We start from the raw sequence: 72,089 nt of genomic DNA, 5'->3' as shown, positions 1-72,089 counted from the left end.
TACCAATGTGTATGGAAGCATGAACATGTATGGTAACTATAGCTTGTCTACAAAAGCACAACAAATATTTAACGTGCTGCCTACTCATGATCTGGTTACATGGAATTTTTTGATTTTAGGATATGTTGAAAATGGGCTTGTTGAAGAGCATTGAAATGCTTTGACTTGATGTAGTTAGAAGATATAGGTCCATTTGATGTCACATTTGTTTGTAGCTCAAGAGCTTGTGGTAGCTTGGGAGCCATAGAAAAAGGAAGAATACTTTGTGTTGAGATTGGTAAAAGAGGATTAAGAGAAAATCCAATTGTTGAGAGTATGATGGTGGTTATGTATGCCAAATGTGGCTCTTTTATTGAAGCACATCTTTCGTAGCACTTTGTGAGACTCGATTTGCCTTTTCTTCTCCTCTTGCATGTATACAAAGTGATGCCTTCTTCACCTCCTCCATACCTAAGGAGAGCCTCTCTTTTATAGGCTTCAAGAGCTTCTCTTCTTGGAGAGAGACTTGAATGCCAAGATTGGAAAGGTTAATCTTCATGCAAGATGTGGCCAACACAAAAGTTGTAGATCTCGCCGTTTTTGATAACCTTAGTGGGTCGTTTTTAGAGATCGGCTTTCTATCACAAGATATTTTAAAAATCGATTCACCATATCTATTTTAAGAAAAATATATTTTAAAACTTTATTATTAACTTATGGTCCATGCAACCATCTTGAGTCATAGATAAGGAGAGTTCATTAGATTGCCTTGGGCCTCAACCTTAAGATTGACTCACATAAAAGCTTGTGTAATCTTAGACCTTAGAAAGAGAAAATCACGTCTCTCCTCACTTCCAGAGGATCATGTCTCTCGTCTTTCTTAGTGAGAGAATTATCTCTCTCGTTTTTCTTAGTGAAAGAATTACTTATCTTCTTAATTCATTAAGAGAACCTTGATTTGTAAGGGAGAGGATAACCCCAAATGAATACAGTGCTCATTACACACAAGTAAATATTCCTAGGCATCCTTGGATACACACATAAATACATATATACAATGCTAATGACTAGGCATAGACTTTGACTCAAGTGAATTAGGTTCCAAGATAGATTAGCTTGGACAAACACAATCTTGAGTGGATAGAGTTACAGACTCTAAGTACAAAGTACAATAGCATTGCATAAAAAGTGAACCAAGTGCATACTTTTATAGCTTTTCAGCTTCTCCACTATCCTCACTGTGCATATGGGATTTAGGACATCTATTCTTGGAGTATACATAATTTGTTATTTCTCAACAGTTTACTCAATGTTTTTATAGACTCCAGGATTTTGGAATATAATTTGAAAGAGAGACTCAAACTTGTCTAGAAAGTTAATGGATTTGAATAGGTCTTGGTGACACAAATCTGTGTGTGTGTGTGTGTGTGTGTTAAGCCCAATTGTTCAATAGTTAGTTGAGTAGAGCCAGAGTAGATTTGGACCTGTGTATAGTCTTACCTACTTTGAACTTGGGAGAAGGGTTGTAGACTAAAATGTTTGCTATTGGGCTAGCTTGAGTGGATTGTTATCAGTAGGGTCCTTGGGCTTTTTCCTATGGTGTTGGTTTTGGGGGCGAAGGAGGCCAACTACCCAATTTATCTACTAATGTGAATGCACCAAAGAATAGCAAGGACTTATCCATATTTGTCATGGAGAGTAAAACCATGGTCTCCTAGCTCAAGGGTATTAGTGACATTGATGTCATTCTCAGTAAACATATGAAGCTTTAAAAAGCCATATAGAAGTGTATAGTCTTAAGGAGGAATCTCAATCCTTGATAAAGTGTTAATAGAGCATGTTACATATTTTTTCAAATGATGGCTATCTTGTATAGGTATTGTGCATGGCACATTGGTTGCATAATCGTGATTGCTTACCTTTGGATAGTTCTTTGGTCTAACAACAATGGTTAGTTCATCGTCAAGGTTGCAATTACTAGAGATGGTGACAATGATATATTATGGCTATATGCTAAGGATGTAGTCGATGAGGTGATTTTGGATACTAGAGGATCCATTTATCTAGAAAGTTAAAAGAGGTTATGTGAGTGTTTCAATTGATTTGACCATTCTATGAAATGGCAATACACTTGTCAAATTTATGCATTTTTTATATTCTTCAAAACATTATGTAATAGCCCACTAGTTTTAGCATTGTTTTTTCATGCTTTATAGTTTTTCTCTACACCTTAACTTCTACATATGTTTTTAAAATATGTAACATTTGTGTGCACAAGAGTATCTATACAAAATAATATTTTTAGCAAAACATATGGGCATGCCTATGATTACTAAAGATGGCTTGCAAACTTATATATGTTGTCAAGGCTCTTATGTTGGGCTCTACACTATTGTGTTGCAAATGTTTTTTCCTTAGCACAATAGAGAAGGCTCCAAGTATTTTAATAAGTTTATTTTAATCAACTTCTTTTTGGATTAGAAATATGCACTTGAAAAAAAATATGTCATCCCATGGAAGAGCAAGATTATCGAAGAATGTGTGTGGGTATTTGCTATAGAGAGTACACTTGAAATGAATGTGATACTTTGTAATGCATTAGATAGCTATGGTATCTCTCTAGGCTTTTATATGGCATTTGAGAATTTGCTTTTATTAGCATTGTTTTGGTATTTTAGATTGTGCTTGATTTAGAGCTACTTAAGGACTTAAGATTCATTATCTAAATTATAAGTCTCGTACATAGTTGGTGCAGGTTTATAATGATACACAGCTAGTATTTGTCAAGAATCGTGTGGTGGGGAGACTTGCTCGAGCTGTTGTACCAAAAACATACCATACACATAAGAGGAAGCTCACTCAAGGACACAAGAAAAGAGATAGAGGCTACATTTTTTTTTTTGGCTAGTTTCTTTCTTATTTTTCCACACATAATACAATGTACACAAATTATAGATAAGATACAATATAAAGGAAAGTGGTCTACTATGTCAAACAGTGCATAATTGTCAATAGCCATGTGAGGATCATAATAACCGTTGACGTGCTAAGTGTAGACGTGAAGACCTATCTAGCCAAGTGGTCTATCATTAATGTCTGCAGGTGTTGAGCTTGCTACACCAACACTCCCCCTCAAGCTCAACTTTATCTCTACAATTCCAAGTAAGCTTTTAAACTTTCGAAGCTTCTCTACATCCAATGTCTTTGTGAAAATGTTAGCTATTTGATCCTGTGTGTTGATATATATCAAGTCAATGTCTCTTGAAAGTACCTTCTCTCTCACAAAGTGATAGTATACCTCAATCTATTTTTTCCTAACATGGAACATTAGGTTTCTAGCTAGCTATATGTTACTTATATTGTCATAGTTAATGACAAATGGACCATCTGCTTGCACATCCAATTCACCCAATAACTTTTGCAACCATACCACCTTACATGTTGCCATAACAACACCTCTATAATCATCATTTGTACTTGATAAATTAACCATAGGTTGCTTTTTGTTGCTCCATATAACTGTTGTACTACTAAGGGAAAACATGAATCCACTGATAGATCTTCTATCTGACATGCTATCATTCTAATTTGCATTTGTGTATCCAAATATATGTACATCCTTATCTATCTCATAGAAAAGCCCATGATGTAAAGTGAACTTCACATACCTCAATATGCATCTAAATACATCTAAATGAGGCTTTCTAGGCATTGTATAAGTGTGACATTAATGTGACATTAAAAGGAATATTTAATGTCACATTAAGGTCATAAGTGTAAAATGTGACATTAAAAGGGATATTTAATGTTACATTAAGGTAAATTTAGGGGAACATGCACGAGAAAGACCGTCCGGGCTCTTGGGCGCCCGAACGGGGTTTAGGGGAGCCTAGAGGTAAAGGGAGTCTAGAAATAGTAGGACTCCAGCAAGTTGACGGCTGGCAAAGAGATAAGCTTGAGGGCCAGTACTTATCTAGGCGTGGTTGGGAGGTGAAGAACTCTCGTGCTTCCATCAGTTTTCAGGAAATCTGTGCCCGTAATCTAACATTGGTATTAGAGCCTATGTTTCTGATCATCAATCGAACAGAAATCCGTCAGGATGTCAGTCGTTAGTTGGTTCGTCAGTATTTGTAACATTGCGTGAGCATCAGAAAACGGGCCGTCACTTCTGCCCTGCTTCGTCGCGTCAGAAAACGGGCCGTCACTTCTGCCCTGCACCGTCGCATAGGAAAACGGGCCGTTACCTCTTCCGTCTGTCGCGTGAATATCAACGGGCCGTAAAGGAAAAGTAAAAGGGGAGAATCCACGTCACATCACATACATTAATGACTCATTTCGCTGCAGGCAGAAAACGATACGTCACATTAAGGTGACCCGTTTCGTGACGGGCAAGGAAAAGAAAAGAAATAAAAAAAAAACATGGGTCGCGAGGACCAAGCGAGCAGCCACCAGCATCCGTGAGGACCAGGAGTGGAGTCGCCAACATTCGCGAGGAGGAATCAGCTCAGACGTGAAGCTGCCAGCAGCCGCGAGAGACATATCAGAAGTGGAGCTGCCAGTATCAGATTGCTGTTGACAGATAGGACTGTTTCTGAGGCGGATAAGATTGCGACTGCTATGAGACAGGCAGAAAACTTCATACATAACTGAAGCCACAGCTTGCCATAAAAAATCAGGGAAGTATTTTATCTTGTATGCAAATTTCTTATTTTTGCTTTTCAATTCCAGTGTATTAATGGCAGAAAAAGGGAAAGAAAGGGTAATGGAAAGTCCTAGTTCTGGGGATCAACCTATGGCAGATCCCCATGAACCAGACATACAAGAAGAACAATGGGAAGAATTTTTTGCCATGAGAGAGCAATTTGATGATCTTTCTGCTCGTGTGCAAACTCAGGGGGTTCAAATGGAGTTTTTAACTCAAACACTTACTGAAATAAAATCTCAACTAACTTTATTGTTGGAAAGAGATAAGAATAAGATAGAAATCTCGGATGTCCCATCTTCATCGAAACATTTAGATGTGACTATGCGAGATCCTAAGGAACCCCAAACCTACCATAAATTGAGGGATAATCCGGTTTTAAAGGATATGAAACCACCTCAATTTTACGGGGAGGAAAAAGATAGGAATAAAGATACAATCTTTAATTTCCTCAAAAAATGGGAAGATTTACATAAATTAAAAAATACACCACCACATCTCCAAGCACTGGAGGCCAGTTTAACTTTGGGGCCCAAAGCATATAAGTGGTGGCGAACCTTAAAGGAGGCGAATAAAATACCTGAAACTTGGACTCAATTTGAATCTGTATTTTTAAAAGAATTTCTTCATGAAAATGAAATGGAAAGAAATTGGGAAGATTGGGATTATGTCAGACAAAAGGGACGACCCCTACTGACATATTTGGAGGAATATCGTGAGATAATCCTCAAACTAGAAGGAATTGATGAATTCCAAAAAACAAGAGGATTCATTAGGGGACTGGATAAAGCCTGTAAAAAGGAAGTAAAACGGAGTTTACCTAAGACGCTTGAAGAGGCAATTAAATTTGCATTAATTTATGAAGATAGTACGCGTCCAGGTACACTCACCAGTCTCACTGATATGGAGCCCAAGTCTAAGGAATTAGAAACCTCAAAATTTGTGGGCAAATTTAAAAGAAAAATGTCATTTTTCAAAGGTAAAAAACAACCTTTTGAAAAGAAACCATATATGAGGCCAAAGCTAAGTCCTGATGACTTTGATAAGGCCAAAAAACAAAAATTGTGTTTTAATTGCCTATCCCCTAACCATGCTGCTTGGAACTGCCCTCAAAAGAAAAAGGGGGAAGACAAAGAAAAGGACAAGGGCAAGGGAAAAGAAAAACAAATCCATGTAGTGCAGACCTTAGAATTAAAGGGCCATGAAAAGTATAAATCTTTAGAGGTCTTGCACATGGATGTACAACATAAGTGTTGTATGTCAACTTCTTTGTGGCAGCCTACCTTTGGGCCACATGATTTACTTAGAGTAAATGGATTGATAGCTGGAAAACGGGTTAGAGTCATGATTGATGACTCTGCCACACATAATTTTATAAATTATGCACTTGTCAAAAAATTAAAACTTCCCCAACAAAACAGTGAGCATCAATACGTTGTGCGTATGATGCAAGGCCAAGACAATAAAATATGGGATACCATGGTATCCAATTTGGAAATCGAGATTCAAGGATATAAAGATAAGCTTGATTTCCAAATAATAAATATGGAAAGAGCTGATATTGCTCTAGGGAGGGAGTGGCTATGGGGATTGGAACCATCCTTAAAACGTAGCTATCACCATAATACACTGGAATTTGAAAGGGATGGTAAGACTTTTGTCATTCAAGGTGAACATGAAGTATCTGATAATCCTTTGCTGTGTTCTACTAAAGTTCAGAAGCTGATAAAGAAGGAAGTTTGTGAGGTATATATGCTATGGTCTTTTCCTGTACAAAATACTTTTACTTCCTGTAATATAAAGCAATAATTTTCTTATGTTTGCGAATTGAATGTAAATAATGAATTGAACAGTTTGTTAGATGATTTTAAAGATGTGTTTCCTTCTGATTTACCTAGTGGCCTTCCACCAGTTAGGGGTGAAATAAATCACCCAATTGATATAAATAAGGATACACACCCAATTTCAAAACCACCATATAGGTTAAGTGAAACACAGTATCAAGAAGTTGAAAGACAAATTAAGGATTACCTGGATAAAGGGTTTATTCAACCCAGTAATTCACCTTGGGCTTCACCAATTTTATTGGTAAAGAAAAAAGATGGTTCTATGCGACTTTGTGTTGACTATAGAGCACTTAATAAAATAACGGTGAAGAATAAATTTCCTATGCCCAGAATGGAAGATCTTTTTGATCAATTGCAAGGGGCAAAATTCTTCACAAAGATAGACTTAAGATTAGGTTATCACCAAATAAGAATTAAGGCACAAGATATTTCCAAAACGGCATTTCGTACTAGATACGTGCATTATGATTTTTTAGTGATGCCTTTTGGTCTCACTAATGTACCAGCTACTTTTATGAAGCTGATGAATAGTGTTTTACGCCCCTATCTAGGACATTTTGTAGTAGTCTTTTTGGATGATATCTTGATCTTTAGTAAATCAAGAGAAGAACATTTGGAACACTTATTATTAGTATTCCAATTGTTAAGAACACATTCCCTTTATGCGAAGAAAACTAAATGTGAATTCTTTGCATAAGAGGTCAAATATTTAGGGCATATAATCTCGAAAGAGGGAATCAACATGGATCCAGAAAAAGTAAGGGCAATTATTGAATGGCCACCTCCACGGAACCTGGAAGAGCTGCAGATCTTCCTAGGTTTATCTGGATTTTATCGTAGATTCATTCGAGATTATGCCAAAATAGCTGTTCCAATGACAGACCAACTTAAAGGGAAAGGGAAAAGTTTTAATTGGGGAACAGACCAAAATGAAAGTTTTCAAAAACTTAAGGTAGCTATTGCTACAGCTCCAGTATTATTAATAGTGGATCCCAATAAACCATTTGTGGTTGAAGCTGATGCCAGTGACAAGGCAATAGGCGCGGTCTTATTACAAGAAGGTCGACTAGTTGCTTTTGAAAGCAAGAAATTAGATCGTGCAAAACAGAATTATTCTGTTTATGAGAGGGAGCTGTATGCAATAGTACATGCAATGAAGAAATGGAGGCATTATTTGTATGGTGCCAAACTTTTGATCTTATCGGATCATGAAAGCATTAAGTGGCTTAATGATCAACCAGATTTACATGGGCGTAAAGCCAGATGGGCCGAACTCCTCCAAGAGTTTGACTATGAAATAAGATATAGAAAAGGAAAGTATAATATAGTAGCTGATGCACTCAGCAGAATGCCCATCATTAATGAATTGAGTTTTACTCAGTTCACTTCCAGTTTGCTTGAATCTTTAAAAGGGAAATGCCAGGTTGATCCGGCATATTCCAACATATGGGAAGCAATAAAAAATGGGGATCCAAATGAAAGTGCTTCTACTGAGGAAGGAATGTCTGAGGATGTTCAACTAGGAAATGGAGCATCAGGGGTTGCTCAAACTGGATTCAAGTGGAAGAATTTTACCATTGATAATGGTTATTTACTCTACAAGGGTAGGGTATGTGTCCCGAAAGATATAGAAATAAGGCGCCAGATACTCTTTGAGTGTCATGATACCCCTAGTGCGGGACATCCAGGAGTTAATAAGACTTATAGTCTTATTAAAAGGCAGTTCTATTGGCCTGGAATGAATAAGGACGTCCTTGACTATGTGGTCAAATGTAATAAATGCCAGGTTAATAAAGCTGAAAAATTAAAAATGGGAGGACTTCTCCATCCATTAGAAATTCCTTCGGGAAAATGGGAGAGTATCTCCATGGATTTTATTGTTGCTTTACCTAGAACACAGAGGGGGCACGACTCTGTGTGGGTAATTGTGGATAGGTTAACCAAAATGGCTAGGTTTATTCCAACTTCAACTGATGTTAAAACACCAGAATTGGCTAGATTGTTCGTAGAGAACATATACCGATTGTATGGCCTTCCGGCAAATATAGTTTCTGATCGGGATAGAAAATTTGATAGCCATTTTTGGCGTGCGGTATTTAGGAAATTGGATACTAAACTTAGCATGAGTACGGCGGATCATCCGCAAACTGATGGGCAAACTGAAAGGGTTAACCAAATTCTTGAAGACATGCTTAGGGCATATGTGAGTAAAAGGCAAACTAATTGGGAAGAGTATTTACCGATAGCAGAGTTTGTATATAACAGTGCCAAACACTCTTCCACTGGATATAGTCCATTTATGTTGATGTATGGGTTTCAGCCCAGAGCTCCTTTTGCAGTAGGACTGCATAAGGAAAAGGTTCAGGCAGCTAAAGACTTTTTGGAGGATATGAATAATATGTTAAAATTTGCTCAAGAAAATATTAAAAAGGCTCAAAGTCGAGCTAGAGCATATGCCGATCCTCACCGAAGAGACATCTCCTTTGAAGAAGGAGAATTGGTCTATCTTAAGGTGCCTGAACAAACTAAAACTATGAAAAAGGGACATTGTCCAAAGCTTTCACCAAGGTATTGTGGTCCTTTCATAATACTTAAAAGGGTGGGAGAATTGGCTTACAAGCTCCAATTACCTGCTGGTAGTAAAATACATCCAGTTTTTCATGTAAGCAAACTAAGGAAGAAGCTGGGTGATTTGGATAATCTAATCTTAAATGATGATATTGAGGAGTTATTCTATGACCAATCTAATCCACATGAACCAGAAAAAATATTAAATGTTCGTAATAGACGAACGAGGAATACTATTTATTAAGAATGTTTGGTTAAGTGGAAAGATTGTTAAGAAGAAAGCTCAACATGGGAGCGAGTAAATACTTTAAAGAAAAGGTTTCCCGATTTACAGTTAGACCTTCCAAATATCGTTTTCGAGGACAAAACCGATTCTTAAGGGGAAGGAAATGTGACATTAAAAGGGATATTTAATGTCACATTAAGGTCATAAGTGTGGAATGTGACATTAAAAGGGATATTTAATGTTACATTAAGGTAAATTTAGGGGAACATGCACGAGAAAGACCGTCCGGGCTCTTGGGCGCCCGAACGGGGTTTAGGGGAGCCTAGAGGTTAAGGGAGTCCAAAAATAGTAGGACTCGAGCAAGTTGACGGCTGGCAAAGAGATAAGCTTGAGGGCCAGCACTTATCTAGGCGTGGCTGGGAGGTGAAGAACTCTCGTGCTTCCATCAGTTTTCAGGAAATCTGTGCCCGTAATCTAACAATAAGTTAACTAACAAGGCCAATAATATAGCTTAGGTCTGGCCTTGTGATAATCATGTAAATTAGACTCCCTACTATCCTCCTGAATATGGTAGGGTCTTCTATCACATTCCCAATGTCAGCACTCAACTTCATATTTTACTCCAATGGTACTGAAAGAGGCTTACATGTTGTTATACCATACTTACTTGGATAATATATCCAAGCTATACTACCTTTGGGATAGCTATATACCATCATTACATTTGATTAGCTCAATACTAAGAAAGTATCTCAACACACCTAAATCTTTCATCTCAAACTTCTTCTTCAAAAAGTCTTTAACTTTACTAATCTCATTGTCATTGTCACCTGTAATAATCAAGTCATTTACATAGATGAATATGATGACCAAACTTGCATATCTCTTTTTCACATAAAGTAAGTGATCAACATCATAAATATAAAAGTCAATATTGAAAAGATACTCTCCAATCTTGTTAGACCATGCTCTAGGTGCTTACTTCAACCCATAAATCACATTTTTTAACTTCCATACATATTTGGAATGCTCTAAATCCTCATAACCTACTAGTTTTTCCATATACATCTCTTCTTGCAATTCACCAAGAGGGCATTCCTAATATCCATTTGCTACAAACTCCAACGTTTGGCTGTTGCCAAAGCAATCACATATCTAATATTTGCTATTCTAGTAATTGGATTGATGAACATCTCTTCCCTTATACTTGATAACCGAACCATTTTCTAAACCCACTTACAGCCAATAGCTTTCTTTTCCTTAGACAAGGGTACCAAATCCCAAGTCTTATTGGCTTCTAGTACAACCATCTTCTCATCCATTGCTGCATCCCAATGAGCATGATTAACAACATCCTCTCAAAAGAAGTGGGATCAACATCCTTAACTACCTTCACTATATAAGTATAATGGTAAGCTATATAACCTTTAAATTCAAATCTGCATTATACTTGATTTTCTAAACCCACTTACAACCAATACCTTTCTTGCCCTTAGGCAAGGGTACCAAATCCCAAGTCTCATTGGCTTCTAATACAGCCATCTCCTCATCCATTTGTTGCACTCCAATGAGCATGACTAAATAACATCCTCAAAACAAGTGATATCAACATCCTCAACTACCTTTACATTTGAAACCAAATCTTTTAACATGGTATTTTATCCCGCTAAACCTGTATACGAGTGGATCACTCAGTGGAGCCTTTACATTACTATGTGCTCTCTGTACACTTGATGTCTTGACTAAAGGAATGCTAAGCTCATAATCCAAACTCTCTAAACCACTAGAATCTCCATTAAATCCCAAATGACTAGTAGATGCATCATTACCGTCCAATACTTTTTTTTTCCTTTATCTTTACTTGTAACACTTGTAGATTCACCTGAAGATGTGAAGCTACTTCTTAGTCTCTGAGGCCAAGAGCTAAGTATAGATGTAGTACCAAATGTTGTTTCAGGTCCACTAAGGCTCCATGATTCTTGCTTTTCTTTCTGTACATACCTATCATGATAATTATAATCATGTAATACGTCACTAGTAGATACATACCAACTACTCATCTCATAAAAAATAACATCCATGTGCTCACTTTGAACTCACCTGTATAACAATAATATCACTTCTACTTTAAAGAGTATCTAATAAAAATGCATTTTTTAGCTTTTGGATCAAGTTTCTTTTGCAGCTCATCTAGCACATGAACATTAGTAATATAGCCAAACACTTTCAAGTGTGATACATCAAGCTTCTTGCCTGTAAAGTATTCTTCAGGGGTCATCTCATGAATTTTAGCTATGGGGCTTGTGTTCATAATATAGATAATAGTATGAACAACTTCATACAAAAAATGATTTGACATATTCTTTTTAGCCATTAATGCCCATACAACTTCTACAATATGCCTATTTTTTCTTTTTGCAACTCCTTTTGTTGTGGGGTATACCTGAAGTAAATTGTCTCTTTATTCCACGAGATCTTAAGAAGCTGCTAAACGCATTAGAGAGATACTCTCCCCCTCTATCTGGTCTCAAGCACTTAAATTTCAAGCCTATTTTTGTTTCAATAACTGCCTTGAAAGATTTGAAGTACTTAAATGTATCACTTTTTTCCTTCATGAAATATATCCATAGCTTCCTTGAACAATCATCAGTAAATATAATAAAATATTTTTTGCCACACCAAGAGATACATTTTGTGTAGGTCTCTAAACATCTATATGCATAACGCCAAGTGTATTTTTGCTTATATCTCTATCATGCGAAAAGGATTGTCTTGCTTACTAAACTGACATGCTTCACACACTTTATGAAATTTTACAACTTTAAAAGTAGGTAACCTTGTAACTAATCCTTTAGACTACATTAATTTCATTACATTAATTTTAGCCTTTACACATTTTCATGTGCGATACATTTATTCAATATTTTAATGTTTGAAACCACTCATTTTTCTTTAACATACGTAGCAACATTCATTGTAGAAATTTTCGTATCTAAAGTGAATATGCGACTAACTCTATTTCCTTTTGCGACCAACCTACACTTATCATTCAAGTCTTCTATAAAATAAACTTTTGTATTGAATCGAATATGTAACCATTGCTCTACCATTTGGCCAACAAATACTAAATTCTTTGCGATTGGTAGCACATGTAATACATCTAACAGACTCTGTCTTGCCATCATGCAAGGAGAATGAAACCTTTTGATTTTCCTTTAACATACGTAGCAACATTCATTGTAGAAATTTTCGTATCTAAAGTGAACATGCGGCTAACTCTATTTCCTTTTGCGACTAACCTATACTTATCATTCAAGTCTTCTATAAAATAATCTTTTGTATTAAATCGAATATGTAATCATTGCTCTATCATTTAGCCAACAAATACTAAATTCTTTGCGATTGGTAGCACGTGTAATACATCTAACAGACTCTGTCTCGCCATCATGCAAGGAGAAGGGAACCTTTTGAATGTGTGAAATTAGTGGCATGAACCATCATCCGTTTGCACATAACTTGACTTTTGTAAGTTTTGTATCTCTTCAAACCATTCAACATGATTGATAATATAATTAGATACACTTGAATTGACATACCATACATAATCATGTTTTCGTTTTCATACAATAGCACTCATTATCTACTATATAATAAACAGACACTCATTTTTACCTTCATTCTGTTGTGAAGATAATACATAGTTTCCTTGTAATTTACCACTATGGATATCATTGTTCTTAGTATAACAATGGATTGCAATGTGACATATTTTGCCATAATAATGGCGAACAATAGTACAATTTTCAGAACCTTTGTTTTGCCATTCATCTCTTCCTTTAGAGCTCCCCTACCTCTAAAGTTTCCATGGTCTCTTGAAACCTACATTTCACCAAATTGCTGATTTGACCTGTTTTGCTAGTTATTACCAGCATATCCCATACCACGGCCTCTTGAACAGGATCTGCCATGTTCTCTCCTTGAACTTGAGTAAAAATTTTTATTTTAGATGAGTCACCTTGCATATTATTCTCTTCGGTAATTATGAGAGAGATCAACTCATCAAAATTTAGAAATGGCTTTCATACATATACAAAAGTGACATGATTTTTAAGCATTCTCATTATTAAGCCCCTCCAAAGTAGATGTAACCAAATCATCGTAACCAGACGCATTGCATCAATTGCTACTAAAGCATTTGCAATGATTCTCACCTTCAAAATATACTCATTGACAGAAATTTTTTCTTTCTTCAAGGTATTCAACACTTGCTTGAGTTGAATCTTTTGTGCCTTCATATTTATTAAAAACATGTTCTAAAAAATTGTTCAAGCTGCATGTGAAGTTTTTCCATTCCTGATATGTCGTAGCATAGTATTATCAATGACTACAAATAGCCAATATACCATCTTTCTGTCTTTTGCATTCCATTATTTCCACGCCTTTAATTCATCTGTAGTTGTAGAGATACTCAGCTCTAGCTTTTTTTCTTCACATTTGAAACAAACTCATCAATGCATTCTCTAATGAAGAAGTTCGTCACACGGAACTTTCATGAAGGGTAGTTTTTCTCTAGGTTCTCAATGATGGGATTTCCACCGTTCTCTACCATTATCACAAAAATGATACAAAACAACAAGTAAGTCTTCTGCAACATTTCACAAGAAGTAAATAACAATATATCAAGTAACCTTTTTCATTGATTGCTCAATAGTACATGTAATCTATGACTTGTTTGTAGATAAATCTTATGTTTGCTTCTTGGCAAATATCTCAAAATTTATAGATTTAAAATTTGCAATCAGTGCATCCACTTTTGGTCGACACAACCGAAATCGCAGTGTATCCTAAAACTATTTTTTGCTACCTTGTGGCTCTTAAACGGGACCCAAAATATATAGTGCTTTGCTTGCACAACAAATCTCATAGCAATGTGACATTTTCACTCTACCTTGCTTTCGGTGTCTCCATAGGTACTATCCAAGAGAAAGAGTTGAAGAATGGGAGAGCTTCTTACATGTTGCTTGCTTGCTCAAATCCTTACTTCTCCTTCACTTCAGTCTTCAAAACTAGGCTCTCGCATTGGCGTTGCTCTAATATCATATCAAGAATTGTGTGGTGGAAGGACTTGCTTGAGTTATTGCATCAAACAAATACCATACACATAAGAGGAAGCTCACTCAATGACACAAGAAGAGAGACAGAGGGCAAAACATTTTCTTGCTGGTTTCTTTTTTCTTCTTCCACACACAATACAATGTACACAAAGTATAGATAAGATACAACATAAAGAAAAGTGGCCTACTAACTCAAACAATGTATAATTGACTATACTAATTGATTGGTGCTATATCTACGCTAACTATAGGTAGATGTAACAAACTAAATATAATAAGTGATAAGTTAGTGGCCATGTGAGGATCATAATGACCATCGACGTGCTAAGTGTGGATGTGTGGACCCATCTAGCTAGACGGTCCATCATCAATGTCTACACATATTGAGCTTGCCATCTCAACACTATTGCAGGTCTATAATAGCTTAACACAATGTCTTCTTAAATTTTTTGAGACTTCTAATGTAATCTTACAATTATTCTATTTAAGGTTGCAAATCAAATAGAGATATAATTGGGAGAATCTAGTGAAGCAAAGAAACAAGTGGCATAGTGATGATGAGATACCTTAAGTGTTTTTATTTGATCAGGATAGTGATGATGACAAAGAGAAGCATGCTACTCGCTATAGAAACTATTGGTGTCCACCAACATACATGCATAGATTCATCCACCCTTCCGTAACATGTAATCTAAATTTTCTATTGAATGTGTTGCTTCATATTAGTTCCTTTAAATTTATTGTGAATTAGATATAAGATATATTTAAGCTTTCATTTGTATGCCACATTTTTGAAAGTCTCTATAGCATAGTTACTTTTCTTCTTTATAAAATTAGTGTAGATAGAAGAATTTCGCAAAATTAGTGTCTTTCTTTGAGATTCTAACCATTATAATTCTTTTTAAGATGCTTTTACAATCACATTTGACCAATGTGGCTCAGTTACACTCAATGATTGTCACTTTGGGAAAGAATTTATTATATGTAGGACAATTTTAACATGAGTATGATAAATTAGATTGCTTTAGATGGATGCAACTTGTAGGTGTGCTTGTAGATTATATCCGATATAGTCCTTACGTAAAAGCTTGTAGCACGGTGAAAGCATGGTTAGGTATTACCAAAATTCCACTATTTTGATTATTTTGATTACGTAAAAGCTTGTAGCAGGGTGAAAGCATGGTTAGGTATTACCAAAGTACTAAATATACACTACAAGGATATAGGGGAATAGCGACAGCCATTTTTGACGTAAATTAGCGGCGTTGCTATTTAAATAGTGACACAAATAGTGACGGTACTCAGACGAAAAAAAGTAGTACCATGGGATCGGGAATGCTCTGATATAGGGTAGCTAGTTCCTCATCCCCATGTATAGCATATTAGACTTTATATACTGTAGGCCGTCCGTAGGTGGGTGGAGACTTTACATATTTTAATTTTGTTGAGTTACAAGAGAAAAAATCCATTCTCAAACAATTAAAGAAAGAAAAAAAGAATGATAACAAAAACAAATTATTTGTCATAACGTAGACTAAATGGAAAACGATGAAGGCCATTATGTTCAAGATCGCGAGGCGTATCTTAATCAGCGTGTCCCATGTCCTTGCTCTTAATGTAATCTGGCAATTAGACAAAAACGTCGATTGTTTATAGAACACGTATGATGCTTTGACGAGCTTTAATCAGAGATCATTGATCATGCCATCTCAGATTTTGAGTAAACGGTAAGAAAAGTATAAATCAATCATGTATTGTATTTGCAAACTAATTGAATATCATATAGAAAAACATTGGATGTCTCATCCCAAGGAGGAGTGTACCCTTTGCGGCCAGTTAGAAGAGTTCGTGGGTGTGCAATGGATGGAGTGTCTGAGTTAATCCACCACTTGGAAGGTACTACCCAATCTATACCGTCAATACTAGAGAAGACAGGTAGCCATTCAGACTTTCCTACAATCTTGGAGCCTAAGATGGAGGTAATGATCGATGTATTGATGCCCATGGATGTTGAGATATCTGATTCGGTTAGAGAGAAAGCATCCATACCATTATATGATGGGTACTGAGTATCTCGCCTGAAGATACTGCTTGCACTCCTAAGTGTGCAAGCAAAATACGGATGGAGTGTCTGTCCTACATTACATGGGCACTTACCACTTGGCCCTTTGCTCTCTCAAGTGTTCGAGTGATCAAAATAAAAAATACCTATCTCCCTTGGGAGTGTAGGACCCCCACCCGGCAGGTGAGTTTTTCCACACTTCGCAGAGTGTAAGGGAGCATTGGTTTGGGGACTCCAATGTCTCGAACCACCATAATCCACAACTCGTTTGGTTGTGCAAGCCCAAAATCATAAGAGCCATAACTCATCGTTTATAAATCCAAAAGCAAGCATAATCATAAGACATTTTAACACAATTGTCAATGCGATGCATAGAATCTATCCCCTTCATCAATTTTTGTGTTCCTTCCTAAAAAGTATTTGATAAAACTAACATGCTTTTACAGGTCTAAGTAAGTTCTAACTAATCATGATCCTTTTCTTAGGTATTAATCTAATTATCTTTGTTTGCCATCCATTGTGAATACAAGTTATAGCTGCAACCTCGATTGTTGTGGGATGGCTGGTTCTTTGGTTTGAATGGGTTCGGGTTAACTTCCGCTTATGCTTCAGCATCGTGTTGAGCTCCCTTAGTAGCATCGGTGACAACTTCCATGTATTAGGGAGCTCTCTGAGCGTGACTCGCTCAGTATCTCGACGTCTCTTAGAAGCCATGGAAAAAGCTAATGGATTCGAGCAACGCTCTTATGTAGGTGTGGAGCGAGAGAGAGAGAGAGAGAGAGAGAGAGAGAGAGAGAGAGAGAGAGAGAGAGAGAGAGAGAGAGAGAGAGAGAGAGAGAGAGAGAGAGAGAGAGAGAGAGAGAGGTTGGTTACAATAGAGCTTCATCGTGTCAATAGCATCAGAGAGACTTTTGCATGGATCCTTGTGTGTTTGTGTCATGACGCTCTACCCCTCTTTATATAGTAATGGGAGGGGGGTAAAAAGAGGACATTTTCTTTTTAGCATTTTTGATGATGTCATCGATGATAAAGAGGGGTCACTTTCTTTTAGCGTTTTTGACAATGTCATCAATCACACCAGGAAGGGGCTCTATTTTTGTAGCGCAAAAATATGGGCAAGGACACATTGTGCGTCACGGGGGTGTCACTCCAAGGCGCACGATGTGTTTTTGACGATGTCATCGATGATATCAAGGAGAGGCTCCATTTTTGTAGTGTGAATATATGGGCGAGGATGCACTGCGCGCCACACAGGTATTAGTCCAAGGCACACGACCAAGGTATAGACCTTGGCATCTTGGCATTGGCATACTTGGCAATGGGCTATGAAGGCTTTGTTGGCACCATTGGCTGCACGTGAGAAGCTCCCACTAGCTTGTAGAAAAAACTTTCCAGGAGGTCACCCATCCCGATAGTGTCGTTACCCAAGTGCACTTAACTGCCAAGTGACTATCCACTAGGCTAGTTCTTTTTGTTGTTCTATATTACAAATATAGTCTTAATAAGCTAGTCTTGGGAGGGTTTCCCAAGTCTTTCTTCCATGAACTGACATATAATATCTCATTAATAATAACAATTATCTTCGTAATTAGAGCTAGTTGCATAATTAGAGCTAGTTTTAAAAAAGTACAACATAAATCACTTTTCTTTGGAATGTATATGCACATTAAAATAAACTAAGTAATGGAGACATTACAAGCCTATTTTAGAGGCAACTTCATAGAGGCATCTAAGATACACAAGGTAGCCACATTTTAAGATACACAAGGTAGCCACATTTTTGAAGGGAAATGCATTGCAGTGGTGGTCTACACTTCTGATTCAACGGAAGTCACCTACCACTTGAGTCTAGTTCAAGAAAATATTTGCTTCAAATTGGTTGACAAGTATCTTTGAAGTAGACATTATGACAGCTTGGAATCAGTTGAATTCCAAAGACTTCAAGAACTTGGATCAGTATAATTAGAAGTTTTGGAATGCATTGTTGCAAGTTACTTCTTATGGCACAGTACCCCTCCATGAGTAGGTGGAGAAGTATATTTGTGGCCAAAGGGTATTCGAGATTTTTGCATTAAGTCCACTATTTCCAACATGCCTTAGCTTATAGAAACTACTACTATAGTTGACACATTGTTGCGTGGAAAGGATGCAGGGTTCCACGATGATGATACCAAGTCAATGTCAAAGAGGGAAAGACTGAGAAAAAGGAAAAATTCAAAAATAAAGCTGAAAATCAGGGCAACTCTGAAAGTAGGGCTGCAAAGAGGAACACATCACAGAGAAAGAGTGGGAAAAGTGATGCATGACGTAAGAAGCTGATGGCTACAAATAAATACTATATTTGTGAATATGAAGGGTATATGGCACGCATCTGTCCTAATAAACAACAAGTTGAGAATGATGATAATAAGGGATTCAAGGCAAAACTACTATTGGTTTAGTGCTTGATGTAGTGGCAAATCAGCCTAATCAAGATAGTACTAAACTTTGCAAGACATGGAGCAAAATTAAAGATTATCATGCATTGATTTTTCTTAATCCACGGGCATGGTCAAATTTCATCTCTCTTGATATAGTAGCCCATTTAAGCATCAGAGGAGGATGAGGTGGGGCCATGGTATTTTCACCTTGTCACATAATCCCTGAGCATCTGTAGCAGTAAACAAGTTGCTCACATCTCTAGATATTCACTTGCGAGACCATCTACAATGTCCTTGAATTTACGATATTCCAATGTACTTTTTATCATATCATTTCTTAGGACTTTGTCAATAGTACCATTCTCTGCATAAGGGAACATATTTCTCATTGTAGTAGCAAATTGATCGTCTATGATATTGTCCACTTCCTTTGGTTAATTGGTGAATTAGTTCAACTAATCGGATGCGCTGACGTGCTTCTTTGGTTTTTAAAGTAGGCTCAATCTCCAAAGTTTTTGTGAGATTCCTCTTTATGTTTCGATTCTCCTTTTCTAAGTCCATAACTTTAGATTGTAACTCCATATTTTGCATGTGTGTAGCATACATAGTATCTTCAATGACAGACATAGTCCCTTGTAATCTTGTCTACATATTTGTCAAGGCTTGATGAGCCCTTGATAATCCTTGTGTGACAAGTCTGCATGTGTATCCATATAATCCTTCATTACATTCACAAACAAACTTTACAAATGATGTATGCCCTTCAAATTGTGGTGGCCTTTGAGTGACTGGATTGAGTGGATAAATGCACCCATCAATCCAAAGTTCCACAATTTGTTTTCTTGCATTTCTTTCTTGTTACATCCTGTATCTTATTGCATCATTCCTTTCCACAGTTCTTTTGAACATTGGTACATATTCATCCTCCAATTGAAAGTGAATATCTCTCTTTCTCTTGGCACGTGTCCTACATCTGCATTCTGCAAATAAAAATATATGCCAATTTTAACTTGGATTAACATTCAAATCTCACAATTACACCCCTTTGATTCACTATATTTGTATTCTCTTTTACCCAGTTGGATATTGTCACTTTCTCTTGATTTAAATCATGATAGATCCTAATCAGTCTATAATCTTAGCTTTTAATCTACCTCTAATTAGCAGCAAATCTTGTCTTTTATTCTATCCAAAATATTCACAAAAAAAAAACAAGAATTGATTAAACTTGATATTTAAACACATTTATACAAAAGCTTTTGGCTAGTGGAGAACAATAACATCATTTTATCTTCTACCCCAATTTACTCTCTGTCACTCTATCACTTATTTTTGGCTTGAGGAATTTCAGTATTGGACTACTGAAGAGGAGGAACGTGAATCCTTTGCATAGGCTCTGTTACATGAGTTTCAGAATTGGGCAACAGAAGAGGAGTTTGAGGCATATAGTCATGTATTTCTAAACACAGTTTCTTGATTTACCTTTGGAAATTATTGGAAAGGTCAAGGAGGTAGTGTGGAAAGAACATACAAAACAGGTTGCTCCTTTTGGCTTGAAGTATACAGGCAGTGTGTTCAGGAAAATTTGGCATAATTAGTATCTTTGGCAATTTTGTCAACCATATGAGTTGAGTTATACACCTAAATTGGTCAGGGGAAGATGGAGAAATCGACGTGGCATGGCTATGCCAGTCATCACCGTGAACATTGTGCACCTAGAGGTCAAAAGTAGATTGAACTGATGACAAGACGGATTTATGGTATATGTTAGCAGAAAAATACAGGGGTGGAGGCTTTGGAACCTATTATACCAAGCTATAGGCAAAATTAGAAGATGAAGAGAAACAGAAGAAGAAAGAACATCTGAGGTCCAGTAGTGGCAGTCAGGTGGATATCATGGATTTAGAGTATCTGAGTCATCAAGATGTACAGACTGAAGAAGTAGATGCTAGTTATACAGTAGAAGATGTTGTTACTAATCAACAATTACAGATTACAATAGGTGAGGAGGAGAGAAACAAAAATAGATTTGTGGGACTGTTAGCATGGTCACAAATACAAAGACAAGCAAGGAGAAAACTAAGGTTTCAACCATTGCATAAATACTAGCAAGAAGAAAGGTTGCAGCAATACAACAGCCACGATCAATGGCACAACCCCTTAATCCAACAAATCTCAAAGTCAAAATTGCAAACTTCAAGGGTGAGTCCAAAAAGGAAGACCCTAATGCCCATATAGCTCAATTCAGCACAAAATGGAAAGCAGGTGGACTAGGAGTATTGTATGGAAATGATGTGAAGAAGCAGTAATTTGTTGCCACATTGGAGGGTAAGGCTATGAACTAGTTTACACAGTATGGTGCAGTCCATTTTGTTGATACACAAGCATTACAAACAACATTTCTTGCAAGATTCAGAAGGTGGAAAACACCCACTGATATTCTGAAGAAGCTTAAAACAATGAAACAGAAGAGGCTCCTTGTGGAAGATTATGCACAGCAGTTCTTGGATCTGAATGGAAGACTTGCACCACCTGAAAGACCAACCAATGAGATGTTGGGGGAGTACTTCTGTAATGGGTTGAGGGAATCCTTGAGAATTGCAGTAGCCAGTTCAGATATTCCTGGAGGCGTAGGAGGTTTTAATCAGTTGGTAGCAGCGGACAGAAGAGCAAAGAAAAGGTTGGGAACCATCAAACAGAAGAAGAAGAAGTATGACAGTGATTCGAATTCAGACAATGATTCAGACTCAGACTCAGAATCAGAGTCTGACTCATATTCAGATTCAGAGGTTCTGCTTCAGACTCTGAAGATTCAGAATATGATGACTAGAAATCCAAAAGCAGGAAAAAGAAAAGGAAACAGAAATGCAAGAGTAAAAGTAAAGGAAAGAAGGACAACAAAGCAAATAGAAAATCAAAAAGCAAGGTAGAGAATCTCAATAAGCAGATTACTACAACTCTGAAGAGTATGGGAATCTCAACTTCCCCTAAGAAGGAGAAACCATATTGTAACACATGCCAGAAGCATGGGCACACAAATGCTACTTGTTGGTATAATCCCAAAAATAGGGCAAACCCAAGATAGCTAGCACCAAGGGCAAATGCACCAGCTGCAAATGCAATGGAGCCAGAAAGAAATAGAGTAATGGAAGGTCCACCTAGAAGATTTTAGGGGGAGAAATAACCAGGGACCACCTAATCCTCAAGGAAATGGTAATCTGAATGATGACCCATGCACATATTGTGGAGAAATGAATCACAAGCAGGGTCCTAATTGCCCATTGTGGTGTAAACACAAAGAGGAGAGAGGTATTCCTATTATCAAATATAACAATAGAGACCACATGCACAAGCACAGTAGAACAAGCCACCGCAGGCTAATGTAGTTATTGTGGAAGAAGCCAAACAAGTTCATGAAGCTATGGTGCAGAGACAAGAGAATGATTATCTTGATGTGTTGAATGTACAATGTGATTGTTCCAACTGTATGCAGATGGAGGAGATTCCTGACAAATCAACATTAGTACTTGCCATTACAAGATCAGGTTCATAATATGTATCTGAACCTATTATATCTCATAAAGAGATGAAATACCCTTAGTATTGGGAGAATCAAAGAGAGGTTAGATAGGAGTGTTTGAAGGAAATTTAGAAGATTCAGAAAACTGACTATGGTGAAAAAAAATTGTAGCAGCAAATACTTGATATATAGTTAAGTATTCTAGAGGAGATTCAACAGTAGGAAACAAGGGAGGCTCATTTGACAGCTGAAGTCTTGTTGGAATACCAATGTTACAATGGATCAGATTTTAAGTTTGGTCCTTGAGTTCAAAAGACAGGTACTCTGAAATTTGAGTGAGGAGGAAGAATAGGCGGATGAACCTGAAGCCTATCAGATTGAGGCTGAAGATGTGGACTACAAAGTGCCCAAAATCACTATTAATTTTCAGAAACAATAAATACAGGGAGCATTGCTGGATGGAGGTTCAGGCATGAATATTCTACTTGAATTTTTGTATGCCAGATTGAAGTTGCCTAAGCTAGAAGAAGATCCTTTTCAACTAAAGATGGAAGATCAGAGGAGGATTCAGCCTCTAGGAATTCTTCGAAATCAACATATTACCGTTTTAGGACTCACATTTCCAGTGAATTTTATGGTTCTGAAAATGGATGAAGGAGACAACCCTTATCCAATTTTGTTGGAAAGGCCTTGGTTCAAACAAGCAAAGGTCAAACATGATTGGGGAGTTGCTAAAATTACAATCAAGAAGGGGAAGAAGAAAGTTCACATGAATATGGTACGCAATGCAACCTTGCCCAGAGAAGCCAGAGCTTTGTATGCACAAGGTATTAACATGGTGAAGGAAGTTGATGATGAAGAAGAAGATGCTTTCCTTAAAGTTAATGAATCAGTTGTACCTATTTTTTATATAGATGTGGTGAGAATTCTGGAACAGTTCAAGGAGCAGAAGGAATCTGTAACCTCCCAACGATAGAATGAGAGTAAACAAGAAGATCCTACACAAGAGGACATAAATAGGAAGTTATCTGAATAGGAGGAGAAGATGCACATTCAACAGATCATTTAGGCTGAAAATACTTTTAAAAAATAGATGGCTAAAACTGCCAGAGTCCAGGAAGATGATTTACATGATCTTAATTTAGGTTTTGAAAAGGATCCTTAGATGGTCAAAGTCAATGTTTATGTGGAAGGCCAGTTCAAAACAGATCTGAGTCAATTATTACAATAATTTAAAGATATTTTTGCATGGATTTACATTGATATGAAGGGAGTGGATCCTAGGTTTTGTATGTACATGATTAACCTAAAAAAAGATGTAGTCCCTGTTATTTCAGAGAGATACATGATGAATCCAAATTATGCAAAGGATGTTTAGGAGGAGTTGGATAAACTTCTAAAAGTGGGATTTATTTATCCTTTGGAGAAGGTTACATGGTTATCACCTATAGTGGTGGCGCCAAAGAAGAATGGAAAACTCAAAATCTATGTTGACTAAATGAAACTAAATGCAACCACTATAACTGATCCTTTCCCATTACCATTTCAGGATACTCTGTTGGATGTAGTTGCAAGTCATCAGATGTACAGTTTCTTGGATGGATTTAGTGGTTATGAGATATTGATGGTGGCAGAAGAAGACAGAGAGAAGACTTATTTTGTTACAGAGTGGGGAGTATATGCCAGTAATGTAATGGTATTTGGCTTGAAAAATGCTCCACCTACATTTCGGAAATGGGTATAGGAAGTCTTTGCTCCATACTTGACAACATTCATGAGAGTCTTTCTAGATGATTTTAATGTGTTTGGGAAGGATGTGGATCACCTTAATCAACTCAGATTATGCTTTGAAAGATGTAGAATGGCTAGATTGAGTCTTAATCTAGCCAAATGTACTTTTGTTGTTAAAAGAGGGATTTTACTGTGGCATATCATTTTAGAAGAAGAAATGGAGGTTGATCCCAGGAAAGTGGCAACTATTCAAAAGGCCAAGGCACCAGCAAACTTGAAGGAATTGAGCAGATTTGTTGGACAGATCAAGTGGCATAACAGATTTCTGAAATATTTGTCTCATGTCTGGTTCCATTGACCAAGTTGACTAAGAAGGTTGTGAAGTATGTCTGGACAAAAGAATAGGAAAAAGCATTCAGATTACTGAAGAAGATATTACAAGTAGCACCAATAATGCAACCTCCTAATTGGAGTTTACCATTCCATGTGTTTGGAGATGCCTATGATATTGTAGTGGAAGCTGTGTTAATGCGGGAAAAACAGAAAGGCTGGTTTAGACGAGTTTATTGTGCAAGCAAGCTGATGACAGGAGCAACAAGAAATTATTATGTTATTGAAAGGGAGTGCCTAAGAGTTATATTTGCACTGAAAAAAGTTCAGGCATTATTTGTTGGGCACTTCAATAATAATTCATGTGGAGCATTAGGCATTGATCTATTTGGTCAACAAACCACAACCAACATGAAGATTGGCTAAATGGATTCTGCTATTACAGGAATTTGATTATTCCATTGTGCATAGACCTGGAAGAGAATACTTGATTTGCTGATTATTTAAGCAAATTGGAGTCAGGAGAACCTCTTGAAGGGATAACAAATGATTTACCTAATGCATACTTATTTCAAATTCAGGCAACCAAGTCAGATGATTGGTATGAACATATGCTTAATTACCTTACTAAAGGTATATTCCTTGAGGGAATGACAAAAGACCACAGGATAAAGCTGGTGTTGAGAGGTGCAACCTATTCAGTAATTGGAGGATATCTATACAAGAGAGGAGTGGATCAGGATATTAGGAGATGTGTTTTTGATAATTAGCACGTAGTAGTGTTAACTAAAGCTCATACAAGAAGTTCCGGAAGTCACTTTTCAGGTGACATAGTCGGTAGAAAAATATTTCAGCGTGGCTTATGGTGGCCAACAGTAATTAGAGATTCATATCAGTATGCAAAGGCCTGTGGTAAATGTCAAAGGGATGGATATCCAAGGAATCAAGATGTCAGAATGAGGCAACATCGAGTTTGCCATTGGGTCCTTTTGAGAAGTGGGGAATGGATTTTATGGATCCATTTAAGCCAACAACAAAACTTTCAGGAAACATATATATTTTGGTTGCTACAGATTATTGTACCAAATGGGTAGAAGTTGTTGCATTAAAGGATAATAAGGCAATGAGTGTGGCCTATTTCTTGTACAATAACATAATGACCAAATTTGGCTGCCCAGTGGAATTTGTATCAGATCAGGGAGTCCATTTTCTTAACAAGGTGATTAAAGTTTTGATTGAAACTCATATGATTAGCCATAAAATGTCCTCAGTATATCATCCACAGGCCAATGGATTAACTGAGAGTAATAACAAGGTTTTGGTTAAAATTCTTAAAAGGACTGTTTCAAAAAACATGAAGGATTGGGATCTAAAATTGAATTTAGCATTGTGGGCATTTAGAATAGCCTTTAAGGTTAGTATATGACTCACACAATTCAGATTGGTCTATGGTATGGAAGCTGTGGTGCCAATGGAGTTCATAGTACCATCTTTGAGGGTGGCGGTTTCAAATAGACTAACACAAGAGGATTCACTTAAATAGAGATTGGATCAGTTGATGTCTTTGGATGAAGACAGATTTCACAGTGCTTATGTGGCTACTGTGATTCAAAATAGAAGATCTGCATGGCTAAATTAGTACTTGAAGAAGAAGAAATTCAAACAAGGAAATTTGGTCTTAATGTATAACTCTAAATTGGGGAAGCCAAAAAAAAAAAAAAAAAAAAAAAAAAAAAAAAAAAAAAAAAAAAAAAAAAAAAAAAAAAAAAAAAAAAAAAAAAAAAAAAAAATGGAGGGTAAATTGTTGGCTAAACGTGTGAATGGTTTTAGACCAAAGTTGTTTTTGCTCAATAAGTTCCAAGATGCTGATTTGAATAGAGTGGTAGTGGAGACATTGGATAGTGAAATTCTGAAGGCACAAGTGCAAGAGCTCAAGGATAAATTAGAAGGAAAACCTTTTTTTACTCACCAGAGAGAAGAATCAACAGGAGACATAACAGATTATCAAGGTAAATTTAAGACTTTGTTGCAATTTGTGGGCAGACATAAGGATGTGTTTACACAAATTTCTAGTTTATCTGAATGTGAAGAATGGCAAGATGTTGAACAAATGTTATTAGACAATGCAACAGATTTGGATTTACTAGTTCCATTAATTTTAGTGGAGCCTGAAAAGTCAGAGGGTGGTGTATTGATTGAAAATTGGACTATTGTACCTATTGGGGAAGTGCAAACTTATGTGCAAGAGGAGAATGTTATTTCAAATGTTTAGTTTATAGAAGTGAATGTGATTGATACTCATATAGATGCTAGTGTAGAAGATGTTCAAAAAACTAATTTAATTGTTCCAAGAGGAGAGGAAGAAAGAAGAAATGATGTAGAGATTGAGAAATCAATTCAATCAATTTTGACTGATATTCAAGCAAAGCAGAATTGACAAACAGGAATGTAGTCAGATGGATAGAGTATATGTTGTGTATTTTGTGTAAGTTGGATGTATCCAGCCATTGCACTTTACACTCTATATAATTCTTGAGGACCTAGATGAAATTCTCAGGATTGAAATGAAAACAGGGGATTTTGTGGGTCCAAGTCCACTATTTTGGGAAAATAGTAACCACCGACTGTGCCAGTGTTAAAGGAATGATTAAGGCATAGCCTAGGAGTTCCTTATTTAGTTTTGTAAGGGTATTTTAAACCTTTGTAATTGTTCAAGTGTGAAAAGTCATGAGTAGACTATAAGTCTTTTTGGGAAAGTTAGAAGGGGTGTTTGAAAAATCTGTTCATGTCTATTCACGTCAAGAGAATAGATAAGCATGTAAACGATGTTGTGATTATGAAGCAATAGAACAGATTTCTCTGCCTGTGTTTCTCTCCGTATTCAAAACTGTAATCTGTTTCGTATAATCGATTATCTGAATTGTGAAATGGAGTTTGTGTGGTTGGAAATGAGCGTGTTGATGGAAGGAATTGTTTAGAATTAATGTTCAGAACAAACATATTAGTTAGGGTTGAAAACAGATTGGATATGTTTACTATAGAGGAAATTGTTTGCTTTGGGTAAAAGTAGGGGAAGCTTTTAGGCCCCTAACAATATGATGAGTTCTCAGCCCTGGCATATTTCATTGAAATGGTTATACTATATAACTATGGTTCATTACCTGTCAGCAGTTGCAAATACTTTCATTCTTGCTATAATGCAAGGGGACATTGTTTAAGTTGATTATGATGAGCCACAAAAGGATTCATAGGTTTAGAAAGTACTTGGAATTAATTTTATGCAAGTCACGGCTATAGTGCCTCACACAGCAGTAGTGCAGAATTCTATGGAATTATGGTTATTTATCAGTTTTATGAGAAGTTCTCATAACTTTGACAATATCTCATTATACTTATGCTAGTGATATTTTAGTGTTGGCAATAGTATTTGTTTGTCTTGAATGGACAAAAGAGATGACATTCATGTTACAGGAAACTACAATCTTGGTGAAGGTGATTGTAACCTTGTTGCGAGAGACATGGTTTATCGCAACAAGAAACAAGGTTATTAATAAGGTTACTACTGCAAGCAACAGGGTTACTACTCCAAGTAGTAGGTTTACCATTGTTAGTAAAAAATACCCCCTACAGCATGGTTACCCCCATGCAGCAACACAATTACCCCTTGCAACAACATAGTTACCCCATGTAGCAATATTGTCACTCTATGCAACAAAAGAGTGACCCCATAGAGCATGATAGTGATCTCATACAGCTAGACATCAACTTGGTTATAGAAAGCAATGGTAATCCTAAGGGGAGTAAGGGAATTGATATGGATGCACTCAAGAAGCAGCAAAAGCCTTTATAAAAAACAAAGGAGGATCTTGATAGAGTAAGTCAACAAGCTATTATTGATGCGGAGTTGAAATATGAACACACTATGAGTTAGTCAGTTAGAGTGTTTGAAGATGATGTTCAAGAAGCGTATTTGGATGTCGAGTCCCATTCTAAATCGATAAAGTCAACAAGATAAGTATGAAAACTGACACATTAAGAAGAATATATTTAAGGAGGGAGATATTGTCATGGTCTATAATCCAAAGCTTGGAAAGCATCTGGGAAAGCTAAACTTAAGGTATATTAGCCCTTATGAGGTTGTAAAATATGTTCTTAATGAACTTCATGAGTAAATGGTTTTAGATTAAGGAGGTTGGTACAGCTTGATCATAATGATTTACCTCCTGAAGCTCAAAAGAAATCCACAGTTGGTATCAATTTGGTTCAACTTTCTATAGTTTTGCTTCATAGAGCAGGCAGTGCATTTTTGCCTCATAGAGCAGGCAATGTAGTTTGGCCTCATAGAGCAGTTTATGATTTTCTTACTCTTTCTTAGCCTTACGCAGTTTTACAGCAGTCCTTTGTGTCTGAAAATATGGAAGCATTTATTCATGAAAAGAATGCTCTTAAGGAGAAAATTGATGGGATGTAGGTTGAGTATCATAGACTTGTGGCAATGGTTATTGCTTTGCATAGTGTTAAGTAGATTGATCATACTGAAAATCAATCTTTTGATGTTGATGTTATCAAGGCTGATATTAATGATGTATTGCATGATATTCATAACCAGGTGCAGATCAAGGAGCTTACAGTGGTTAAGATTCATGACATGGATGTTTTACCTCTTGGATCACGTGAGCAGCATGACCAAGAGCAATCTATTATGGATTGCCATGATGCTCATGAGCCTCATAGTTCATGAGTTACTTTGATGTTCCACTTTCAGATCTATTTCTTTCTTTGTCCATCATAGTTACTTCATATTTGATATCTATGCCTCTAGGAATATGCCTTTATGTTTTGTTTTGATAGTCTTTTGAGGGGATTATGCAATTGAAGTAGGGGGATTATAAGTATCCTATTGGAGAGGCTCTACTTATAGTTACTCTTTGTTTCTTACTTCATGGTGCAAGGCTGTGAGTAAGGCATAATATTTCTCACTAGATATGTCTAGTTTTGGATAAGGCATTTTAACTTCATAGATCATGCAAGGGTTCGTTGTGCCAACCATCCATCGGGCTGTGCTAGGTGTTAGCCATGGTCATCGGGCTATGCCAACCATCCATCGGGCTGTGCCAGGTGTTAGCCATGGTCATGGTCTCACACTTTATGGACCATGTATGACCCTTAGCATGGTTGGACCTTAGTTATGTTAGTCTTATGTGTGAGGAGTCCTCTATTTGTCTCATGAAGTTCACTGCCTCATGGAGTGCAGTTTTGGGGCAGTTGCAAAAACATGACTTGATGAGACATTTTGTGTATTCTTCTCATCATATCTACGCTTGATGTATGATTGATTTATTAGATTATGAAGAGATTCTGGCAATTGGCGCATCATCTATGGTGTCTTTGTCTCATTTGTAGCATGTTCTGTGAGTTGTACTTCTCATTTTCTGATTTGTAGTGCTAAATATAGTACATCTATGCTTCTATATGGTTAATTTTGAGTTTCCATGGTTTCTAGATGCGATATCGAGTATTTATCCCATGAAGAATTCTCTGTGGCAGCAACAATCTCAGTAGTGTAAATTGTAGTTAAATTTGTTGGTATGCTCTGTTGTTAAGTCCATAATGCTAGCATATCCTTATGTCAGGTCCGAGTATGATAAGGCTCTACCACCCCATAGAGCTAATGCAACTAGTTTGCAGTGACCACAACTGGAACTTAGACCCAATTACACTCAACTTGTAGAGTAGGTGTTTCCTATCTTTTTTCACAAAGCCCTTAAAGGCTACTGCATATAAATAGTATTTTACAGGTCCCCATGTAAGAAAGTCATTTTCACATCCATCTAATAAAGCTCTACATTAGACTAGCAACCAAGGCCAAAATCAAGTGCACAATAGCCATCTTCTTTAACATAGGGGAGAATATCTCATCAATATCAACTCCCTTTTTCTATTTAAAATCATTTGCAACAAAACATACCTTGTATGCTAGCTTAGGGCGACCGTGGGTGCTCTTCAACTTATACATCTACTAGCATGGCAAAGCATGTTTATCATCTGGTAAGCAAACCAAGTCCCACATATGATTTTTCTACAATGAATCACACTCAGACTGTATGGCTCTCTCACAAGAGCAACTATCACCTCTACACATAGCCTCCTCATAAGTAAGGAGCTCACTAGAATCTGTCTCTTATAGCCCAAATGGAAGCCCAAGATAGAAAAGACCCAAAAAGCCAAAAATGGAAGACAACCCAAGGAAAAAAAATTAAAAAAGAAAGATAAGCTCGAAAAAATGTAGAAAAAGCCTTAATACAAAAGGAAGTACATAATAATGAGTGCATCGAATATTCTAGCTAAGCTCCCTCTTGTGCAATTTGTAAATGTAGACAGGCACATGCAAAAGAACCGTGAAAAGAGGAAAGAAATAAGGAAAGAAGACCTTGGCCAAAATGTTCGGTCATGTAAAAAATGATGGGCGCCCAAAACAAGAGGAGGGCATGTATAAAAATGCAAAAATGGAATTGAAAAGATCATTCTTGTGTATGTTCAAAAGTAGCTTTATTCTTCTTTTTCTTCTTGCTCTTGCTTGTGGTGCTTGTGCTTGAGAGAGGGAGTGTGAGAGGGTGAGTGTGTAAGGGTGAGGGACCATGGTGGAGAAGCTCTCCATCTTCTCCTCTCTTTTTCTCTTCTATTCTCTTCTCTTTTTGTGTCTTGCACACATGGTAATGGAACATGGAGGTTGGAGCTTGAGGATTGAGCTCGCTTGAAGCTTGCACTTGGATCGTAGAGCTATCAAAGTGCTTGAAGGAGAAGGTAACTCGATCAGGCTTGGAGGTAAGCTCACTATACTTGTAGGTGCGAGAGCACGTACGATTATGTGAAAGGTAGCCATTGCACTTGGCTTGAAACACTTGAAGTAATAAGCGGTCCATGAGTCTTGGCAGTCGAGTAAAAGATTTCACATTTTGGTTCCGTCTTCGGGAGCAACATATTCAAACTTGAGTGCCTATGTGCTTCAAATTGGGTGAATGATACTTGGTTTTAGGTAGAAAGCAAGGGATTTGGAAGCCATTTGATCTCTTTTGTGGATTATTTAGGTGTAGGAAGCTTTCTATGCATTGGCTAGAATAAGAGTTGTGTGTTTCGTATCAGATTTGAGACATTAAGATTTGGAAATAAATATCATGAATTGATAGCTCATGTTTGATAGATTGCGATCTTGATAATGTGCGTAGTTAGTACAAGCAATGATCATAAGGATTAAAACTAAGATGCCTTGAGATCTGTTTGATAGCTACTATTTTTATCAATCCAATTCGAAGTTGGGTTGGGTACAAACAGCAACTCCAGGTGTCAAAGGTAAGTGGAGAGCTCGAGGATTAGGAAAACCTAAGTCAAAGGAAAGACCGATACTTTTATACTTGTTTGGGAAGAATGTTGGATTGTCGATCAATGTAAGTGATCAATAGTATAGTTGTATGAGATCTTAACATATGCCTTAGCCAAAGGAAGGGAGTGTTAACTAAAATTTTGGCATAGTATTGCCCTCGCATCCCAAGGGGGGAGAGTGAACATGAGGGAAAAGTAATATTGTACTTATTCGCGCACCTTAATGCAATGGTCTTGATGGTTGATTAAACATTTGCCATATTAGTTGTGCTTCCAAACTAATTATTCGTTGCGGTTTTGGACAATTGTTCAAGTGCTTGATTAGTTATATAATTTTGTGGCAGGGTCAGTGATGACAAATTTGCCATGGGTATAAAAGGATGCATTTTCTAAAAGATGATATTAGGGTTGAATGCCTTGATTGTGCTTGATTCTTAAGTGGATTAGTTAAGGAAGGATATTTTGCACAGGTGGATCACCTCCATGATTGCACCATGGATCAACCCAAAAAGGACACTGCTCGATTCACAGGCCGAAGGTCAAGTGGTGAAAAGGCCAACCACAGGAATAATGTTTCAGTCCTAGGCAGCTTGCGGATGAGGGGAGCTCTGGACACCCCTTGCCAAGTTTGGAATGAAGTTGAAGACCTCCTTGGCCCCAACGTCTGTGGCATTGGAAGATCCTATTCTAGATAAAGGATGGAAATTGTGGTGCCATGTGATTTGGACCATTACTTCTGTAGGGCAGAAGGGACATATAATTTCTCCTATATGGGTAGGAGACAAAGATTAACTAAAGATAAGTTAAGGAGCTTGTTTGAACTTATTGTCAAAAGGATTGCTTGCTCTATATCCGTGTCTGTGCTATAAATTACATGAATGAACCCTATTCCCTAAAAGGCTTAATTAAGAAAGTTGACTTTAAATGTCAAACATAATTGTGGTAGGACCTAATTAAATAACTAAAGAATTTGTATTGAGGGAAGCGAGTGGGCGGAATGCTTGATGGGTCCAAGGGTGGTCCTAGAGAACTGGGAGGCTTCTTAAAAGGTTTTATCGACGTGTTTGCCTTATGGAAAGGTGGTCCTAGAGAACTGGGATGCTTCTCACAAGGTTTTATCGACCCTTAAAAATTGGTAGGTTAGAACTCCGATTCATGTATTTTTAGGGGACCGGAATGGGACTATGCCCTACGGGTAGAGAGATTGAGTGACGCATCCCTCTCATTTCCCATTCTCTTTAAATCAAGTATAGCATGGATTTGCTTGAGCTTGGGTATCTGTACGTAAAGTAGGATATCCAAGACTCGACGCTAGAATACTGTCAAGAGACCTTGACCACTAGGAACCTAAATTTCAAGTCGATCCTAGTGGGCATTCTGTTGCAAGGCGCACTCGAGAAACCCTAGGCAACAAACCCTGTAAGATTCCATGGGAGTGCTAGGTAGTGTCACTTAGATTCATTTCTTGATGAACTGCTAAAAACGCGCCTGGATAGTTGATAGGCAGGCATGTTACAACTTCATGAATGAAATGATTACTCACTTATTATCCACCTTCCTAATAATCCATAAAAAGTTCTCTTCATACTATCTCTAAGGGCTTTGCAACTATACCATGGTGTAGGAGCCAAAAACACTATATAGGGAGTAGTAGTGACTCTGAGCTTAGCTTGGTTTCTACTCTACGTGTGATTCCCTATACTCAGTGGTGAACCCTCACATGTGCGGCATCATGAGGGTGTAGTCCTAAGATGTGCCTCAAGGTTTTATATTTTGATATCATGAATACAAAGATTCCTTATTGATATATCTTGTGTGCCATTCCACTGTCTTTTTGTGCCTCATGATAGTTATGACTTGAAGTCCCGTGAAGGTCCGTAACACTAGGCCAATGGTTAAGCCAAATCTACAAACAAGATCTTGGTGAGCATTCTAACAAAATTTGTCTTTGCCTCAACTGGGACAACAAACTTATGGTAGCTTTATGGGAATACCAAATGGCATATAAAACAACCACATGAAAAACTCCATTCAAGTTGACCTACGGAATTGAAGTTATTTTTCTAGTGGAATTCATTATTCTTAGCTTGAGAATAGCAACCCAAGAATGATGGGAGGGACAAGAAGCATGGACAAATCACGTAGTGGAGCTACAATGCCTCTTTGAAACCTGTCTCATTACAACCCACATTGTAATTTGCAAAAAAACATGTTGCAAGAGTTGGTTTGAGAAATATATCAAGCTGCAAGACTTTGGGCAAGGAGATTGTCTTGATATACTTTGTCAAAGGACACAAGTAGAAAATTAAGTTTAGGGGATTGGGACCAGTCCTGTCAAGAGAATGGGGAATGTGGAACTAGAAACCCTAGAGGAATAGGGTATATGTTTCTTAAACGGAAGCCACATCAAAAAGTACTACCCCCCATCACGTCCACTTTATGAACCTTAGCCTTAGATAATGGACCCACTACTACTACTACTACTGCTGTTACTACTACTGCTACTACTGCTATTGCGACTACTGCTACTGCTGCTGCTGCTGCTACTGCTGCTGCTGCTGCTGCTGCTACTGCTACTATTGCGACTACTGCTATTGCGGCTGCTGCTGCTGCTGCTACTGCTACTGCTACTGCTACTACTACTACTACTACTTGCCTTTTTGAAGCATCAAACACACTACTTGCCTTTTCGAAGCATCAAACACACCCAAGGAGCACCTCTAACTAAACCTATCTCTTTCTCTCTCTCTACTACTACTAGTACTCGCCTTCCCAAAGCATCGAACACACCCAAGGTGCACCTTTAAAAAAACCTCTCTCTCTCTACTACTACTGCTGCTGCTGCTGCTATTGTTGCTGCTGCTGTTGCTACTACTTGCCTTTCCGAAGCATCAAACACACCCAAGGAGCACCTCTAACTAAAAGTTTCTCTCTCTCTCTCTCTCTCTCTCTCTACTACTACTACTACTACTACTACTACTAGTACTCGCCTTCCTGAAGCGTCAAATACACCCAAGGTGCACCTTTGACAAAACCTCTCTCTCCCTCTCTCTCTTTGCTACTACTACTACTACTACTACTACTACTACTACTACTACTAGTACTACTACTACTAGTACTACTACTACTTACCTTCCCAAAGTGTTGAAAACATCTACTACTACTACTACTACTACTACTACTACTACTACTACTACTACTACTACTACTACTTCTCGAAGCATTGAACACACCCAAGGTGCACCTTTAACAAAATATCTATTTCTCTCTCTCTCTCTCTCTACTACTACTACTACTACTATTACTACCACCACCACTACTACTAAACTTCCCGAAGCGTCGAATACACCCAAGGTGCACATTTGACAAAATATCTCTTTCTCTCTCTCTCTACTACTACTACAAAAAAGAAAAAGAAAAAAAGAACAAGATCTTACCTTCTCTTTGTTTTTAATCCATTCCTTTTCCTCTCTCCCTTCCTCTCTCTCTCTTTTTCTCTTTCTTTATTATGTTTCATGTTTATTCCCTCTCTCTCTCATTCATTCATTCTTTTTCTCTCTTCCTCTCCCTTTCTCATTTCCTCTCTTTCTCCCTTAGTACACATCATTTTTAACAAAAACAAACAAAAGAAAGGAATAAAAAACAAAAACAAACCAAGAGGGAGCAATGCACTTACTGCAAAGGCCCGAAGATGGATTCGGCGGCTCCTCTTTGCGACGGTGACTCCTCTTCTTCGCGAACGATAGCGGCGGTGGTGAGAAGCTCTCCTTCTCTATTTTTCTCTCTTTCTCATGGCTTCCATGGTATCTACCTAGTTGCATCAAGGAACCAAGGTCCAAACACTAAAGTAGGTTCCTAAGCATAAACCACAGTTCCACAAATGTCAAATATTGGGAATGTGTAGTTTCCATGTCTCATACTCTAGGCCTAAATGGTTGAGTTGTAACTCCCATAAAGCACATGTGACTAAGTAGCACTCGGTTTTGAAAGCCCTGCTGCAAGCCCAAGGGTACTATGAGGGTGACAACTCATTGTGGTTGCCCAAGCTTGCAAATGTTAAGTTGAATCCTCAATCTCAAGCCCCACAAACCAAGCTTCCACAACATCAATCAGAATAGGGGAAGAGCACAACTAAAATGGAGGGTGCTCAATCCTTGAGTGCTCAAACCAAGAGCCCATGAGCAATTGAACAAGGCCCTACCTAAAGGCCCTAAGGTAATCACCAAGAATCTTGACACCTGCGTATCAATTGAGTTGCAAACCTCATAATCCAACCTTGGCTGCCACACCCATTGAGAATCTTCTAGTGGAAGTGTCCCGAGTCAACTTGTCTTGCTCAACCAAACCCAAGCCATCAAAACACCTTAAGATGTTGCCACCACGACAATCCATTCTTGAAGTGGCATCCAATATGGCTATGGCCACTGGGGATGATTTGGGCCATATGCATCCACATTGTGTTTGCTAAAAGTTATGAACGTTTAGACCTAGGTTGACTTGACAAGCCTATAGCAAACGAGGTACGTTCCCTATCGTGTTCTTGGGAAGAGTACAAATTCATGTTTATTAAAATGTTTGATATTGCAAATGAGATGATTGGTGATGAAATCTGATAAGAAAAGGCCAAAAGCCAACATTTGATCACACCTTATTAAAAAAGTAAAATTTCCATGCCTATCCAGGAACTCTCTGAAGTCCAATGACTTGTTGAATCAGATTCCAATTTCATACATAAGTGGCATAATTTGCCCCTTTCATGGACTCAAAAGGGACACCAAATCATGACCAATGAGAAGAAAAGATGCACCATCAAGACTTTTGAGTACAACCCAACCCATGTGGCCCCCACCTCATCTAGTGTTGTTCATAACCATGAATCAGCCATTAGAAGACAATGTGATGCTTCATCCATGCTTGGGTAAGATTATAATGGAAGAAGAACTCCACATTGAAAGTTGACTCAACTCACGTGACCTCTTAACTGATGTATTGACTTATATCATGCAAGTATTCGGCCACAAGATTTGGATTGTTATGTGACTCTTGAATTAAACCCTAAGTTTTACGACTGGTTCTTGAGAAAGTAAGGCATGTCATGGACATGTTGAATGCTCATACACCTTACTTTCCACAATCTTAGGAAGGATTTTTATCATTTCTAGGGAGGAGGGGAGGAATGAATGAAAACTCAAAGGGAGTAATGGATGAAAACTCAAAATAGGAATTGAATTCTAAAAGAAAAGAATGAAGGTATGGATTGATTGGTATGCAATTTTTTAACTTTTTGGTTTTGTGGGTTATATTCCTCATTGTATGAGAGTTCTTATTTTGGAACATTGAACTTTCTAGTCACCTTACTTTTCGTGCAAGAGATTCCCTTTAAAGAGAACTAATTGTGGGATGTTGTGTGGTAATAGGAATCTAAATGGCAGGACAACAAGATAAAGCCAACATGCTTCCCTTCTCAAAGGAGGATCATGGAAGACATAGACTAGCCATGGAAATCCAAGCATTCAACCAATTGAAATATTGTAGCATCCACAATTTGGAAGGAGTGGTGATAGCCGAAGAGGCAGTGGCACAAATGTTGGAATGATGTAAACTCACCAAATACTTGGAAAAGGTGGGATGAGACATCAACCATAGTAAATGCACCAAATTCCTAAGGACCTTTGATGTCCAAAGAAACATTGGAATGGTGACCGTCAGGTAAGGTGAGACCTCTAGAAGTGTGGTGGTTCCCCTTAATTTAGAAATTATAGAGGAGGCACTGGTGCTAGTAGAGAAGTTGAAAAGGAGACCCAAGAGGGATGTGTGTGGAATGCTAGGGATGGAAAAAAGAAAAGTCTACACCAATGATGGAATCAGCCTAGTTGATATCCTAGATCCCACCATTCGGTTGAAGGCTAAAATGATCCAAACACTATTTTCAAGCCAAAGATACATATAACGTACGTGTCTATCTGTTGTCCAAGCACATTTTAGCAGTCCATCGAGAAATGAATCTAAGCGTTGTTGCTTGGCATTCCCATGGAATGTTTCGGGGTTTTTCACCTAGAGTTTCTCGAGTCTGCCTTGCAACAGAATGTTTGTAGCTGGAACCCACTAGGATCGACCTGAAATTTGGGTTCCTAGTAGATAAGATCTCCTGACAACATCCTAGCATCAGGTTTGGATATCCTACTTTACTCAGAGATACCCAATCTGAAGCAGATCCATATCGCACTTGGTTCAAAGAGAATGGGAAACGAGAGGGATATGCCACTCAACCTCTCTACCCGTAGGGCATAATCCCATTTTGGTCCCTAAAATGACATGAATCATGTTCTAACCTAACCATACCTAAATATCAAAAGACATAAAACCTTGTGAGAAGCCTCCCAGTTCTCTAGGACCACCATGCCATAGGATAGATCCTCGAGGTTCTGCCCACCGGCTTCCCTTTATAGCTTTAGTTTTCTAATTAGGTCCTATCACATTTATGTATGACATTCACAATCAATTTCCTTAATTAGGCCTTTTAGGGAATAGGATTTGTTTGTGTAATTTACAGCACTGATACAAAAACAAAACAAGCAATCCTTTTTACAAACAAGTTCCTTAACTTATCTTCAAGTTAATCTTTGTCTCCTGCCCATACAAGAGAATTATGTATCCCTTCTGTCCAATAGAAGTACCTGGTCCAAATCACAGGGCATAAAATTTCCATCCTTTATCTACAATAGGATCTTTCAACGCCTCAGATGTTGGGATCACGGCAGTCTAAAATTCAGTTCTGGTCTAGGAAAGGGGTGTCTAGAGCTCCACTAACCCGGAGCGGACCTAGGAGCGAGACATAACTTCCGTGGTTGGCCTTTTCATCCCTCGACATTTGGCCCATGAATCGAGCAATGCGCTCTCGAGGTAATCTGCGGCGCAATCTTGGAGATGATCCACCCGTGCAAATATCCTTCCTTAAGTAATCCAATTAAGAATCAAGCATAATTAAGGCAATCAGTCCTAATATCATCTTCTAGGAAAACATTCCTTTATTCCCCATGGCTACTTGTCATTACTGATCCTTGCCATGCTTTTACCATCAAGCACAAGCACTTGGAATAGGCATAACCAAACTCAAGGTAAAATAACATGTCAACCAAGGTAGCATGAATCCCAACCAATAATGAAGTTTGCGCATACAAATCAGGGCTCAATAGCTCTCAGATATCATATCCAGGCATAAACCATGATGACCAAGTATCAATACATCCAATAGGACACCCGAATGTCAACAAAGAGCATTATGCATAAGCCATCCCTGATAAAACCTTGCTGCCCAGACAATGTACAACAATAAATCCCAGCATAAATCGAGCTATGGAAGCTCAAACCAAGTTCCAAAGCATCTCAAAACATTGAGCAAACATCCCCAAAGTATATGGGTATCAAATACCAAGCCTCGGTAGTATCACATAAGCTAAGAGCATGACATTTTCTTACTATCAATAAACTTAGATCTATTGCAAAAAATGTTGTGATTAGAATTTGGCATATATCATATCACCATCATGTTTGAAGCGTGCCAAAATCCCAAGTTAGACTCTTACCTTGCCTAAATCAGGTTCCGGATGCTCGAGATATGAGAAAAAATGGGATTTTTGAGCCAGATTTTGAAACAGGTGCAAAAAAAACATGAGCTGGCTGTGGGGCCTATTGGTTATGCTGAGGATAAGTGGGAAAATGGGGGCATACAAGGTGCCTAGTGAAGCCAAGGAACACCTACAAAGAGTCTATGAGGGCCGGGGAGAGGTGGGAGATGAAATCTTACCTTGGGGGGAAGAAGCCATGGCTAGCATTGAAGCTCCAAGCTCTAGGTCTTCAATCCGAGCTAAAGTAATGCCGAGCCAAGCTCCATGATCAAGCTCTAATCCAAAGCTCTGATACTAGTTGAAAGGTGAGAAGGATCGAAGCTTTCTTGAAAGTGAGCTATGGCGGAGAGCAAGAGCAAGAAGAGAGAGAGACACAAATGGGAACTCCAACAATCACAATGTGTGACCGGGCCTTCCTTTATTCAAATTGTCACTAAAAGAATAAATAATAAAGTGACGATGACGGGCGCCTGCCACCTGCAATGTGGTGGCAGGTACTGTTAGTGTAGTAATATACGAGTGACTAGGCAGAGGTGCCTTTACCCCCTGCAAATGGCATGAAAGAGACTTGATTAATTTGATAGTTAAGAAAGTACATTGTTTTTTAACCTTCACAACTAGGACACACTCTCATCTCTTTCCTTATGGGATACAATACTTTGATGTTTATTATAAGTGCCTTTATCATTGCTTCTAGTACCTTGGATTTCAACATCCCCTTGGTGCTAGCTTACTCTCTAGAAAAATACACCTAAGGATATAGGCTCCCCCCCTTAATGCTTACAAGGCCTTTTAGCTCATGCAATGCCAAGAAGAGTGTAGATTCATTACATTGTTCAAATGTCAAAGATTTTTGTACATAGTTGGTTTTTTTATTCCAATAGTTCTTCTCAGTGTGTCTAAGTTTTTTGTATTTCTTACACTTCTTTTCCATCAATCTTGCTCCTTGTGTCTAGCTTTCCCAAATGTCTTGCAAACAATCTTGGAGGATTCTTTGCTATAGAGTGCAAATACTATGGGGCTCGGTGAAGTTTCTAGGGTATTCTCTTTGAGTTTTCTTTCTTTCTCACAAAGATCAACTTCCATTGAGTTGAGTTTTCTATCTAGTGCATTTCTCAAAGTAGTTGTCACTACTCATAGCCTTTGTCAGGTTTATCCACACTATTAAGTAGTATGACAATATCTTAGTCTTCTTCTATGTTTTTATTAATGTAAGACAATTGCACCTTCAAGCTTTGAAATTTATTTATGGAAGAAAGAGAAGAATGAAGATGAAGATGAAGAAGTTTTCTTAAGCCTCCATATCTTGTGCCATTCTCCTTCAATTGCACACCCATATCAATTCTTTTCTGTTGGTATTAGAATGAGAGTGAAAGATCAAAAGATTATATCGAGGAGTGTGACAAATCAAGGTCTATATCAAATTAAAAGCTTGCTATCCACTATTAAATCATGTACAAATCCTCATCTCATTTACATGAAACAGGTACATGGAGCCATTGGAGCTCAAATGTTGGGAATTGGTACTCGCTTTGAATGCATTTTGGGAGCTATGGAAGGCTGCAAATGGATGTATGATAGCAAGGTCTTGATTGATAGCAATAATGAGCAAAGAATGGAAAAAAGAATACTCTATCTTGTTTATTAGAGAGCTTAGATCCCCAAGACCGAATCATTTGATACAAGTGGACCTGGTGGAATAGGTTGAGTACATTGAGTGTATGCCTCGAGGGTCTGGCATCAATTTGGTAGCCAAACATGCTATTGTTCATCTTCTATAAGTTGAAGAGTAATAAGCTTCCTAGAGCTTAAGTTTATAACCTTAGTTCTTAAGGTTCATTCACACTTGTAGTTCTCAAATTGACTCACTGAAGCTTCTAAGCACATTGGAATGCATCAAGCTAGATACTTAAAAAACTCCTTTCACATTTACAAAGTTTGAAGCAGTTATAGTCAGCTCTGTTCACATTGCAGTGTATGAAATCAATTGTTTGAAGGGCAAACATGTTGTTTATATGAAACTTTCAAGTGCCAATTTGAAGGGGAAATTTTATCCAAAAAATTCCATGAAAATTATTGTAGTTTGAGTTTATCTTAGAATTAACTTTTATGAAAGATGAAGCATTATACCAATATAATAACGAAATAATACAAACAAATAGATATAGATGTTAATTTCTAAAGAAGTAATAGAACTTAATAGGAAGTCGATGTCTTGAAGAGGGTGTTCCATCAAGATTTAGATGTAAATTGGTGTAGTGGTCAACACTTTCCGAGAAACTACCCTAATGTCAAATGTGACATATGTGGAAAGTTTGGCCATCTAGCTACTTACTAGAGTAAGATCAACTCTCTTCAAAAAGGGAGTAAGCAACAAGGTTCAATTAATCACCAAGCATAATAAAAAAACCTTCAACAGAATGAGGGACCAATGTAAATATTATAGAGAGGAAAAACTATCATAGAAGAGTTGCCCAATGGTAGTGGTGTTAGCCTTATCAAAGCTGTGCATGTCAACACCACTAAGACTTTTAATTTTGCGAGCCATTACAAGAGGACAAAAGATTAAAGAAGGTAATAGAGATAATGTAAAACCTATTAAGGCAAGCCCTAATGAGAAAAATAAGGGGACGCAAGTCCTTAACCTTGATGTGGAAGCCAGTCCTCTAAAAGCTATTAGTGAAAAATTTGACTCCAATAAGGAGCTACCAAAAAAGAAGGTAAAAGCCAAGAAAGAGGCACCTAAGCATGTTCAGTGATCAAGAGAAAGAATGGTCTAATAGGAAAAGAAAACCATTGCTAGTTGTCATGAATTTGACTTAGCTATTTTTCTTTGCAAGGTAAAGCCAGATTGAACCTCCTACAACTGATCAAGATATCTCCAAGAGTTTAAGAAGATTTTTTGCATTGGGTATATCATTAAACCCTTGGGAATAGCCCGTGTGGGAGATGATTGGCTTGAACATGCTGAAAAGCATTGTCCAAGGGTGGCAGCATATGTTGTTGGCATATTAATGGATAATGCCATTGTGCATACGAGATTCTTCATCAACATTATGAGTTTAGAATTGATGGAAAGACTGGGACTAGAAATTGAAAAGGATACCTCCACAATTCTTCGAATGGCTGATGAGAGTTTAAGACAACTAGAAGGTTGCATTACCAAAATCCACATGATTGTTGCTAATGTGAAATGTATTCTGGACATTGGGTTATTGGGTTTGCAAGGTAGCACCGAAATTGCAAGGCATCATTGAATGTCTTGTGGATTTTAGGGAGCGGAAGTCTTAGCTGAAGGTAGTGATCTTGAGGGTCTATTCAAAATAGATACAGCCTCCATTCCATCTTGGTATGCTGCCATAATGCACTATCTATCCCTACAAGAGAGGCTAGAGCTGCTTTGTCGAAGGTTGAGAAGAGAAAAATTAGGTACCAATCCTTGAAATTTACCTTGATTGTAGGAACACTATATTGGCAAGGGATTGATGATGTTTATCACCGATGTGTTATGCATGATGAGTTTCTTAGTTATCTTGGAAGAATATCACGACTCCACTTGTGGAGGGCACTTTGTTGGACAATTGACTACATAGAGATATTGGTGGCCGTCCATTTTCCAACCAATATCTGGATGAGTGGCTATCATGGCATACATCAAACTACCCACTGCTGATGCATAAGGGATCTTGACCATCTCGGCCCTCTGCTCATACATTTGCGGAAAATCGACCAATGAAATCTTCACATAAGAAGGTAACAGAAAACCAATAGGCTTTATATCCTGCATGTGGAAATGCTCAAGGACTTTATGAATACACTCCCTCTGTGAGAGGTAGAGTAGTCCTTGATGCGTATCACGCTTAATGTGCATACCAAGAATGTGAGAGGTCTGTCCCAAATCCTTCATCTCAAAGATCTTCTTCAGCTGTTATTTAAGAGCATCCATCTCATCATGAGCTTTCCCTCTTATCAGCATGTCATCCACATAAAGTACCAAAATAAGAAATGAGCCATCATGCTATCAAAGAGTTTACTATTCATAATATAAATCATGGGATTCTTATAAACACAGAAGAACTTCACTGGGAGTTATATGAGGAATTTGCATACAAAATTCAGACATTGTTATCCAATAACCAACTTAGTTACATAAGTTCTTTTGTATTTAGCATATAATGTTCAGTTATACCATGTATATTGATGAAAAATAAGTCTATGGGAACCTACAACTTGGTCAACTAGAATTAATTGACAGTCTGCAGGATAAATCACATTGATTCAGGTGCAAAAATGTGGTCAGAACTCAAGAAAAATGCCAAAAGTCCACTAAGTTCACAGGGGACCTAAAGTAATAGACTTAAGTGACTAGCAAGTGACTTGGGTAGGTCAAAAAGTGACCTTGGCCTGAGCAGGGAGCAACCCGCATTTTTTGACGCAAAATGTGGGCTGCACAGTCTGAGCACAACTGGAGAAAGCTGGAGCTATGGTGCATGCTTTGGAGCATGCAAACTGAAGATCAACAGGCCCAAAAGCTGAAGATGTAAACATGGTGGGAGCTCCACTTCTCTGCCCATTTGGTCTAACGAAAATGCATGTTGAAAGAGTCTATAAAAGAGGAAAATCTGAGAGAAAAGTATTCAGCCTGCTCTTATGCACGACTTCTCTCATTTTGCCTACCTCATTCTTGGTCCAATGAAGCCCGACTTGTACCCAAGTACTTCAGTGACTTTGGGGCAAGTAAAGGGTGAGGATTTCGAAGGTATATAGGCTGTTATGGGCTGAAATAACCAGTCATAAACAGGGCAGCCCATTGTTATTGTCCATTTTTATGAGCAAACAAGAGATTTATGTGGTTGTAATGGAAGGAAATGACCTCTTTTCATCAGGACTTTGTTCATTAATGATTAGAGGAGTTTCTTCATGAGTTTATGCACTCATTTTGAGCTTGATTATGGGCTGGAATTTTCTATTTTAAAACAGGGCTGAAGCTAAAATTATGCTTCTTCAATTCATTTCATGTATCATTGCCCCAAATCTTGAATGTATTTGAGTCTATCAACATAATACTTGTTCCAAAGGATTGAAATCTATCTATGTACTTGAAATTAAAGCCATTAGAACTTGCATTTGATATTCATAATTGAATTGAGAATCTGAAAATATCCTTTATGATATGATGTATGTATCCAGAGGCATTTGATGTAATCAAGATAGAGTTATTTCTTCCGTTCATGTATGCTAAATACATAGAGAAAAAGCTTGAATTCTTCTTCCATACCTAAATCATTCTAAATCCCGGATCTTATTATACCCCAATCTATTTCCCCTTCCTAAACTCCTCTTCTGTACTAAAGTCCCAATGGTAGACCTTCAGCCTTAACATGATGACAACGCGCTTACTTCGTGTAATGACAGGGATCCATAGCACTTCTATTGTAGCCCTGTGACTGCATAAATGCATCAAAATTATGATACCACTCCCTAGGTGCCTCCTTCAAGCCATAAAGACTTTTCTTCAACTTGCACACTAGGTGCTCCCTACCAGGTTCTACAAAGCCCTTAGGCTACTCCATGTATATCTCATCATGCAAATCCCCATGCAAGAATGTAGACTTGGCATCCATATGGTACAAGTCCAAGTCAATTTGCACAACTAAGGCCAAAACCAAGCATAGGGTGGTTATCTTGACCACAGGAGAAAAGACTTCATCAAAGTCAACTCCATGCTCTTGTCTAAAACTTTTAGCAACAAGTCTTGCCTTATAAGCCGGTTTGGGGTTTCCAGGGGTACTTTTTGGTTTGTACACCCATTTGCATGGCAAAGCCTTCTTGCCCTGAGGCAGTGCAACCAAATCCCAAGTCATATTCTTGTGAAGGGAGTCTATCTCAGACTGCATAGCCCTCTCCCAGGAGTGACATTCACCCCTACACATAGGCTCATCATAGGTGAGAGGCTCTCCTGCATCTGTAACTAAGACATAATGCATCGAGGGCTCAAATCTATTAGGTGGATGTCTATCTCTAGTAGACCCTCTCATGGCAAGCTCTATGGCCAGTTCAACACCCTGGCCATGTGTATCAACTACTGTTGTAGGCTCTCCAACTGGCTTTGCAGGAGTACGTGGCTCCTCTTGGAATATAACCCTGCGTATCTCTACTACCTTCTCAGGTTGCATATGCATCTTGTCTTCACGGAAGACTACATCATGGCTACGGATGACTTTCCGTGCTTGCGAATCCCAGAGGCGGTAACTCATGTTGCCTGCATCCCCATAGCCAAGGAAAATGCATTTGACACTCTTAGGATCCAACTTAGTACGCTTGTCTTTGGGTACATGGCATAATGCCTCACATCCAAATACACGTAGATGCACATAAGATGGAGGTTTTCCAGTCCATACCTCCTCTATAACCTGGAAATCTAGACCACTAGAAGGTGATCTATTTATTACATGGGCAGTTGTACTAACTTCCTTAGCCCAAAAGCTTTGTGGTAAGCCTGCATGGCTAAGCATACTGTGTACACGCTCCTGGATGGTTCTATTCATCCGCTCAGCCAAACCATTCAGGGGTGGTGTATAGGGGGCGATCAATTGACGCTTAATACACATCTTGTCACATACTTGCTCAAAAGTATCTGATACATAATCTCCCCCATTGTCAGTCCTAAGGCATTTATGCCCAGTTTGGTTTTCAGCAAATGCAAGCCATCTCTGAAATACAACCAAGACATTAGACTTAAGTTTAATGGGGTAAGCCCATACTTTACACGAAAAATTGTCAATGAATGTCACAAAATACCTTGCACCACCCATAGATTGACAGGGCATGGGCCCACAGACATCCAAATGTACCAATGCTAGGGGCTTACTCATGCGTGTCCTACCAGACTTCTTATGTGTATTCCTAGTCTATCTACCATAAAGACAATGCTCACATGAATCAAAACATGCGTAGTCAAGGGGCAGTAAGTACTACAAACACGAAAGAATTTTCATTCCCTTCAAGGACATATGGCCCAAACGGGCGTGCCAAAGAGATACATGTGGGATAGAATCCATTGACAAAACATGGTCAACAAAGGACCCATCAACTACAAGAGGATAGAGGTTGCTAGCTTTGGCACCTCTAGCAAGCACAAATCTACCACGGGTGATCTTCTAGGAAGAATTCCCAAATGAAACATGAAACCCAGCATCATCAAGCTACCTTGTAGACATAAGATTGCATATAAGCGCAGGTACATGACGTACATCATGTAACAAAAAAGTACTACCAATATAGAACTGCAGCCATACATCCCCAATGCCAACAATAGCAAGTGACCTGTTCATCACCCAAGTGAACTGAGCCAGAGACAGTGCGGTAGGAGTGGAACCTCTCACGGCATGGTGTAACATGAAATGAAGCACCAGAATCCAAAATCCAGCATTGCGCATACATAGAGTGAACATTGGTCAAAGATGTAGCATCACAAGAACTAGCTGCAAGTACGTACTCCTCATCGGAGTCATCAGTCTACATGACATTTATCTCCTTGATTTTCACACTGGATTTCGCAAGCATAATGCTGCGATCAGAGGATTTTTTTTGTACTTTGTCTTTTCCCTTCTCTTTGTGCTTCTCATTGGGCAACTCATGACACTGTGGGTATATGTGATCCATTTTTCCACAACGATGACATGCAACATTAGCATTTCTCCCACGAAACTTGCTACGCCACTTACCATACTACTTAGACCTAGACTTCTACGAGTCTCTGCCATAGCCATTTCCATGGTCATTCTTGCCATTACCATCTCTGCCTCTAACAGTCAAAGCATGTGACATACGAGAGGCATCCAAGTTCTTATGTGTAATGTGCCTGCCCCTCAAATCGCGGGACATGTCTTAGCAATCCATCGAGGGATATATCCAGAAGACGCCGCTCAGCACTTCCAAGGAATGACACGGGGTTTGTCAACTAGGGTCTCTCGATTTTGCCTCGCAACAGAACTTATCCAGCCGTTTCCACTAGGATCAATGTGAAGTGTGGGTTCCTAATCAACATTATCTAAGGTCATAGACCGCGACTTTTTCCTAACATTTCCTATTAACATCTCCTTTTCTTCTCCTTCTCTTCTTCTCTCTCTCCCTCTTCTCTCTCTCTTCCCTCTTCTTTCCCTTCTTCTTTTTCTCCTTCTCTCTTCTCTCTCTTTCTTCTACCTCTTCTCCTTCTCCTCTTTCCCTCCCTCTTCTCTTTCTTCTTCTCCTCTCTCTCCCTCTTCTCTTCTTTTTCTCCCTCACTCTTCTTCTTTTCACTTCCTCTTCTTCTTCTCCTCTCTCTCCCTCTTCCTTCTTCTCCTTCTTCTCTCTTCTCTCCCTCTTCTCTTCTTCCTTCCCTCTTCTCTCTCTTCTTTTTCTCCCTTCCTCTTCTTCTCACTCTCCTCCTCTTCTTCTCTCCTTCTCCTCTTTCTCTTCTCTCTCCCCTTCTCTTCTTCTCCCTCTCTTCTACCTCTTCTCCTTCTCTGTCTTCCCTCCCTCTTCTCCTTCTTATTCTCCTCTCTCTCCTTCTCTTCTTCTCTCCTTCTCCTCTACCTCTTCTCCTTCTCTCTCTTCCCTCCCTCTTCTCCTTCTTCTTCTCCTCTCTCTCCTTCTCCTCTTTCCCTGGGCAGCAAGGCGGCGTGATCATAGGGTGGAGGGGGGAAATGTTGTCGCAGGGATGTGTAGTCCAGGGAGGGGTGCACTGTGCTGTTGCTGCACTGGCGGAGGGCTGAAAGGACGCACTGTGGAGTTGGAGGGGGGGAAGCCACAACATCAGTTGGAGGGGGGGTCGTTGCCTCTGTGCGAGGGAGGAGGGGGAGGTTTTATAGGGGGATGCAGTGGTACACCGCCACCTAGGCGACATGCACCCCCCTTTTCTACATCACTCCCTCCCTCTCTCTCCCTGACGTACTGTCGGGGGGGAGGGAGAGGGAAAAAAAAATTGAAAAAAAAAAAGAAAGGGGGGGTTCCTATGGGCACGGGGACATTACATTATGGTTGATCTCTTCCTGCAGAAGAGCACTCTCTACATCATGCAAGTGTAAAATAGTAGTAGAAGCACATAAGGAAGTGTGGAATACATCCCATGACTCACTTAGAGTCCCAAGCAAAAACAATGGAGTAACTCATCATTAAAGGTAATATCTTGCCAAATCAAGTTCTTGAGAAGAGCATGCAACTAGCTCAAATGAGCAGACATTGTCATATTCTCATTCATATGCATGTCCATAGCTGCTTCGGCCAATACATCTGACTTGCTAGACTTTTCTTATCATAGAGGTTCTTAATTTTATCCCAAAGCTGCCAAGCACTTTGTGCTTCCTCAACCACATTGTAATGCACCTATTCAGTGAGAGACAAGATGAGGGTGGACTTGCATAACTCATCTAGCTCATCCCATTCGTCATCAATCATAGTTTCAGGCTGCTTGCCATGCATCCTTAGTGGCTTTATCTGCAATTCTTGCACCAATACTTGCCAAACTTGGCTCTTCCAATAGGCATAATTCGTACCATCAAGCTTAGTGAAGTTGAAGATAGCACTATTAGTGGAAGAAGAATCCATAATGTAGTCCATAATAGTGCAGACAGTTCAAAACTACTGGCTGTTTTCTAGTGTAAACAACCAAAAATACCACCAAAACCAAGGCAAAATGACCACAAACTGATAGTTAATGATACTACCACCATGTACCATCAAAAGTACATAAAATCAGGATGATTTAGCATGAAAATTCCACATCAGTCCATACATAACTTCTTGCTATAATAAATTACAACCAGTTATAATGAGAGCAAACTGTAGGAAAAATCAATGCACCAAGTCAACCACTAACTGTCAAAGCATAACTAGCATCAATGAGAGCAAACTGTAGGCAAAATCAATGCACCAAGTCAACCATTAACTATCAAATCATAACCAGCATCAAGCGGGCATAAATCAACATATGACAGTCATAGGGACATCGAGCAAACACGCAAGCATGTCAAATGAATCCGTCAGTAAGTTGGTACACCCCCCGTGTAGTAGGGCAAAGTGTACACAACACTGGCAAGACCTGACACAAAGAGGTGTATGCTCAGGGAGTGCGAAGCCCAAATCAGCCCAAGCACATGTATGCATACCACGACATATCAACCATGCAACATCCAAGTGCTAGTCTCAAAAGACTTAAAGCTCAATAGCATAAACCACGTGTTCAATGTCTGTCTAACATGCAATGATGCTCCCACTAGTACAAAAGTAGTATGGATCAAGCCAAGAAGCTCAAGAAGGGCATATGAGAGCACCAATGATGAAAGATCCAAGACCAGACATCAATAAGACATCATGAGCATATAGACTCTATAGCCTCAAATTAGAACATCCATGTACATCAAATGTATCCCAAATACAACTCTGGAAAGCCAAGAAATATCCCAAGTAAGTTCCCAAAAGCCAAATGCAAGCCAAGTCAAGGCACTAGTAGCAATTAGCTCCAAACAATGTAAGTAGCATGTAGTAGTGGCATAGGCCAAGCATGTCAAGACCGGTCAGACATAGGTAACATACATGCCATATATACATCCAAGATAGAGCATCAAATGCATTCCAAAGCTGAGCTCAAGCTCAAATGAACATCTGTAACCAAAGACAAGCTTGATGTTGTGCCTCGAAGGTCAATACTTCATTGCATATCCCAAAGACATAGCCCAAAACCAATAGGCATAACCAAACTCGAGGTAAAATAACTTGTCAACCAAGGTGGCATGAATCCCAACCAACAATGAAGTTTCCACATCCAAATCAAGGCTCAATAGCTCTCAATATATCATATCCGAGCATAAACCATGATGACCAAGCATCAATACATCCAACAGGACACCCGAATGTCAACAAAGAGCATTATGCATAAGCTGTCCTTGATAAAACCTTGATGTTGCCCAAAAAATATACAACAATAAATCCTTGCATAAATTGAGCTATGGAAGCTCAAACCAAGCTCCAAAGCATCTCAAAACATTGGGCAAACATCCCCAAAGTATATGCGTATCAAATACCAAGCCTCGGTAGCATCACATAAGCTAAGAGCAAGACGTTTTCTTACTGTAAATCAACTCAGATCAGTGCAGAAAATGCTATGATTAGAATTTGGTAGATCTCACATCCCCATCGTGTCCGGAGCATGCCAAAACCCCAAGTTAGACTCTTACCTTGCCTAAATCAGGTTCTGGATGCCAGAGATATGAGAAAAAATGGGATTTTTGAGCCAGATTTTGAAACAGGCGCAAAAAAAACGTGAGCTGACTGTGGGGCCTGATGGTTATGCTGAGGAAAAGTGGAAAAATGGGGGCATACAAGGTGCCCAATGAAGCCAAGGAACACCTGAAAAGAGCCTATGAGGGCCGGGGAGAGGTGGGAGATGAAATCTTACCTCGGGGGAAAGAAGCCATGGCTGGTATTGAAGCTCCAAGCTCTAGGTCTTCAATCTGGGCTGAAATAATGCCAGGCCAAGCTCCATGATCAAGCTCTAATCCAAAGCTATGATACCAATTGAAAGGTGAGAAGGATTGAAGCTTTCTTGGAAGTGAGCTATGGCGGAGAGCAAGAGCAAGAAGAGAGAGAGACACAAATGGGAACTCCAAGAGTCACCATGTGTGACCGTGCCTTCCTTTATTCAAACTATCACTAAAAGAATAAAGAATTAAGTGATAGTGACGCGCCCACCACCTACAGTGTGCAGTGGTGGGTACTGTCAGTGTAGTAATACATGGGCGGCTAGGCAGAGGCGCCTTTACCCCCAACATAAGTGTTATCACATTACTGAGTGACAAGACGAATCTTTTACGTGGGACATTTGAGTCTATTACTACCTTGTCATCGAAATCTTACCAACATCCCTATTGAGTTTAGTGAAGAAGGAGGGATTGTACATGTCTTACACCCTCTCTTGGATTAGATTTTGACTACCATAAGTATGAGTAGGTTGATTGCCATATCACGTTATATCAATGAAGCCTAGATTTACACATATTTTGATGGAGCTTCTCTAGGACCTACTAAGCATGCGAGTTTAGGGCTTATCATAAAAGATCCCCATCATCAAGTAGTTCTAAAAATGGGAGTGTATTTAGGCACTACTTTTACGAATAACATGGAGGAATGCAAGGCCTTGCTCATGGGACTAAATCTAGCCAAATGTGGTGGTATTCACCAATCATTGGTGAAATGTAACTCACAATTAGTGATCAACCAATTGGATGGGACCTAGAGTGTGAGAGATCCCATTCTAAGGATGTACCATCATGCATTCTTGGATGCACTTAAGATCTTTGAGGTAGTGACTTGCCAACTGATTCCCGAACAGTGGAATCTCTTTACAAATTTCCTAGCTAATTATGCATTTGTTGAAGATGTTTTTCTTAACTTTAGTCCTAAGAAAGGCCTTTATAATTGCTTCATGATGCTTCCTCCATTAAAAAAATGCAAATTTTAAATCTGCAATGATCATCCTCCTCCTCTTAGGCTTGAGTTTCACCACTTTTTCACTCTCCATCACTCCGATCCTCACAAAGAATGTTGTAGTATCAGTAAGATCCAATTTCAGTCTTCCTCTCTCCTATTTCTCTCTTTTCTTTGTTCCTTGTTCATATGGTTGCATATGAGAGAGAGGGGGAGGATTGATTTGACGAATCGGTAATGGATGATGGTTCGAAAGCCTAATGGCACATAAATCAGGTTATTTGGATGCGTCAATGGGGCTAGGAAATAGTATCAACATCTTCTTTTTCTCGAAATACGAGATGTACGTATGTGAATTTTCAAGTAAGCGATCTTTATTTATTTTGTATGATGAATCATTAGTGCATATGATGGGTAGATGGTTGCAAATGATTGAAATATGTTTGCTAATGTTTGCGATTCCAAAAATGCATTCATTTTCTTTTCCATATGTTAAGAATAATAAAATCGCAAAACCTGAAGCACAAGATTTAATAGAATATGGAGTTGTTCTTGGATTTTGGGAGACCAAATTATATTCAAATGGTATGAAAATGAATATACTAATGGAACCATAAGTGATAAAAATCCAAAAACCCAAAAAAATGTTGAAATAAATAAAAAACATGAAAAATAGTCAAATAAAGGAAATAAATTAAGAAAAAATAGTTCTTACATGTTAAAAATTACAAAAAATGAGAAGAATATTTGTGAATGTGTAATGAAGATAAAGCATGATGGTTTGCCTTAGTTAGCCTTTTTTTACATATTAAAGTGCATGTTTTAGGACTCATTTGTATGAAAATTTACCATAAAAACTCCCTATATTTGTGCAAGCAATCTAAATGTAAATGGTGGGGGGTGTGGGGCTTGAAATAAAAAGACATGTGATTAAGTTGTTGATTTCTTTGCATATCTTAACATGTAGGGCATTGTTCACATAAGTTTTAAAGGATTCAGAGTAGCATGGGTTAGCTCAATGCTATTCCTTAGCAACATAGAGCAATGCTAGTAGAAAGAAAATATGAAAATATTGTTCGTACACTTCACATTGGCTAGTTTTTAGTTAAGTTGTTTGAACAGGGAGTACCATACACTTTACATGTCCAATCTAAACATGGTATAAGAAGATAAATTCCTAGATGCATTGCAATTGTATGTCTAGGTGATGACTAACATTGAGAGTATAAGTTTTACCTTTGCTGTAGGATAGTACGATATGCGATATCTTGGAAAAATGGATTAAGTGAGGAATATATATAGTCTCCTGGATCGTTACATTTATATTATGAGACGACTCTATTACGTTTTTGTTCTATGTGTAAGATGGCATATCCTCGGGCCAATCCTTGGGGTGTAGGAGAACATAGAAGCTAGAACATTTTGCTTGGGGGGAGTTCTTTATGTATGTGAATCGAGGTATTGATCACCTATATGTTTGGATACTCCCTCTATTGGAGTTGGAGAGGGGAACAATTAGGGATTGCAATCAATACAAATGTGTTGCTTATTTAGAGTAGTGTATAGCCATCTGATGCTCCTAGCCGCAAGGCCGTGAGGGTGGTTTGGTGAGCATAGGAGGCTCGACTAGAGCCCTAGAGCCAGTGTCAGGTCCATTTTAGGTCCCAACACCTTCATACATAACTCAAACACCACATACACAAACTAGACATATAACAGTCACCTGAATGGTATCTCCAAAAAAATAGAATATATCATTATAGATCAACAAGAATACATCAAGAATCAATGGAGTGTATCACACTTAAAAGATTCATAGTTTCTAAATCTATCTAAGGAGTCAATAAATGTCTTGGGTGGATTTTGAAAAAATTACAAACAACAAATTCTCTCCACAAGTACAAGATATTTGCTTGTGAGACAAAGAGCATAGAAATAAAATGTCCAATTAATGTGGATTAAATATCCACATTCGTATTAAGGTACAATTTAGGTACTAGCTTCTGATCATTATGAGAATCATGGTGCATGTACACTAAGTATCAAACAAAATAAGCAACCAATTTGACTAAAGGATTTGTAGATTGATCATATATTTGGGCAAAATACAAATAACTCTGATAAGCTTGTACATGACTCTTCCATTCACTTGGAATTATAGACCAATCAATCTAGGGACCCATCAAAGAGTCTATATCTGACTCTATCCTCTGCCTCTAGGTATCTACAAATCAAAACTTAAGTGGATGCTAATCAACTAAGGGGGATAATAAATGAAGGATGTGGAAGAGGGAAGATGAACAAGCATTAAATGATGAAGTGATGGATATGCAAAATCATAAAAAGAATAAAGTTTGAGAGATGGAGATTGAGGCAATTTAACAAAATGATATAATAAAGGAGTTAAGTAGTATGTTGGAATAGTAGAAAAGAGTGTGGTAGATGATGGAGGACAAGGAGGAAGAGGTTTAAAAATACGATCTATAATAAATGAACAATGAGTAAAAATAGGAATTTGGAGATCTGCTTGAGGTTGAAAAAAAAGAGGAGGAATAATCTATGGACTCGATTGAAGTATGGAAAAATAAGAATCAAATATATGGGCCATTTATTGATAATAAATGAGTGAAGGTACTGATGGACCTAAAAGAGATCAACAATTGCAAACTTAAAAGAAGGATGTATAAAAAGGGAACTATATAGAAAGATGGGCTAAAAGGTCCTTCCATAGTTTATTAGCATTTTGCAGACATGCAAATGCTTTTAATTGTCAATGATTCAAGGTAATAGAATCTATCATAGGATGCCAAGAAACTTCTAGGTAGTCAACCACTTTGGATAAATAAGCTTTAAAAATCTCATCTATCCTTATCTCCATATATTGGATATAAAGAATAGCTTGCAAGATAATATCCTCCATATACCAATATAGATCCTCGTCCTCTGGAATTACAAGATCACCTTGAATATACATGTAAGACATTAGCGTGGTGTCAAGTGTAACCAAGTCTTCAAATACCATCCTAACCACTTTCACAAGGAGATCAAAGGATCAAGCACGACTCCATCGATCCTTTGAAGACCACAAATCCATAGTGGACAAAAAATGAGTGATCTAGCATGACATATTCCATAAATTGCGCAAAGTAGGCCCAAAAAATTTCCATTATAGATTGTAACCTCCCCACCTTGGCTTGAAATAGTGAACATAGCATCAGTTGGAGAGTAGCCAAGTCCATAGCAGACAAATAATGCATCAGGGATACAGTAGGGCTTGGTGAAATAGATCTGATTGAGCTAGCTATTCTTTGCACTCCTTGATCTTGGTATCCTAACTATCAATGGTGGAGTTTGCTAATTGTAACTCTACTATTTGGGAAAAAATTGAAGCTTTGAACTCTTGGTTTTCATTAAAAATGTGATCTATTTTCTCAGTAATAGCAACTACCTGACTTTTTGCTTCAGTTAATTGGTCTTACAAACAGGATATCTCCACTTTCTCGGCTTCTAACAATTTAGTCTACTGTTCCATCTATTTGAATAGATCAAATAGGATTTCTTCAGTAGAGGCAAGCTCGTGTAATGGCCTTGCATAACTTCTCCTTGGATTGATATATCTCCTCATAAAAAGAAGAATATAATTGCTAAATACATGTTATATTTATTATCTCTACAAAGCTTTGAATATCCTTACACAAGAAAGGAATGGCATCTCTTGCTACCAAGTGGTGTAGAGAAGAAATTGATATTTCTATATTACCATATCTGTGTGTGCTCTAAAAAATTTGTAGATGTAAGGCATGTAGTAAGAGTACTTCTTGATATAGTAGGGACTGACACTAGAGGAACTAGAACTAGAATGGTTTTAGCCACATGCTTTAAGCACTTTCTTTGAATCACCAAAGAAGGAGTAGAATCATTCTCTTTTGGGATGGGTTCAGGATATTCTGTAGAAGGACAAGGAACTATTGGAGGGTTTTCACAAGGTGGTGGAATTTCCTTGGCAAGGGCAGAGTATGTTAGAAAAGCATACAAATACAACCCATAGGTGACATTAGTCATACTATTCCTAGTGACCTTGATAAAATGTTGATCCATTTTTGTACAAAGGTATGAACTTTAGTCAACGGCCACACCTTTAAGCATTGTTCCAGAGGCAACAAACAACTCCTTGGATGGGTAATTGGATGAGTCTTGGTAGGGATAAGCCTATCCTGAAGAAACGGACACAACAACTTCCAAAATGGATCAGAGATCATTGCTACTGAGACACCTAAGGTGGTAAAAAGTTTCTCAGGATCTAACATGGTATGGGTTTGTTTTTGCAATACCTTGAGAATGTTCTCATTAGTTAAGAGCTGATTTATTTGTGTTTGGTTTTCTTTTGTATTTAATTTTATTTTTTCTTAAATTTGAATTTTTATGAGCAAGAAGGTGGGTACCCAGATATGCTACACTGAACTAATGCTACACGTGAATAGTTGCAACGAATTGTGTGATATTACAAACAAATCCACATGTGAATAGTTGGAACGAGTCCTGCGATATAATACGGAAAAATCCACACATCCATCATCGCACATGAACATCAATGAGAAAAAATGCACATGCATGTATGCAACTACCCACACGTGAACCACCACGAGAAAAAAAAAACACAATAAATAATCCATAGGGACCACCCCAAATACTTTGGCATGCATGACCACGAAAGATGATGAATTTGTGTGGACAAGTAGGAGGTTGGAGATGCGCAAGGGGGGGATGAGCGTGTGATGGAAGTGAAAAGGGAGGCTAAAATAAGGGTTACAGGGTTTTGGGAGGGTGGGATTAGAAGGGTGGGAAAGGGGACTTATGGGGGGGTGAGGAGGAGGAAGACGGGGAGGACGTGGTTGAAGAGTGGAAGGAGGAGGAGATGGTGGCAAAGGTGGAGTGGAGAAAGGAGGAGGTGAACAAGGAGGGTGATAGTGGCTAGTCGCATGGGTGTCAGGCAGCTTCAAGGTTGTAGGTGCACGGTTGGTGGGCGATGGCATAGAGGGGCACTAGGGAGATCAAGGTGGGGTAGTTGTGGCTAAAGGTGGCCCTTGGCAGCTTTGGATGGGGGGTATGTGGCGGAAGGGGGAAGAGGTGACACACAAGGGAGGAGAGGAAGGAGGAGAGAGAGAAAAGGAAGTAGAGAAAGAGGAGGAGATGACACATGGGGAAGGCATGGGTAGGCACCTCTAAGCAGGTGTGGTGGAAGAGGAGGAAGGGAGAGAAGAAGTGAGGGAGGGGTCAATGAAGTAGGAGAGGGAGGGGAAGGAGGAGGAAGTAGGGGAGGGAAAAGAAGAAGGAGATGACAAAGGAGGAGGAAGAAGGAAGAGGGGAGAGAGAGAAGGGAGTAGATGGAGGTGGGGAGAGGGGGATCCAGTGGGAGTGGGAGTGGGAGATGCAATGTGGGGGGAGGGAGAGAGAAAGAAGGGGAAAGAGAGAAAGGGGGAGGCTATGGGGAGAGATTTTGTTTTTAAATGTGAAAAAAAACACAAAAAAAAAAAGAAAAGAAAAAGAAGAAGAAGAGGGGAGAAAAGGAGATGGAGGGAAGGGGAGAGGGATAAATAAATAAATATAACTAAATAGAAAAGTTATTGGACATATCCTCGCAAAGCGGACACACGCATGGAGCGGGGTAAAATAATTTATGCTAACAGAACTAGAATGGGGCGTAGGAACAGGGACAAGCAGATGCAACACATCTGAACATGATGGCACGTGACACAAGGTAAAAAATGGACGTATGCATAGGCACATGGGGAGTTGAAAACATGTAATAACATCAAAATATTAATTTAAAAAAATCTAGCTATTGAATTAAGACACAAAAAAAGGAAAAATGGGCATGCCAATAGCGAGAATAGGAAAACGCATCTAAAACCACATTGAAAAATTAATAATGACAAATCTGTTTGTCGAGAAAAAGTATTGCAAAAAGAAACAATATCCAAGATGATGAGATGTTACGAAGTGAAACACATGGAAAATCTAGCAAATCAAATCTCAATCATAAACAAAGAACTTAATGGAAAAAATCTAACAAATCAAACATCTCAACTATTAAATACAAACAACATTATAATATATAAGAGGATTTAAATAACTCAATAGATTGAGAAAGACAATAGAAAAATGCACGATTGGGCCCAACCTCCCCCATGGCAAAAGCCATGTTTTGCTATCCTTGATTATATATTATAGTTTTACATGGATATTTATATTCATATCGTATATATAATTACAAAGAAAGTACAAATATCAATTGAAATACAAAGTTTTAAGCATTAAGAGGTATCCTATAACATGCTACATTTGTTGCAGAAACTTTTGTGCTCTGAATCTTGACGTTTTGAGATTACCATCGTGTCTAGAGCATGTCAAAACCCCCAAAATGACTCTTGAAGTTCTGAATTCCAATTTCGGATGAGGGAGAAACGAAAAAACTCAGTTTTCACCCTCTTGCTGTTTTGCACACGATCTTGTTGCTTTTATAAAGAAAGCTAGAAAAGCCTTCTAAACTTAACCACATTAAGAAAATAGCAAGGTATTCCATAAAGAAAGCTTATTTCAATAAAAGCATATCTTAAATCTCATATTCTAAAATAATTTATATTAAAAATAAATAAATTAATAGTACTAAAGACAATAATCTAATTATTACTAAAGAAGTTTAAACTTATAACTTACAAATAGAATAAGAATTTTAATAATGCAATATCACATAAATATATAATATTATATATTATACTTAAGGTAACTAATCATAATTATAAAATTTACACTTAGACTTATGCTAACACCTAGTGCTACCCAAAGCCATCACTACCTGCTCTACATATTAAGTGAAGCATTCACAATTGTTTATAAATAAAATAAATAAACAATAATTAATACTTAGCAGTCTTCATTGTAACGTGTCCGCTTGACCACTTGTGGGACACGTCTTAGCAGTCCATCGAGAGGGGAGTCTAGAAAGCGCCACCTGGCACTCGCAAGGAATGTCACAGGGTTTGCGATCTAGGTCTTCTTAAGTCTGCCCCGAAGCAGAAGTATTTGGTCGTTTCCACTTAGGACCGACCTCAAGTCAGGGTTTCTTTCCTATTAGCCAAGTCTCTAGGAAGTAGCTAGCGTCGAGCTCCAGATGACCCACTTTGAGTAGGAACAACAGAGTCGAAGAGCAGATTTATCCTGTACTTGGTTCATAGAGAATGAAAAACGAGAGGGATGTACCATTCAACCTCTCTGCCCGTAGGGCATAGTCCCATTTCGGTCCCCTAAAATGGCATGAGTCGGGTTCTAACTTAGCAATATCTAAATTCATCTGACAATAAATCCTTGTGAGAAGCCTCCCAATTCTCTGGGACCGCCCAACCGTAGGACGGACCTGTCAGGGGATTTTGTCCACCCGCTTCCCTTGATAGCTTTAGTTGTCTAATTAGATTCTACCACATTTAGGTGCGTCATTTAAAATCAGCTTCATTAATTAAGCCTTTTAGGGCACAGAGTTGGTTCACGTAATTTACAACACATACACAAAAACAAAACAAGTAGTCCTTTTATGAAACAAGTTCCTTAACTTATCTTTAAGTTAATCTTTGTCTCCTGCCCATATAGGAGAGTTATGTATCCCTTTTGTCCAACAGAAGTACCCGGTCCAAATCTCATGGCACCGAAATTTCCATCCTTTATCTAGAATAGGATCTTCCAATGTCCTAGATGTTGGGCTCACGGGGATCTCCAACCTCATTCTGGATAGGCAAGGGGTGTCCAGAGCTCCACCTAACCCACAAACGGTCTAGGAGTGAGATGCCATTTCCATGGTTGGCCTTTTCACCACTTGACCATTAGTTGTGAATCGAGCAGTGCCCTCTTGGGATAATCTGCGATGTGATCTTGGAGATGATCCACACGTGCAAAATATCCTTCCTTAAATAATCCAATTAAAATTCAAGCACAATCAAAGCAATCAGTCCTAATATCATCTTCTAGAAAAATATTCCTTTATTCCCATGGTAACTTGTCATTACGGACCCCTGCCATGCATTTGCCATCAACACAAGCCTTGGAATATTTATCCGAATCACAATGCAACAATCTCTTGATTGAAAGAAAATACTTAGGGTATTGTTCAATCAACCAAAAAAACCAATTGTATTTTTCCTAAACAATACAATAATAGACGCGATAATAATTCCATCGCATATTCGCTCTCCCCCTTGGGACCAAAGAGTAGAATTTACTTAATATTCCCTCCTTTAGCCTAAGCCATATGCTAAAGGTTCCAATACTATACATGATGTAAGTCCTATCATTCCAATGCAAATTAATCAACCTAGCAAGAGCATTTATGCCTCTTCTCTAAGTGACAATTATCTTTTAGCATTTCCCTACTATGCAACACTTTTTCTTAGCTTTATCTTCCTTTCTCCTCAGGTAAGGAGTCGCATGTCATCGATGCAAAGTTTACATAATCTCTCCCATGTATGTACCATATATATGCATTTTCGAACTTTAAACAATATCATCCTCGATAAAGATTAATCAAAGACTTATCGATGCTCAATACTTTAGTATCCCATATGTTGCTTATGCTATGCATGGATTCATCACATAGTAACTAGGTGCAATTTAACTCCCTTTGATACAAGCACTTTACAAACTTCATCTTTGAATATTTGAGATGCGATTTATCCTTCTCAATGACCTATTCTAGTACCACAAGTTACGGAGCCTAATACATCTCTTGCGAGCATTAAAACAAGCATCTATCAATTTGAAAATACATTACTTACGACCGATACCGCAATTGGATTGATAGTGATGCCTTCGCCCGAAGCTCTGTTGTTACTGGTTGTAGGATTGTCATTCTCATGCGACATTCTTTGCTTGGAGGCCATTGTCCGCAAGTAGACTTAAGAGATTAAGAAGGTGGAATAGATTCGAGATGGGAGAGCAAAAGAGAAGATGGTTAAATCGAGGATCAAGATAGAGGAAAATTGTGCAGCCTCTCGGGGTAACTCCTCTCTCTCTCTCTCTCTCAAGCTCTCTCTCACAATCTCTTGGAGGGGTATACTCTCTCTCTCCCTCTCTCTTGCAGCCTTTTGGGGTCTCCTTATGCTCCCTTGTGCCTCCCCATGCCTCATATTTATAATGAATTAGAGATGAGGGGATAAGTGTAAGAACAAGGAGGGGCTCTTAGAAGACTCAGTGATCTGATGCTCAAATCATAAATCTGATGGTTGCATTGGCTCCAAAAGGGGGGTAAAACTCCAAGACACTTGCTTAGAAAGCTCTTAGTTCACTCCTTCTTTTCTTTGTTCGAAGTGATGTCTACTGCCTGTAGATTGCGATCATGGCGCGTGCGATTTTGCCAGTCACTTTTCTTTATTTCTATTTTTATAAAATCTCTAAAACTAGCTAAAACATCACTTGTCTTTTCTTTTAAATGACTTTTAGTTCTATCTTTTCGGGATAATATCTAAAATATAATAGTTCCCTCCTCCAAGGATCTAATATTTTTGGACCATTCAAACTATACACATTAATATTAGTGATTAATATGGCTCATAAGTCCTGTTCACATTATACTTTTTGTGAAGGGTAGCTACGGTCCTTATCAATCCGAGAAAAATGTCAGATTTATGACTCTCGATTTTTTAAAATATATTTTTAATTGAATGAAAATTATTAGTTATTAATGCTAGTCAGTTTTTACCTTAGTTAGTCTTTAGTTAGTAATCTTACTAACTTATTAATTGTCTAACTAATTTTCAAACTAACCAACTAAATTTTATTGCATGGAAATATTACATCCACCCCCTTAGAGAAATCAAGATGTCCTCATCTCGAGAGAAACTGGGGAAGACAAGCACTAATGGGGCTTACGACCTGTGGTTTAAGACCCACCATGCATCCGCTGCGCTACTCTTAATGTTTCAACTAGTGCACTCATATTATTCAAATTAACCATGGGTACAAGAGTAGGATTTATTCTCAATTGTGTTACATGTCGATTAAGCTTCTAGGAATTTTATTTCTCCTAATAAGGTTTAGTGGGCTCTAGATCTTCGTCTTCATCTGATTCGTCTATATATCCATAGACTGCACCTGTGTAGCTTCGTTTTCTTGGAGGCTCAATGTCTTCTGGACTTAGATCAGGGCAGTCTGCTTGGATGTGTCCTAGCTCATTACAATGGAAGCATTGATGGTAGGGACATCTCCTACGGATGTGCCCTATCTCTTCGCACGTATGGCATCTCTTATCTTGATCTCCATAGTCATCTTTGCTACGATTGCCCGATTTAAGTTCTTGGACGATTGGATTCGCTCAGAGTAATGCATCTTGCAAGTCCGTTGGACGCATTGCTTCAAGACGGTGGTTCAGGGGAGTGTTCAGGCCATGGCAAAACTTGGATCCTTGCTGTGCAATATCCATAGGTGGTGCATATTTTAGTAGGATTACAAACTTTGAGTAGTAAGCTTCCGGGGTTAATTCCAACTACTGGAGCTTGAAGAATTCATTCATCTTCAAGGTCTGGTAGGTTGGCGGAAGGTATCGTCTGCGTACAACATCTTTCAACTGAGTCCATGTAACAACGGCTTCAGAAATACCTTGATCTTTGCACCATTACTTTCATCATAGCCGAGCCTGGCCAACTAACTTTAGTTTTCCAATCATTGCTTGATTCATGGAGGCATTCCCAAAGTAGAGAAATAGTCATCTATCGTCTCAATCCATATCTTTGCTTCTGCTGCGACGTCTAACTCTTCTCCATCAAAATCGGGTGCCTTAATTTGCTTGAGAAGAAATTTCTTCTCTTGCATGTTAGCATTTGTGGGTGTAGAAGGTGCCTGACAATCAAGCCATACCACTCAAGTTATTTCTATTTAGGATATGTCTATGAACCAAACATTAATCAATCATGTATTATCATGAAGTTTTGCTTTGATACCAACTGTAACGTGTACGTTTGACCACTTGTGGGACATGTCTTAGCGGCCCATCGGGAGGGGAGTCTAGAAAGTGCCACCTGGCACTTGCAAGGAATGTCAGAGGGTTTGCAATCTAGGTCTTCCCGAGTCTGCCTTGAAGCAGAAGTATCCAGCCGTTCCCACTTAGACTGACCTGAAGTCAGGGTTTCTTTCCTATCAGCCAAGTCTCTAGGAAGTAGCTAGCATCGAGCTCCAGATGACCCACTTTGAGTAGGAACAATAGAGTTGAAGTAGATTTAGGCTACACTTGGTTCATAGAGAATGGGAAACGAGAGGGATGCACCGCTCAACCTCTCTGCCTGTAGGGCATAGTCCCATTCCGGTCCCCTTAAACGGCATGAATCGGGTTCTAACTTAACAATACCTAAAGTCATCCGACGATAAATCCTTGTGAGAAGCCTTCCAGCTCTCTAGGACTGCCCAGTCGTAGGATGGACCCATCAGGGGATTCCGTCCACCCACTTCCCTTGATAGCTTTAGTTGTCTAATTAGGTTCTACCACATTTAGGTGCGACATTTAAAATCAGCTTCATTAATTAAGCCTTTTAGGGCACAGAGTTGGGTCACGTAATTTACAACACATACAAAAAAAAAAAAAGCAGTCCTTTTATCAAACAAGTTCCTTAACTTATCTTTAAGTTAATCTTTGTCTCCTGCCCATGCAAGAGAATTATGTATCCCTTCTGTCCAACAGAAGTACCTGGTCCAAATCTCATGGCACCGAAATTTCCATCCTTTATCTAGAATAGGATCTTCCAATGTCCCAGACATTGGGCTCACGGGGATCTTCAACTCCATTTTGGACATGCAAGGGGTGTCCAGAGCTCCACCGGACCCACAAGCGATCTAGGAGTGAGATGCCATTTCCATGGTTGGCCTTTTCACCACTTGACCATCATCGGCCTGTGAATCGAGCAGTGCCCTCTCGGGATAACTGCGATGTGATCTTGGAGATGATCCACGCATGCAAAATATCATTCCTTAAATAATCCAATTAAAATTCAAGCACAATCAAAGCAATTATCCCTAATATCATCTTCTAGAAAAACATTCCTTTATTCCCATGGCAACTTGTCATTACAGACCCCTGCCATGCATTTGCCATCAACACAAGCCTTGGAATATTTATCCAAATCACAATCCAACAATCCCTTGATTGAAAGAAAAACATTTAGGGTGTTGTTCAATCAACCAACAAAACTAATTGTATTTTTTCCAAACAATAAAATAATAGACGCGACAATAATTCCATCGCATATTCGCTCTCCCCCTTGGGGCCAAAGAGTAGAATTTACTTAATATTCCCTCCTTTAGCCTAAGGCATATGCTAAAGATTCCAATACTATACATGACGTAAGTCCTATCATTCCAATGCAAATTAATCAATCTAGCAAGAGCATTTATGCCTCTTCTCTAAGTGACAATTATCTTTTAGCATTTCCCTACTATGAAACATTTTTTCTTGGCTTTATCTTCATTTCTCCTAAGGCAAGGAGTTGCATGTCATCGATGTAAAGTTTACATAATCTCTCCCATGTATGTACCGTGTATATGCATTTGCAAACTTTAAACAATATTATCCTTGGTAAAGATTAATCAAAGACTCATCGATGCTCAATACTTTAGTGTCCCATATGTTGCTTATGCTATGCATGGATTCATCACATAGCACTGTAATATTTCCGCTCGAAGTATTAAAAGAACCTCGATCACTGCACGCCCGCGCAAAAGTTGTGCAAAGTCATCTCCCGCGTTGATAAAAGTCGGTGGCTAAGTGTTTCCTCTGCACACAATGTTAAATTCCGGCTCTGTGCACGCAAAAGAGACCGGGGCTTGAAGACCGCAAGCTGCACGGGAACACCTCTCCGAAAAGGGAAAAAGAGGAGAATGGTAAAAATTTAGGCAATTTTTTTAATTAATTACCCCCTCCCCTCAGCCGATGCATGGCAGGGGGAGAGGGAGTGTGAGAGGAAGGCGTAGTGGTGGAGTGCATGGGGAGAAGGGAGAAGTCATGCAAGTGCCATGGGGGTGGTTATCCCCCCTCCCTCAAAGGCTATATAACCTCCTCCTTAAGCTTGGGGGGAGGCGCGAAGGGAGAGAGGAGAGAAAGGAGGCAGACGTGCTACCATCGCCATTGCCACGCAGGGAGCTGCCACCACACGCCGCCCGCTGCCACCTATTCCAGTGCTGCAGGCCGCCTCCACCACCGCCATCACACCCTCCTCGTTGACGTTGCCCTGGCCGTCGTCCTCTCCTCCAAATCATTACCCCTCCCTTCCTCCAGGTAATCCTCTAAGAAGCACAAGCTTCTTAGAAGCTTCTTAAGATAAGTTCCCATAGGCCTTGTGCACGCGGCCCTTTTTCGTGTTTCTTAAAACCCACATCTGTAAAGGGAATTCCTGCGCGAGGAGAAAATAGGCAGATTTTGAGGCCGATTTGCTAAAGCTTGGAGGAAGTGCAGAGATCGCATAGAGGCAAGGACAAACCGTGGAGTCCAAATCTCACAACGTCAACGATGGCTCCAAAACAAAAGATGCAAGGCACACACGCGGAAGTCTCCAACCCGAGCATATGCGTGGACATCCCTACAAGCCCTCAAGCCCAGGTTCTTAAAAGAATGATTCTGCATTCAAGTGATGCATTAGGCACGTTAAATTTCATGGGAAGAATGCATTTACGCATGTTTCTAATTCACTTAGCCTAGTTAAAATGCATTTGGAAAATTGTCTCCTTGAACGATTTACAAGAGTTAAAGCATGTCGTGCGATTGGGTTGCTTGCATTTCCAAGTTGCAAATCCCAAGCGCATATTGCTTAGGGTTAAAAGATGAAATTGTTTAAATGCATCTTTGATTGGCCGCCGAAAAGAAAAGTGCATAAGGCATTTAGGTAGTAATTTTCTACTTGTAGATTCGTATGACATAATCGTTGTCGATGTTGTCCAAGTAGTTGCATGGCATGAAAATGAAACCGTGGACTTGCATGTTGCATGCGAAGATGCTTGTAGAATGGATTAAGTCAACAATAGTCTTATAATATTTGTCATGCATGAACTTCATTTATCGAAGTTGTATCTAGAAAAGGTTGCATGTCACATATTCGTCATGCATGAACTTTATTTATCGAAGTTGCATCTAGAAAATGTTGCATGTCACATATTCGTCATGCATGAACTTCATTTATCAAAGTTGCATCTAGAAAAGGTTGCATGTTATATTAAATCCTGAAATAAAATTGCATTACATGAAAGGTTGTAGGCAAAACTCTTGATGTAAATCTATATAGAATTTATGCAAGTTATTCCCCAAATTGTCAATCATTCTGATCTTAGCAAGGAAAGAAATGGTCAATTGCAAACCTTATAATTGCATAGAAGCAATGAATCGCACATTTATACGTAATGTGATGTCTTGCAACTATTTACACATTTAGAACAAGTTTAGCATCTCTAAGCAAAGATCGTTCTTGTCGCAAGACATTTAGATCATTTTAGATAGATCACTTGCAATGACATAACCCACATGGGATTCTTAGAAGCATAAGTAGATAGTACAATGAACACCTCAAAGTGCTAGCTAGGGTTTAGCATGTTAGAAATTCTGCCTAGTTTCGCACTTGGATGCCAAGTCAAGAACTTTTGATCCCAAAGGATCCCACCCACATTCAGGAATGTTTGGGTTAATCAGACACCCATACAATAATGATCTAGGGTTTTACCCTAAGGATCAAACAACCTAATACTAAACTTCTGTTTAATTTTAGAAACCCTAGGGCCAAATGTTATTGGCCTAGTAAGGTTAGGGATTGGGTTGGGTAAGAAGACATCCCAAACCCTACATCTTGACTAAACATATTTCTTGACCTAGAAACACCATTGATGGGAGATTGAACCCACAAGTTAAATGCAACTCCTATGCAACAAGTTGCGACGTGACTGGTTTTGTGTTAAATCACCAAGTAGAGTTGCCACTCCTTAGAACAAGGTTGGCAGGTTCTAGCGCAAGTCTAACTTGCAAGAGGATGAGTAGTCATCCTGCCTTTCTCGGGCTGATTTGCCAAGATAAGGAAGTTAGGTATTGCCTAGCAAGCAGATTGATCAAATCAAGTTAGAGCGAGAAGGTTGCCAGGATTTATTGTCTTATTTTGAGGAACCTAAGGTGTTGGTTAAATAGGGTTAATAGGGTATAAACCCTAACCCCAGGATAAAAGGGTAAACAATCAAACCCTTGTGGATCTTGCCAAGTCGCAATTGATCCCAGATCGAATGTTGGATGCATTGGGAGAGAAGGATTCACTCCTTAGCAGTTGGCCAAGTAAACAACCACTGGATTGATGGTGTTTGTATAGTTTAGGAGCAGTATTTGTATTGCTTTGCTCAAAGAACTAAAAGATGGAAAAATAATTAATGCTTCAGGTTGAAGGCCTAGAGGGAGAGGCAGCATCAGTTACCCCCGACTGTCTGCCTGACCCTATCCAAGGGGGTTGTTAGCCGCATCGGGAACATGGACCGAACCCGCCACAAGAGATCTCTCCGTTGGGTGCTACTTGAAGCAGGAGGACACTTGGGTGCCAGGGGGCTCTGGCCATAAATCCCTTGCCTTCCGAGTCCTACACAAGGGCCGACGTGACTCGGGATTGGATCTCGAGGCCCGCATACTAATCTACGGGTGGAAACTTGGATTAGTAATCCCTGAGGATTACTGGATTGCCTTCGGGTGGATTATGGATTGCCTTTGGACGGATATGGATTGCCTTCGGGCAGATTATGGATTATCCTACGGGCTGGATTATATGATGTATTCGAAAGACTGATTAATAAGATAACTTGTTGAAAAGGAACCTGTTTGACACTGTTTTTCTATGTCAAGTGCTAAGATTACGTGAAGGAACCGGTGATTGATTGGCAAATTAAGGAAGTTGTTTTTGCGTATCAAACTAAATGTGATAGGTAATTAGACAACTAAAGCAACCCTCAGGAAAGTGCACTGGATGTGGCCATGGGTCCGTCCTATGGATGGGTGGTCCTGGTTGACCGGGAACTTTTCTCGAATGAAATTGACAGCAAGGAACGATGACCTAGAGTCTAGGATACTAGAGTCCGATTTATGCTATTTTAGGGGAACAGAATGGGATTATGCCTTATGGGCAGAGATGCCAAGCTTTGCATCCCTCTTGTTTCACATTCTCCTTGAACTAAGTGTAGCGTGAATCCGCTTCGACCCTAATGTTTTTGCATAAAGTAGTTCGCCTGGGGTTTGACGCTAGTTACCGTTCTAGGAATTTTACTAGGAAAACCCTGATTCAGGTCGATCCTAAGTGGGAATGGCCGGAATGCTTCCGCTTCATGGCAGACTCAGGAAGACCTAGATCGCAAACCCTGTGTCATTCCGTGGGAGTGTCGGGTGGCACTTTCTGGACTCTCTTCCCGATGGGCTGCTAAGACATGTCCTACGAGAGAACATGTGGACACGTTACAGTTGGTATGAGAGTGAGCCAACGAGGAACTAATGTTTACAAGAAAACTTAATAAGGAAAAGTAGAGGAAATGTTGTTGTCAAGATCGTTTTCTTACTTACTTATCAATGCTGACTTGCAGAGTTATGAAGCATGGAACAGATTCTTGGTGTTTCAAGTTATGTTTATGACTGCGATGCGTGCTTTAGATTATCACGGAGGATCGATATGATGAATATCCTAGACCGCATCTACAATCCATCGCCCCTGTACGTGGAGCAGAGATGGATGGGTGATTCCGGAATCTATTACATAGCTTCCCACCGATTTGTGTATCTTCGAACCAACCTAAAGAGAATCAAGTGGTTGGAGGATCTGAAGATCATGAAGCTGTTCATCTTTGTTGAGGCTCACGCAAACGCAACCCTACATGTCGGCGGTCGAAAGGTTAAGCAGAACAAGTATGTATACAAGGAAGTGACTCGAGTAATCCTTGCCGACAGGATCAAGGTATTGGGACGTTATGAGAAGAACGGGTACCAAAGGAAAGGATACCCTAATCTTCCTATGACCTATCGATTCCTGAAAATCCATGACCCCAATCCATACTATTACTCAGTTCCCATAGAGCTGAATGTAACACAATCTTATTCTCCTCAAATTGATGTATTAGCTTGTTCCATCTTCCCAAGAATAATTGTACTCCGAAAGGGTATGCCCATATGAATGAAATAAGACTCTTTTTATCAATGATTGTCTTGACTGTGAGTATTGATAAAAAAAGTTAAGTGATTAGGTCTCTTGATTGAAAGCTGAATTGGGCATGAAGTGTAACGTGAGGAATGTTTAGCGAGTTGTTAACGTTAAGAATCTCAATGCCTAGGCACAACCTCAAGTGCAAATTACTAGTCCGACCCCTCCTCCAAGTACGGCCGTGATTCAGCAGAAGAAGTTTCTTCTCAAGAAAATCAAGCCACCAGAATTTGATGGTAAAGGAAGGTCCGCTGTCCAAACTGATGCCGAGATCTGGATTGAGTCCATGGAGGATTACTTTGAAGCGGCTGGTACTGCACCCGCCAACCAAGCAATGCTCGCCAAGCTGAAGCTTACCGGCAAAGCAAGACTTTGGTGGAAGCAATGGTGTAAAGACCAAGGGATCTCGAAAGGGTCCGTTACTTGGGAGAAGTTGAAAAGAGCTATGCAAGGAAGATACTTACCGCCTGTCTACTGCACGCAGAAGATGAACGAGTTCTATGAGTTGAAATAACTTGGTCTATCCCTTGATGCTTACTATTCAAAGTTCATCTCTCTTTTGAAGCATGCGCCACAAATGGATATGACACAACAGGTGTCAAAGTTTTGTGCTGGATTAACCCCACCTGTAAACACCTGCCTCGAATCAATGTGCCCAACAGACCTTCAGGATGCGCTCATTCGAGCTGCACCCATAGCAGAGGAGGTGCAGACCAAGCCAAGAAATAACAAGACTTGGTCTTACAAGGGTCAGAACAAGGGAGTGTATAAGTCCCAGGCTAAGAGAGCGCAAGGTCAGAACTAGGGGCAAAGGAAGAAAGCTAGGACCAACAATGTCAATAATTTTGTTCCTACAAGAAAGGCCCGAATCGCCAGTTCTCGATGATTCAAACCCCATCGGATTACCAAGGTAAAAGCTTTAAGACTTTGATTGATTGTGGTAGTACACATTCCTTTATTTCACCAGCTTGTGTAAGAAGATTAGGGATAGCCACAAAAGATGCACCTACCTTGCTTCTGGAATTAGCAAATGGTCCTGAAGTCACTTGTACTAGGCAAACTGCTAAGGTGGAATTCCTACTAGGAGAAAAGTCGACTTCGGTCAGATTCAGGGTTATGAACCCAGGTATCCACGAGTGTTTGCTCGGAATGGATTGGCTTAAACCTAATGATGCCCACATTCACTGCAGAAAGGGCCAAGTTTCCTTTCAAAATTCTGAAGGGGAATTTGTCACAACTCAAGGAGAGGCTGGAAAGCCGAAAATTCAATTGGCCAAAGCATCTCGGATAATAAAGGGAGTTAGAAAGGGACTACCTATCTACTTGATTAAGCTAAATAAGCTAGATCAGAATTAGGAGTCTAGTGAAGAACCTTCATGGCTAAAGGAGTACGCAGACGTATTTCCTGAAGAGCTGACAGAACTTCCTCCTCAAAGGGAAGTTGATCATGAAATCAAGCTAGTGCCAAGAGATGTACCAATTGCAAAGAGGCCATATAGAATGTCCATCCCGAAAGCGATTGAGCTAAAGGAGCAACTCAAGCAATTGTTAGATCAAGGCTACATTTGCCCTAGTAGTTCGCAATGGGGAGCTCCAATGCTGTTCCAAAAGAAGAAAGATGCAACGCTTCGGCTATGTATTGATTACAGAGGGTTGAATCAATCAACCTTAAGAACAAAAATCCTATTCCAAGGATAGATGAACTTCTTGACCATCTTCAAGGTGCGAAGATCTTCTCCAAGATTGATCTCAGGTCTGGATACTATTAGATAAGAATCAAGGAAGAAGATATTCCAAAGACGGCATTCAACACAAGATATGGGCACTTTGAGTTCCTAGTCATGTCATTCGGGCATGACAAATGCACCTGCCACCTTCAATAGGTAATGGAGGATATCTTTAGGCCATATCTTGATGACTTTGTACTCATCTTCTTTGACGATACCTTAGTCTATTCCAAGCAAGAAGAAGATCATGAACCCCAGCTTTGCATTGTCTTTGAGACAATGAGGGCACACAAGTTTTATGCCAAAAAGAATAAGTGTGCATTTTTCAAACGACAGATTGATTATCTAGGATTCATTGTATCAGCGGAAGGAATTTCACTAGACCCGGCTAATGTCAGAGACGTTCTGGAGTGGCCAACACCAACTACTGTCAAAGAAATACGCAGTTTTCTTGGATTGACAGGATGGTACAGGGTCTTTATAAAAAACTATGCTTTGATTGCAGCACCACTGACCGATCTACTAAAGAAGCAAACATCAATTGTATGGCCAACTGCTGAACAATCTATCTTTCGATAAACTAAAGCAAAGCTTGGTATCAGCACCTATCCTGAAACTTTTAGATCTTGGTAAGGAGTTTGAAGTGATAATTGATGCTAGCACACTTGCATTAGGATGTGTGCTTATGCAGGAAGGTCATCCTATAGTATACTCTTCAAGGAAACTGAAGAGCCATGAGAAGAATTATGCTATCCACGATCTGGAGTTGTTAGCTATTGTCCATGCTCTCAAGCTTTGGAGACACTACCTGCTGGGTAACAAGTTTACCCTAGTGACGGATCATAAAAGTCTTAAGTGGATCTTTAACCAAAATGAGCTCAACATGAGGCAACATCGGTGGATTGAAGTGCTGGATGAATATGACTTTTAAATCAAATACCGGCCTAGAAAGGAGAATGTAGTTGCCGATGCACTTAGTCGCAAGGCATTTCTAAATTCTCTAATCTTGCAAGATCCATCAACAGCTAGATCCTTAGCCACAAAGGTATCCATGCTAAACAACCCAATACTTAAGCTAGCTAGAGAAGAGGCATGCCATGATCCAACCTATCAGAAGATGCTAAGGGAGATCCCTATCAAGGATCAAGACCCGAGGCTACAG

This window comes from Lygodium microphyllum, chromosome 7, assembly GCF_053477565.2.
Source record: "Lygodium microphyllum isolate KBCC chromosome 7, Lygodium_microphyllum_v1.1.10, whole genome shotgun sequence".
Taxonomy (NCBI): domain Eukaryota; kingdom Viridiplantae; phylum Streptophyta; class Polypodiopsida; order Schizaeales; family Lygodiaceae; genus Lygodium; species Lygodium microphyllum.
Note: the sequence above shows the minus strand (reverse complement) of the source record.